This window comes from Anabrus simplex, chromosome 12 (assembly GCF_040414725.1).
Source record: "Anabrus simplex isolate iqAnaSimp1 chromosome 12, ASM4041472v1, whole genome shotgun sequence".
Lineage (NCBI taxonomy): Eukaryota > Metazoa > Arthropoda > Insecta > Orthoptera > Tettigoniidae > Anabrus > Anabrus simplex.
The window spans coordinates 40196871-40268959 of record NC_090276.1 but is presented as its reverse complement, the minus strand read 5'-3'; the positions used below and the strand labels follow the sequence as shown (position 1 = coordinate 40268959).

Below are 72089 nucleotides of genomic sequence, written 5' to 3'. Positions count from 1 at the left end.
CAGGTTTGATACTGTATTACAGCCTCTAAGTTTTGCTTTCCGAGATATGGATTTTTTTACTGTACCTGTTCTAAATGATCCTGTAAGCTTTCTGTAGTTTGGAAATTCTTTCTTTATTTGCTTCGTGCCTTAAAACCCATTAGTACATAAAGTTATTTTTTGTCCTGCCACCATCCTGGCTACAAATGTGAATCGATAATGAACGCTAAGAATTGAAAATAACGTATTCTTGTTTCCTGTTAGCTACAGCCTTTCTGAAGTGCATAAAATTCGTACTTTTTCTCATTTTTAAGACGTCCGATATTTCGGACGCTATACTCTATGGCTGAACATTATCTCCCAATATTTGAAATGGTTCACCTGAAAGATTTTGCCGAATTTAGTTATCCATCTAAGTTGTCCATCTAAGTATCGTTAAACTCCTTCCATGTATTTAGTTTTCTCATACGAGATTTGAAGTCCCGTTTTGGTGGCAATTTCATGTAATTTTTCAACGGAATGAATTGCTTCTAGGCTGTCATTGGAAAGGATTGCTATGTCATGTGCAAGTGCAAGTGAATTCTATCTTTAAGTAGTGTGCCAATGGTTATTATTATTATTATTATTATTATTATTATTATTATTATTATTATTATTATTATTATTATTATTATTATTATTATTATTATTATTATTATTCTTTCGAATGGGCCACCAGAGGACCACGTGCCAATTTCAATTCCTTCTTCTTTGTTCTTTCCTTTTCTTCCAGTACGCTTTCATCTGTTCACTATGTTTCTTCTTTCTGTCTTCAGACCACTTTGAACCAGTCGTTTTTACTTTCCTACCTTGGAATCCTTCTATTTTCAATACTTTTAACCGAAAGCCTTCTCTATTATTTATTTCTTCTGTTGTTATATTGTTTTTTTCTAAATCCTTTCTTACTTCGTTGACCCAGCTTGTCGTTGATTTCTTACTCCACAAATATCTGAAAATCTTACTGGTTAATCTACTATCTTGCATTCGATATAAATGTCCAAAAAACATAAGTCTCCTTTTCCTCATTACATCTGATATATTTTCTATTTTTTGATATATTTCAGCATTACTTCGTAATTTCCAACCTTCTGCTGTGTTTTGTGGGCCTAATATTTTCCTCATGATTCGCCTTTCTAGTATTTCTAGCTTATCTAAATTATAGTTTAATGCCAGACACTCGCTTGCATATAGGCATTCTGGCTTCACTACTGTGTTGTAATGCCTTATTTTTGCATTTTTGGATAGGCATCTTTTATTGTAGATATCTTTGGTGACACCATAAGCTCTCTCCATTTTATGTACCCTCTCCTCTACTGCAGATTTTTCTAAACCATTTTCTTGGATTATTTCCCCTAGATATTTGATTTTTTTTACCTTCTCTATTTGGCCAATATCTGTTTTCAGAAATTTTGGTGCATCCCAAATATTTGTTAAAAATTTTGTTTTTTCTGCAGAAATTCTTAAGCCAGTTCTGCTGGCGATTCTTTCCAAGACATTTACTTGGGTTACAGCAGATGTCACATTTTCAGAAAGTATTGCAAAGTCATCTGCAAATGCAAGACAATTTATTTCAATCCTTTTGTTTCCTCTTCCTAACCTTATCGGTGAAATGTTGAGTTCAATAAGTTTTTCGTTCCAAATTCTCACTATTTTCTCTAGGACACAATTAAAAAGAATTGGGGATAGTCCGTCGCCTTGTCGTACACCAGTTTTTATTTTGAAAGGCTGTGATATCTCTCCCAGAAATTTCACTTTAGAGACTGTGTCTGTAAGTGTTTCACGGATTAGATTTGCCAGTTTAGACTTTATGCCAAATTCTCGAATTATTTTATATATAGTTTCTCTGTCAACAGAATCAAAAGCCTTTTTGAAATCTACAAACATGACTACAATGTCCTTTGAATTAAGTAACCTGTGGCGAATTACTGACTTAAGATTAAATATTTGTTCTGAGCATGATCTTCCTTTCCTGAAACCACCTTGATATTCACCTAAATGATTGTCTAGTGTTGTTTCTACTCTGTTTAATAAAATCTTGGAAAATATTTTATATGCCACTGCTAATAAAGATATTCCTCTGTAGTTATTAACATCCTGTTTATTACCTTTTTTGTGGAGTGGATGTATCAAGGCTACTTTCCATTCCTCAGGAATTTTTTCAGTTTTCCAGATTTCTTCAAAGAGTAATTGTAGCTCATTTGCTATATTTGGCAAGGACCACTTCAAAAGTTCCGCTGTAATAGAATCTTCTCCGCTAGCTTTGTTGTTTTTGAGGGTTTTAATTACTTCTTCAATTTCTTTTATAGTTGGTGGTATGTCTTCTTCCAAATTTTCATCAATATCTTGAAATTCTAATTTATGACTTGGTTCAGGACAGTTCAAAAGTTGATCAAAATATCTTGCTAATATCTCACAATTTTCAGTATTGCTTAGTCCAATTCTGCCGTTTTCATCCTTGAAACTAACATTTGTAGTTTGGTACCCCTTTAATTCATTCTTAAAAGTCTGATAAAAGTCACGGGTGTTATTTTTTATAAAGTTTTTGTCCATTTCTATAAGTTTCTCCTTTTGAAAGGCTCGTTTAGTACTTCTGATTATCCTTGCTGTTTCCTTCCTTTGTTGTTTAAACTGATCAAAATCTTCAATTTTCTTTGAGCATTTCCATTTTTTCCATGTTTTAGCCCTCTCTGCTAAAGCTTCTTCACATATTTCATTCCACCATATTTTCCTTTTATTTTTTATTGGCCCAAATGTTTTCTGTGCTGCATAATTAATTGCTTTGGATATTTCTTTGTTTTACGTCCCACTAACTACTCTTAAGGTTTTCGGAGACGCCGAGGTACCGGAATTTAGTCCCACAGGAGTTCTTTTACGTGCCAGTAAATCTACCGACACGAGGCTGACGTATTTGAGCACCTTCAAATACCACCGGACTGAGCCAGGATCGAACCTGCCAAGTTGGGGTCAGAAGGCCAGCGCCTTAACCGTCTGAGCCACTCAGCCCGGCAATTATTATTATTATTATCATTATTATTATTGTACCGATTGGTACACCTCTACGCCGCACATTCGAAATTTCCGCCTTAAAGTACTACTCTACAGGAGAAACAGTGAACTTAAAACTGGACCTACTTAAACCTTTCCTCTGAAGATGTCACTATGTGAATTTCGACTTGTTTTTGCTTACTATTTATCAAGAAGTGTGGGCATTCTCTCATAGATGTCTCTACTAAAAAACTATGATCATGCACCCTGGTGCGAAGTGAAGGAGCTTTATTTGAAGAAATTTTGTATTCATAAGTTTTTTTATTTACTAAATTTTGTTCATTTAGTCTTGGGTTGGCAATATTTATCTTTTCCTTCCGCCAGTTTCGAAGTTAACCAATCAATAATTTCTGTAATTAATTTTCAGCCAATCCCGTATTTCTTCTTCGATTTTGTGTGTACCTTTTGACGTTAACCAATAAAACTCCGTGGGTGTGTCTTGATCATTCATGAAAGGTCTCGAACCTTCCCCGAGAGTATAAAACCTGCTGATTTTCTTGTCTCTCGGCCATTTGTTTAACATCTAACCCTGTGTATGGATGTGTAGCAGGAGGCGGGAGGTGCCTCTTTCTTCAGGCAGCAGTTCTTCAGTAAGGTAATGGCTGCTTAACATCTTTATTTCTTGCTAGCTCAGCAGTTTAACCCGCGGGAAAGGTCTGAAACCTTTACCATGTAACCCATCTTCACAAATATGTAAATTTCTACCAGTTTATGTGAAAACTTAAGTAAAATGGTAACTGTAATTCGGGGATAGAGAGTGATTTACCCTCTCGAGCTCCCCTTCATATTGGTTTGAGGTTACTACGGTAACTGATTTTCTTCTTTTCCTCAATGTTTTAAATTTCTTCCTTATACGAGTCACCTCCATAGTTTGGGAATAGCCTCTGTTTCATCGGCCTAGTGCTTTTTAGGTTTTAGAATGTGTATTTAGGAGGGCAAGTATACCCCTCCATTCTTGTTGGTATTCCGGACCATTTACTTAACCTGTTCTTTTCCTGCTAAGGCCCAGTAGATTGGGTACAAGATACCCCCGTGTCATTGTTGTAAGTCGTGCCTTGATGGCAATCAATGGTAAAGTCTGATATTGCCTTGAATAGGCGTGAAAAACTGAGAGCGTGTTAGCTCTTTTCCAGTGTGTAATAGTGCCTCTGGGAGGCTTGAGGTTCAAAGTTGGGAGCAAGTGCTCCAGGTATTAGGGGTTTTCTGCCCTTTGGTAAATATGTGTTTGTGAGCTGAGAGATCAGAAAATGTAAAGGGAGGGCTTGAAGCCCAATTGCTGTTTATACCACCAATCTTATCTTTCCTAGAGCTAATTTTTGCTACTTGTACCTATTGCATTGTTTCTTGTTGTTCAAAAAACAAGAAGAAGAAGAGAGAAAATATAACCTTGTTACAGTTTTAAATTAACTTTGATTTTGGTAGTTAGACCCATTCACCCCGGCACCTTCTTTCACCTCTGCTGATCCACTAAACCACGGTAACAATTATTATTATTGTACCGGCTGGTACACCTCTACGCCGCACATTTGAATTTCCCGCCTTAAAGTACTCCTCTACAGGAGAAACTCTGAACTTTAAAAACTGGATCAACTCATTAGTTTCTCAGAAGATGTCACTACAGTAAATTTTGTGATTACGAAGTTGTCAATACTATGTGGAGTTCAACTTGTTTTGTTTTCCATTGATCAAGAAGTGTGGACATTCTCTTATAGATGTCTCTAATAAAAAAACTACGATCATGCACCCTGGTGCGAAGTGAAGGAACTTTTCTTGAAGATATTTTGTACTCATAAGTTTTCCTATAACTAAATTTCGTTCTTTCATTTGTGGGTTGGCAATATTAATATTTTCTTTCCGCCACTTTTGAAGTTAGCCAATCAATTATTTCTGTAATGAATTTTTGACCAATCGTGTCTTTCTTCTTCAATTGTGATGTGTAACTTTTAGCGAGCCAATAAAAGCCTGTTGGTGTGGCTGTTTTATTCATGAAAGGTCTCGAATTTTCCTCTAGGGTATAAAAAACTGCTGATTTTCCGGTCTCTGGGCCACATCATCAACAGTTAACTTAGTGTCTGGACGTGTAGCAGGAGGCGGGAAGGCCCCTTTCTTCAGGCAGCAGTCTTCAGTAAGGTAATGGCCGCTTAACATCTTTATTTCTTGCTAGCTCAGCAGTTTAACCTGCGGGGAAGGTCCGAAACCTTTACGATGTAATCTATCTCTTAAACAGGTAGAATTCTGTAAAAACTTCATATATCTTTAACTGTAAATCGGGGGTAGAGAGTGCTTTACCCTCTCGAGCTCCCCTTCATTTTGGATTTGAGGTGACTACGTTTTCGTAACCGTTTTTCTACTCTTCCTTAATGTGTTAAATTTATTCTGTATACGAGTCACCTCCATAGTTTGGGAACAGTCCCTGTTTCATCGGCCTAGTGCCTCGTAGGTTTTAAGAACTTTCATGTAGGAGTGCAAATTCTCGCCTCCATTCATTTTGCATTTTGGGCCATTAACTTAACCTGTTATTTTTTTACTAAGGCCCAGTAGGTTGGGTACAAAATACCCCTGTTTCTGTGTAAGTGTGCCTTGAGGGCAGTTAATGGTAAAGTCTGTGTGGCCTTTGATAGGCTCAGGACATTGAGAGCGGGTCAGCTCTTTTATTTGTGGTAAAAGTGCCTCAGAGAGGCTAGATATTCAAAGGTTCGAGCAAGTGCTCCATGTTATTAGGGGTTTCTTTCTGCCCTTTGGTAAATATGTGGTTGTGAGCTGAGAGCTCAGAAATTGTAAAAATTAGGGCTTGAGGCCCAGATAGTTAAATTGTCTCTAAATCTTGGCTTTCCTGGTCTTGTACCTGATTTGACTTCTTGTTATTTGTTGAAATTTTATGTGAAAAATGTTAAGTTTTGATATTTTCGGAAATATAACCTTTAATGCAATTTTAATTCATATCTCGGCTTTGTGGATAGACCCATTCCAGCCCGCACCTTCTTTCACCTCTGTATTCCACGGGTAACCCCGTAACAATTATTATTATTATTATTATTATTATTATTATTATTATTATTATTATTATTATTATTATTATTATTATTATTATTATTATTATTATTATTATTATTAACATGTTTCGTGGTGTTTGTGTATATTTCTGTCGTTCGTCACTTTGCTGCTCAACTATCACACCCCAACTCTGGAAAAAGAGGCCTGTAAGATTCGTTCCCCTTTACGCAAATCAGCTTTTAAATGAACTGTGTTGCATGGTTAAACTTTTGTGGCACCCTGTTAGTTTATCGATATTGATTGTGCTGATGTCACCCGGCCATATAATGCGATACTAATTGAACAAGACATATTGCATGGGGCTTTGGATTTCTACAAGCTATTTCTCCGCGGTTGAAGGACACTGTTATCTGGTTGCTCCCCCCTTGATAACCCTGCGAGGAAGTTAGGCGTAACTAAACCACCTTGACCCCAGGCGCCTGTCCTTATCACTGTCTGGACACAAAGCCTACACATGGCCGACCTCTAAAACTTCAACACTCGGAATTCCCCTACCAGGATGAAGTTGGAAAAGTAAATAATGAAAGAGTTGTAAACCAGTAAACTATGATGAGTTTTCATACTTTTGCGGTAATACCAACAACACTGAAAGTTAATTGCGTTCGTACACTTTGTGTTCAAAAAATGTACCGTCACGTGTCATACATAGTTCATAACATTTCTGAAGATGTTTTTATTTTATTTTATTTTATTCACGTTGCTCCGACACAGATAGATCTTATGGCGACAAAAAATACAATGGAGTATGGCTTTTAGTGCCGGGAGTGTCCGGGGACAAGTTCGGCTCGCCAGATGCAGGTATTTTGATTTAACTCCCATAGGCGACCTGCGCGTCGTGATGAGGATGAAATGATGATGAAGAGGACACATTCACCCAGCCCCCGTGCCAGCGAAATTAACAAATTATGGTTAAAATTCCCGACCCTGCCGGGAATCGAACCCTGGGCCCCTGTGGCCAAAGGCCAGCATGGCCCTTATGATAACGATGAGATGGGAAAGGCCTAGGAGTGGGAAGGAAGCGGCCGTGGCTCTCATTACGGTACAGCCGCAGCATTTGCCTAGTGTGAAAATGGAAAACTACTGAAAATCATCTTCAGGGCTGCCAACATTGGGGTTCGAACCCACTATCTTCCAGATGAGAAAGGGCATATAAGTCTCTGATAAGACCCCAACTAGAGTATGCTTCCAGTGTATGGGACCCTCACCAGGATTACTTGATTCAAGAACTGGAAAAAAAATCCAAAGAAAAGCAGCTCAATTTTGTTCTGGGTGATTTCCGACAAAAGAATAGCGTTACAAAAATATTGTAAAGTTTGGGCTGGGAAGACTTGGGAGAAAGCAGACGAGCTGCTTGACTAAGTGGTATGTTCCGAGCTTTCAATGAGGGCGTGAAATGACATAAGCAGACGAATAAGTTTGATTGTTTTTAAAAGTAGGAAAGATCTCAATATGAAGTTAAATTGGAATTCAAGAGGACCAATAGGGGAAAATATTCGTTTATAGAAAGGGGAGTTAGGGATTAGAATAAATTACCAAGGTATATGTTCAATAAATTTCCAATTTCTTTGCAATCATTTAAAAAAATGGTAGGAAAACAACAGATAGGGAATCTGCCACCTGGGCGACTGTCCTAACGAGATGAGATGACATGACATGACATGACATGACATGACATGACATGACATGACATGACATAACATGACATGACATGCCGACATGACATGACATGAGATGAGATGAGATGAGATGAGATGAGATGAGATGAGATGAGATGAGATGAGATGAGATGAGATGAGATGAGATGAGATGTGGATGGATGGATGGATGGATGGATGGATGGATGGATGGATGGATGGATGGATGGATGGATGGATGGATGGATGGATGGAAGGTGATAACTACGTCAAACCGCACGCCCAACTCTCTCGGTATACTGTACACAGGTCTTATGGCGACGACGGGATAGGAAAGGCCTAGGAGTGTTAAGGAAATGGCTGTGGCCTTAGTTATGGTACTGCACCCGTCCAGCATTTGCCTGGTATGAAATTGGAAAACCACGGAAAACCAGTTTTAGGGCTGCCAACAGTGGGATTCGAACCAACTATATCCCGAATGGATGCTGGTAACTACGTGACCCATCCACGTGGACACTAGCTCTTTAGGAGATTTTTTGCTATTTTTTAATTAATAATATTATTTGCTTTACGTCGTACTAACTGTTTTTACAGTTTTCGGAGACGCCGAGGTGCAGGAATTTAGTCCCGCAGAAGTCCTTTTAAAAGTCAGTAAATCTACCGACACAAGGCTGACGTATTTGAGCACTTTCAAATTCCACCGGACTGAGCAAGAATCGAACCTGCCAAGTTGAGGTCAGAAGGCTAGCGCTGCTCTACCATCTGAGCCACTCATTCCGATGCCCCAGCATTTGCCAGGTGTGAGAATGGGAAACTATGCAAAATCCATCTTCAAGGCTACCGACAGTGGGATTCGAACCCAATATCTCCCGAATGCAAGCTGATAAGTACCCAAACAATGCGGCCAGTTCACTCGGTAGAGATAGGTCTGATGATGATGCTTGTTGTTGAAATGGACCTAACATCTAGGCCATCGGCCCACTAATTGTACGAAATGAGACGAAATGCAATGACAATTTAAAAGTCCATAATTTATCCACTGAGGTTCAAATCCCGGTCGCTCCATGTGAGATTTGTGCTGGACAAAGCGGAGGCGGGACAGGTTTTTCTCCGGGTACTGCGGTTTTCCCTGTCATTTTTCATTCCAGCAACACTCTCCATTCTCATGTCATAGCATCTATCAGTCATTAATAAATCACTTTGGGAGTGGCGACTCCATCGTACTAACAGCCTATATCCGCCTCATTCATTACATACCTGACCCGGTCAATGACTGGTAAACAGGTTGTAGGTTTTCATTTTCAATTCATCCACTGACTAAAATTTAAAACGTGATGAGGAAGAATGAAAGGATAAATACGAATATAAAATAATCAGCGGAACCATCTCACAATACTGAAAGTTAAAAATTATTCCAAAATCGATGCACTGGCTAGAATTCAAAAAGGTGACGAACAATCATTATGAACTTAAAACAATCAGTGGATCCGACCCGCAATGATCCACCTACCCAAGAACTACATATATTGAAAGTATAGTATATACTGATCAAGGGACCGCTTAGAAAGCACAATTCTGAATCGATGATTCGTGTTGTCCAAATGGGTCAAAAATCCAGGTCAATGGCCCCTCATAATGGTACTTATCGCTAGTAAAGTAGAACCATGGAATTTCTCAAGATGAGGTACTAATCAAGAGTAGCGTAGACTCACGGTGTTGCAAACGTTATGTTACTACTGACTAGAAATGGCTAAAAAATAACGTAGCAGCTACTTTGTCACAGTTACATGCCTGTCACGATTAAAAATGTAACGAGGACAAAAAATAACAGGTTACCGAGAAACGACAACAGAATAACGTACAAATGACAGCAGTAACTGGGAATTGGGAACTGTCACTAGTAGTAGCTTATAGACACAGAATGTGACTTTCAGAGTTCAGATTGTACGCATGTCTTCCAGGTAAGAGCGATTTAGTAGGAGATTGCTTTAAGTCAAATACACTACAGTGTATAATATACTCTACAGCGTATTTGTTTAAGTTGCTGCTGCCATCTGGTAACTAAGTGTAAACTGTTGTGACATATTCCACTGTTCAGGGATAATCGTTGACTCAGACATCACGCAGGGCTACCTACATTATAAGTTTCAACCGTATAGTTTTTCTTGTACCATAAATAAATTAGTATGCTAACTTTCGATATTGATAATATAGATAACATTTTACTTAATCGATCCTTTTGTACCGGTTTGTATCGATGTTTGGCAGACAGATCATCATGTTTTCTTGTCTTCTATCCTTGATCGGGCCATTGCCAAACTCACTCCTCTAGATTTCAGAAAAGACGCTATGTTGTCTTCTCATTTCATCCGTTGTCTTCCTCTCGTTAACTTTACAGCAAATAGGAATGCGTGTTTTGCTCCCCGACTTTCAACAGTGTAGTGATGCGTGCGCGCATGTGCGAGTGATTGAATGGGACTTTGCAACACAGCTGTAACGAGACAAGCTTGAAACCGTGACCAGGTGAGTGACATTGGACGTTATTTTTAACTGTTACTTTTCACAGTTACTTTATTGTGGCAGTAAGAGATGTAGCACTTACACAAAAATAACCGTTTGTCACACCTCTACTACTGACAAGTATTGTATGTCGCACAGGTGTTTCTCACATAATGGCGCCACTCATAGGTAACGCAAACCCATGGTCTTCCACGTCTAAATGTACTAATCATAGGGACTCGTACTATCCCGTGGTGTTCCGCATATAGTGGTACTAATCACGGGTACTGTAAACCAATGGTGACCCACCCACTATTCCTACTAATATCAGACCTATTTTGTACCTAAGTAGTACTACTCGCAAGTAAAGGCGACCCACCGTGTTCCCGCGTGATGGCACTAATCACAAAGTAGTTTCATATTTCTAATTAAATCAACCTTTGGTCGTCTCTTACGACAGGCAGGGTATACCGTGGGTGCATTCTTCGTCTACGTCCCCCAAACGCAGGGGGTGAGATAGGTCTGGCGACTATGGGATAGGAAAGATAATAATAATGTTATTTGTTTTACGTCCCACTAACTACTCTTTTACGGTTTTCGCTGACGCCGAGGTGCTGGAATTTTGTCCCGCAGGAGTTCTTTTACGTGCCAGTAAAGCTACCGACACGAGGCGGACGTATTTGAGCACCTTCAAATACCACCGGACTGAGCCAGGATCGAACCTGCCAAGTTGGGGTGAGAAGGCCAGCGCCTCAACCGTCTGAGCCACTCAGCCCGGCGGGGATAGGAAGGAGCTAGGAGTGAGAAGGAAGTGACCGTGACCTTTGCTCGGTGTGAAAATAAGAAACCACGAAAAACCACATTTAGGGCTACCGACAGTGGGGTTCGAACCCACTATCTCCCCAATGCAAGCTCACAACTGCGCGCCCCAACCGCACGACCAACTCACTCGTTTGGTAGAAGGCAATATTTTGACGATTTAACCAATTAAGGTTAAAATCCGCCACCGGGGCGGGAATCGAACCCAGCGCCTCTTTCACCAAAGGACAGTACGCTAAACATTCAGCCATTGAGCCGGACTGTGAGTGGGTCCTCCGACTTTAAAACTGAATCTTTCAACATGCTCCATATGTAAGCACAGAGACCCAAAAAGCAGGAACGATACGGAGTTCCACGAATATCCAAAGCAGGGTCCGGCTCTATGGCTAATAGTGTTGACTACTGAATGCATGATTCGAAGCAGTGTATCGATTCATTCAAGTGTCCGAGTGAATCGATTCACAGGAACGGCGAGCTCACGGCACACGATTCAGCTTACTCCCAGCGGACAGTGCTGAGTTGCGCACTCACTGGACTTTGACGGGGAGCCGAGTTTCCGCTGCATCGAGACAGTGAATCATGGCACATCGAAAGAATCGTGAACGAGCGCGGCTCAGTGAGACACAAGATACACACGGCTCCTTATCGGCTCACTGGACACGCGGAGAGCCGAGATTCCGCTGCAGCGAGACAGTGAATCATGGCATATCGAAAGAATCGTGAACGAGCGCGGCTCAGTGAGACACATGATACATACGGCTCCTTATCGGCTCATTGGACACGCGGAGAGCCGAACTTCCGCTGCAGCGAGACATACAGTGAGCCATGCTTCACTGAAACAATCGTATGCTATAATGGACTCTCGAGCTCAGCTCATTTGAAAATAATACCCATTTGCATTCACTGTCCTCTTCTTACAGGGAGGTTTAAATAATAGATGGATTTATTTGCAGTGTTAAAAAGGTAGTCACAACATAATTCTGAAGTAGCTAGTAAGTAGGTAGGCTATTAGGTTATACTATTTATTAGTTTAATGAATCTTAGTATTATAACTTAGTTGACATTTGACAATTAAACTTGACTCTGGCCTGCCCTATGACTATGAGTCATGCTCATGACCACTCAGAAGTACCTGTTTTATATTGGGAAGAACGGCTCAGTATTCTCTCAGTTCATATGTCACATCGTTGCACAAGACTTCAATCATATGTGGACAGACGCAATAACAGTATGTTGAATCAGAAAACCAGCGGGCTACTGTACATCTCGGGTAGCCTATACAAAATATGACGATTAAAAAAATCCTCAGCTGATAGAAAAATACATATTTTCAAAAATGACTGAGCGAGTTGTCGTGCGGTTAATATCGCGTGGCTATGCGCTTGCATTCGGGGGATGGTGGGTTCGAATCCCACCGTCGGCAGCCGTTAAGATTGTTTTCCGTAGTTTCCCCATTTTCACACCAGGAAATGCTGGGACTGTACCTTAATTCAGACCATGGCTGCTACCTTCCTAATTCTAACCTTTCCCATCCTGCGTCGCCGGAAACCTTCGATATATTAGAGTAACTAGCATTTTTCCTAAGAAAGGAGTTCATGGTATGAAGAACAGATGGCAGCTGCGAGCACTGAATGCTGTTGCTGCTGTCTTACCAACACATACTACACAGATGCAGTAGGAGCGGTGACCAAGGAGCCGTGAATCGGATCACTGTATCGATTCAGTAACGTGAACGGAATCAAATGAAAATGAATCGAATGTCCCATCACTAATGGCTAAACGGTTAGCGTGATGGCCTTTGGTCACAGGGATCCCGGGTTCGATTCCCGGCAGCGCCGGGAATTTTAACCATCATTGGTCAATTCCGCTGGCACGGGGACTGGGTTTGTGTGACGTCTTCATCATTATTTCATCCTTATCACGACGTGGAGGTCGCCTACGGGAGTCAAATCAAAATACCTGCAGCTGGCGAGCCGAATAGTGCATGTCCTCGGACACTCTCTCTCTTTCCTAGCGTTTGTCGCTAAGTATGGGGTTCGCTGTTTTGCTACATTTCGTCCTATTGCTGACATCTTCAGGTTTTAAATCAACGTCATGCATGTCGGCCTTGATATTGTCAGTCCACCGCTTTAAAAGGCCTTCCACATGGTCGTGTTCCTCCCAGATGAACTTGAAGAACTGTTTTAGCAACTGAGCCTTCTCATAACGTGACCGTACCAGCGGAGACGCGCTTCCCTCACATCCTCCACAATTGGAGCGACGCCAAGGCATTGTCGAACATCTTCATTTCTTATGTGGTCACATCGGGTCAGTCCAAGAGTCCATCGAAAAATCCTCATTTCTATTGTATGAAGAGTCTGCTCATGCTTTCTTTGTCATTGGACGACACTCCCGCCACTAAAAGCCATAAGCCATTTCATTTCCATAGCAGGTATACCATTTTAGTCATTATTAGACTAGATCTGGCTATTTCGAATATTAAAATGGTCATACATTAAAAAAAACACTAGTGGCATTTTGAACACATTCTTTTCTTATCGTGGCCATTTCTAGCCATAGCTAGGACGCGCCGTTTTCGAGATATTTCACATTTTGCATTTAAGTCCCAAATTTAATGAATCGAACCAACACGGTACGTTATACTCTCTACCATAGCAAGACCTAATCAAGTTACGAAGACTTGCTTCAATGCAAGCTAAAACTGACTAAATGCCAAAGGGCCTAAGTAAGATTCGAACCGTTGATCTCATCATTAGACTGATTTTTTCTTATGCTAATCATGTTCCTGATACTGCGAACTCGGGTATTAGGCAGAAAAATTTTGTCCGTTTTGCTCTAGGACGCACCGTTTTCGAGATATTTAACATTTTGCATTTGAGCCCCAAATTTAATGAATCGAACCAGCACGGCACGTTAGCCTCTAAGCTAGCTTTCTTTATAAGAGCAAAAGCCATCTTGCGCAAACACCCTTAAGGTGTCTCATAAGGAGCCGTGTATAGCCGCCATCTTGTGTCCGCCATCTTGCGCAAGCATCCTTAGGGCGTCTCAAAAGAGCAGCAACCATCATGTGCAAGCATTCTTAAGGCGTCTCATAAAGAGCCATGTATAGCCGCCATCTTGCCCAAGCATCCCAAGGGAATCTCATAAGAGCCTATGTATAGCAGCCATCTTGCAGCCACCATCTTGCGTAAGCACCCTTAAGGCGTCTCATAAGGAGACATGTATAGCCGCCATCTTGGGCAATTGGCGTCGAGAAGGACATCCGGCCGTAAAACTGATGTGACCTTCTATGAGGTTAGGCTTGCTGTCTTGTGCGTTAAAAGTTAGGTTAAGCCCAAGATAGCGGATGTGAGGTTAGACGGTCTCTCATAAGGAGCCATGTATAGCCGCCATCTTGTGCAATTGGCGTGGGGAAGGGCATCCAGCCGTAAAACTGAGGTTAGGCCCTTCCATGAGGTTAGGCTTGCTGTCTTGTGCGTCAAAAGTTAGGTTATGCTCCTCCAAGATAGCAGATGAAAGGTAAGCTCACTCTCTTAGGCGTCAGGAAGGGCATCCGGCCGTAAAACTGAGGTTAGGCCCTTCCATGAGGTTAGGCTAGCTCTCTTACGCATTAAAAGATAGGTTAAGCCCCTCCAAATTGGCGGATGTGAGCTTAGGGTCGCGCTCTTAGCCAGCGTGTGGTGGAGGTCTCCCCCGAGAGTGTGTGGCGGTGGTGGCGGTGGCGGCCGCAGAATCCCTGACTTTATCTACTGCTGGTCCCCACCGCCAGCTGCCCTGAGAATGGTTTTTCCTGGTTTTCCATTCTCCTGCACTAAGGCGAATGCCGGGACAGTTCCTAGAATAGGCCACGAGTGCCAACCCTCTCACCTTCTCCGAACATCTCCTTCACCGTAACAAATCTCCCGGCCTGAGAGACGATGTCACCGTCTAGGAGGCCCGCCTCCCCCTTCAGGGGAGGAATGAAAACCTTTTAGTAGTAGTAGTACGTTCCTTGAAGAATGTCTATGCTTACGTCGGCAGCAGACCTTCATATAGCCTACTGGATGAAAACCAATGAAACTTGGCAGAGAGCTCAGCTTCTTTTTCTTTCTTGGACTCGTTAATATAAAATTTTAATATTCTCCTACCGTTTTTCCCGCAAAAGTGCGGGTGCGGCTCGTGTAACACATATGCCCTGTTTTACGGCAAGATGCTCTTCCTCCCGGCAACCCTATCTGGAAGAATGGTAATCACTATTGTGTGTTTCTGTGGTGGCTGCAGTGTGGTGTGTTGTCTGAATATGAAGACGAGAGTGTCGGGATAAACACAAACTGCCAGTGCCCGAGCCAGAAGAATTACCCGGCCGGGAATCGAGCCCGGGACCCTCTGAACCGAAGGCTTCAACACTGACCATTCAGCCAAGGAGTCGGACAGAAAGTAACTTTAATATTTATTTATTCTAATAAATTCATTAAATTGTCTTTGCTAACTGTTGTTATTCATTCGAGTGGTAATTTCTTTGGGTTCTGAGGCAAAAAAAAAAAAAAACCACTCTTCACATACACATCAAAAGTCATGTTCTTAGCTACACTAACTGGTTTATGGGTAACCCATGCAGCTAAATACTGCAAGACTGGCATCTATCTTATGTTTATGTCAACATCATTTGGAAACTTTTCTTTCTATCTTAATTCCTTTACCAACCAGGGTCGATTTTTCCCACTGACTCAGCGAGGGATCCCACCTCTACCGCCTCAAGGGCAGTGTCCTGAAGCGTGACACTTTGGGTCGAGAGAATACAACTGGGAAGGAGGTCCAATATCACGCCCAGGTGGCATAACCTGCTATGCTGAACAGGGCCCTAATGGGGCGGGGGAGATCGGAAGGGATTGACAAGGAAGAGGGAAGGAAGTGGCCGTGGCCTTAAGTTAGGTACCATCCCGGTATTTGCGTGGAGGAGAAGTGGGAATCCACGGGAAACCACTTCTAGGATGGCTGAGGTGGGAATCCAACACCCCTCTACTCGGTTGACCTCCCGAGGCTGAGTGAACTCCGTTCCAGCCCTCGTGCCACTTTTCAAATTTCGTGGCAGAGCCGGGAATCGAACCCAGACCTCCAGGGATGGCAGCTAATCATACTAACCACTACATCACAGAGGCGGACCATTTGTAAACTGATGATCACAATTTGTAGGGTGACATTCTTCAGTTGGAGTTTGGCAAGACAAAAATTCTAGGGAATATCATCATCACCATCGTCTTCGGCGGCGGCGGCGACATAGGAAGAATAAGAATAATACTTAGGCATTATATGAATATTGGCTATACTTATCATTCGAATCACACGATTCACTTTTTCACGATCGGTTAACACTTGTGCTAGATAACTACAAACCAGTGTGTATAGACTTTCATAATCAGTACCCTCTGTGGGTGGGGGTGGTAGAATAGCATCCACGGTATCCCCTGCCTGTCGTAAGAGGAGACAAAAAGGAGCCCCAGGGCCTCTTAACTTGGAAGCACGGTCTGGTGATCACGGGGCCCTTAGCTGAGTCCTCCGATTTCTTCCACTTACTTGTGCAATGCTCCTTATTTTAAATATTAACTCGAAAGTAAGAAAATACTTTCATAAACACCAACAACATTATTATAGAGTTCTTATAACCTTTGTTGCTTCTTTTTCTTTTAAATCTTTCTTTGGGAGGTTTCCTAGAACATTTTAACGACTTGGGTGGATTAGGAACACTGAACATTTTTGGGGGCGGAATTTCACTGGAGTGTTCCGTCCATCTACCCTCAATCAATCAATCAATCAATCAATCAATCAATCAATCAATCAATCAATCAATCAATCACTACTGATCTGCACTTAGGGCAGTCACCCAGGTGACAGATTCCCTATCTGTTGTTTACCTTGACTTTTTTTAAAATAATTACAAAGAATTTGGACATTTATTGAACATCTCCTTTGGTAATAAATTATTCCCATTTCTGTCTCTTCTTCTTATGAACGAATGTTTGCCCCAATTTGTCTTCTTGAATTCCAACTTTATCTTCATATTATGATCTTTCCTACTTTTAAAAACACAACTACTCGTGTCATGCCACGCCATCTCTCCAATGACAGCTCAGTTGTCGGAAATCACCCAGAGCAAATCGAGCTGCTTTTCTTTGGATTTTATTTTTCAGTTCTCAAATCAAGTAATCCTGGTGAGGAATCCCATACACTGGAACCATACTCTAGTGTGGGTCTCACCAGAGACGAATATGCTCTCTCCTTTGCATCCTTACTACAACCGCTAAATAGGCTCATAGTGATGCGAAGAAATCTGTGCCCTTTATTTACAATACCGTCTATGTGATTACCCCAGGGTTATCATCATCATCATCATCATCGACATAAGAAGAATATTTAATTTATTGAAATTAAACACAATGTGTGCATATGTGTTAAAGGTTACAATTTGTCAGTATTTTCTTTTGGTACATCACTTCGTTGTGGTTGTTTTTTTTTTTGTTTTTTTTTTTAAACCAGTCCTTGGCAAGTGTGCCGATGCGTTGTGTTTGTTCAGTACAGTTCATCAGGTGGTACCTAGGACAGGTCATTCCGCAGAGACGGCAGATACATTCTTCGTTTGGAGCGAGAAATCTGTTGGTTAGGCATATTTTCCCGTGGAATCCGTGGACACCGAAGCGTGTGTATACATGGCGTAGTTTGTAGTTTGGGCCCTTCCATTCACTGTTCTTCATTACTTCCGTTTCGTAGAAACCTTCAGGTATCTGCTGGGCTTTCTGTCTCCTTTCTTCAAGGACGGCAGTCGATGCGGCGGTGTCTGGTAGCCCGAATGTTTGTTTGATGTCTTCCAGAAAGAATGTTTCATCTGCCATTATGTATGCCATTTGATTCTCTGTAAATTTTGAGATCTGTAGGATCCGTTTCAACTACCTGGCCTTTATATTCTCAAATCTTTTCCTGTTTGATACAGTTAATTTGTGCCATATCAATTGTATCCCAAACGTAACTACCGGGGCCACTTTAAGCTTGAATAGTACCATTGCAGTGTTCACTGAGAGGTTCTGCGGCTTGGGGATCTCGTACATTGCTTTGGTTGGTGCCACTGCTTTTTCCTTTGCGTGCAGTGTGGAGGTTGAATATTTAGGCATTATGTTAATATTGGGCTCCACTTATCATTCGAATCACAAGACCCAATTCTGTATGAGTGATATAATATTTGTAATACATAACTGCAAACCAGTGTGTATAGACGTTCATAATATTTACCCCCCTCTTCTGTTCAAATTGCAATTCATTAAAATGTCAGAATAAAATACATAATTGAACCCATAAGTACACAATTAGTTCACATAACGTATGAATCTTCAAAAATAATTTGAAAGTAATAATTTACTAACCTCGCACAAGGCGGAATTATATTATGTACTTTGCCATTTATCACGTCTGAATTTTGTACCGTACCCCACTGAGCACATCATTGCTTATCTCTGGAAAGCTCTAATCCCTTATTCAGACAATTTGGTGTAGCGCAATATCCTATTATTCTTTAAAAATGCAAATATATTTCACATTATCTGACCGGGCTCGGCCACATCACAAAGACGCTTAAGAAATAATATGGCCGTCACCGCCAAGGATTGTGGTATCGTGTCGAGACCCAAGCTCGAGCTTCGTGACATCTAGCGGTTGTCTTGTGAGTGTATAGTTACTAGTACAGTCACTAGATGTCACAGGCAATCAAGAGGTAAGTGTTCGAGTGACCTTCGCGCTCTTCATTTGCCATATAATATTGCTGTTGATTGCCAGTTAGAATGTGTCAGACCTATCCTGCTGTATGGTTGTGAGGGCTGGGGTTATATTCCCACAACTCCACTTTCAAAATTACAAGTTTTTCAAAACTAGGGTGATCAGATGCAAATAGATATAAAAGAGGGCAAAACTATTTTAAAAGGAGGACAGAAACAGTCCTCCATTGAGAGTTTGAATTTAGATATATATTCTAATTTTTACATACAAAAACAATATTTATTCATTTCCATGTTGCTGTTGTTTGAGTCATCAGTCCATGGACTGGTTTGATGCTGCCCTCCATGTCACCCTATGTCCGACTCGTTGGCTGAACCGTCAGCGTACTGGCCTTCGGTTCACAGGGTCCCGGGTTCGATTCCCGGCCGGGTCGGGTGATTTTAACCTTAATTGGTTAATTCCAATGGCACGGGGGCTGGGTGTATGTGTTGTCTTCATCATCATTATTCCATCCTAATCACGACACGCAGGTCGCCTACGGGAGTCAAATAGAAAGACCTGCATCTGGCGAGCCGAACCCGTCCTGGGATATCCCGGCAATAAAAGCCATACGACATTTCATTTCATTTCATGTCACCCTATCCTGTGCTAACCTTTTCATTTCTACGTAACTATCGCACCCTACATCTGCTCTAATCTGCTTGTCATATTCATACCTTGGTCTACCCCTTCCGTTCTTACCGCCTACACTTCCTTCAAAAACCAACTGAACAAGTAGTGGGTGTCCTATCATTCTATCTCTTCTTCTCGTCAAATTATTCAAATCGATCTCAACTCACCAATTCGATTGAGTATCTCTTCATTTGTGATTCTATCTATCCATCTCACCTCCAGCATTCTTCTGTAACTCCACATTTCAAAAGCTTCTATTCTCTTTCTTTCCGAGCTAGTTATCGTCCATGTTTCACTTACATACAATGCCACGCTCCAGATGAAAGTCTTCAGAAACATCTTGAAGTGGCAAATTTATTTTCTTAAAAAATTGTGCTAGTCTGCACTTTATGTCCTCCTTACTTCTGCCAACGTTAGTTATTTTACTACCCAAGTAACAATATGCATCTACTTCCTTTAAGACTTCATTTCCTAATCTAATATTACCTGCATCACCTGCCTTCGTTCCACTGCACTCCATTACTTTTGTTTTGAACTTATTTGTTTTCATCTTGTACTCCCTACCCAAGCCTTCGTCGATACCATTCAGCAACTTCTCGAGATCTTGTGCAGTCTCAGGTAAAATAACAATATCATCGGCAAATCTCAAGGTTCCATATTGTACAGTAAATTCATACAAAATTTAAACAATAAAACTAATGTACACCCCTTGCTGGTACTTTTCTGAAGATTCGGTTCCCTTCAGGAGTTTTGGCGTGTCTAACATATTATATAAAGATACACGTGTAAATTCCTTTAGATTATATTGAACCATTAAGAGGATTTTCACACATTCGACTTTGAAACGGTTTCTATTATCAGTCCATTGTGCTGCGATGAATGAAAATACTCTTTCCACATTTTCATTATGCCCTAGTACAGAAAGGAAACTATTCTGCAAGTTTTAATAACTCAGAACAACAATCAACTTTACACATTTCTGACCACAAAGGTATTCATCGTCAGTACTACTCTCATTCTGGAATTGTATGAAATTGCAGAACTGATCAAAAGATTTCACATCATCACTTTGAAAGCCAAATACAGAATACATTTTTCAACATCACAATAACAAATATTACTTTCAGAGCCTTCCATTTAAAACAGGCGTCTTTCAAATGCAGATGATCCCCTGTTGCTTGTCACATTGTCGCACGTCACACATTAACATAGCGGTGTTCTGACGGGGTATTGCTCAGAGAGAAGCAAGCAGTATACACAGTGGTAAATAGCGTCTATTATCACAACACAAGGTATTCACAGAATAATCGTAGGTGTATGTAGGCCTACTGTATATCCATAATCAAATTTCTATATATCGATACGATATTGATGATGCCGTCGAGTAATCTATATATATATAAAGTAGCTTGTCCTGACTGACTGATTCATCATCGCCGAGCTTAAACTACTGGACATAAAGAGATGAAATTTTGGGGATATATTCATATTATGACGTAGGTGCTCGCTAAGAGAGGATTTTTGGATATTCCTTCGCTAAGGGGGTGAAAACGGGGGTGAAATTTTAAAATGAGTTGCTCTATATCTCAAAACTTTAAAAGTTTACAGATGTAAAAATTGGTATTTAGAATCTTCTTTAAAAATAAGGAAACACGTATTTTTTTTGTTTTCAGAAAATCCCAATAGGAGGGGTGAAAAAGGGTGAAAATGGGGAAAAATGGGTTGAATGCCTTTAATCAGGATACCGGTACCTATATCTCAGAAACTGAAGATATTACAGACCTGAAAATTGGTACTTTTGACCTCTTTTAAAAATAAAGAAACACGTATTTTTTTGTTTTTGGAAAATCCAATTAATGGGGGGGGTGAAAAGGGGGTGAATTTTTAAAATGAGTGAATCTATATCTCCAAACCTTTAAAGTTTGCAGATGTAAAAATTGGTATTTAGAACCTTCATTAAAAATAAAGGAACACGTATTTTTTTGTTTTCGGAAAATCGCAATAGGAGGAGTGAAAAGGGGCTAAAAAGTGGTTGAATGCCTTTAATGAGGCTACTTATATATCAGAAACTGAAGATATTACAGACCTGAAAATTGGTGTTTGGGATCTCCGTTAAAAATAAAGAAACACGTATTTTTTTGTTTCTGGAAAATCCAACTTAGGGGGGGGGGGTGAAAAGGGAGTAATATTTTAAAATTAGTATATCTATCTCAAAATGTTTAAAGGTTATATATGTGAAAATTGGTATTTAGAATCTCCTTTAAAAATAAATAAACACACGTATTTTTTCGTTTTTGGAAAATCCAAATATTGGGGGGTAAAAAGGGGGAGGGTAAATTTTTTAAAATGAGTGTGTATACATCTTAAAACTTTAAAATTTAGAGATGTAAAAACTGGTAGTTAGAATGTCCTCTAAAAATAAAGGAAAATGTATTTTTTGTTTCCTGTAAATCCCAATAGGAGGGGTGTAAAAGGGTGAAAAATGAGTTGAATGCCTTTAATGAGGATACATATATCTCAGAAACGAAAGATATTACAGAACTGAAAATTTGTATATGGGATCTCCTTTAAAAATAAAGAAACATGTATTTTTTAGTTTTGGAAAATCCAATTAATGGCGGTTAAACAGGAGTGACAAATTGGGTGAATTTTTGAAAGACTATATCTACAGAATATCTTGGAAACGTTAAATGTTACAGACGTAAAAATTAGGTGTTTGTAATCTCCTGTAAATCTAAAGAAACATAGGTGATTTGTGATTTGTGTTTGGAAACTCCACTTAAGGGGAACTCAAAAGGGGTGAAATTTTAAAAGGAGAATTTTTACAGTTTATCTCAAAAAACTTAACATGTTACAGAAGTGAAAAATGGTTTTTTATCTCTATTAAACATAAAGAAACGTGTATTTGTAGCTTTCGGAAATACCACTTGGCTGGAGGGGGGGTAAAAGTGACTGAAAATGGTGTTAAATTCTTTTAATTAGGCTACTGATATCTCAAAAATGAAGATGTTACAGACGTGAAATTTGATATTTGCAATCTGCTTTAAAAATAAAGAAACACGTATTCTCGGAAAATCCAATGAAAGGGGGGGGGGGGTGAAAGAATTCAAAAAATTAATTGAATTAATTGAATGAGAATACATACATCTAATAAAAACTAAAGTTGGTACAGACGTGAACATTCGTATTTGGATCTCCATTAAAAACAAAGAAAAACGCGTTTTGGGGGGAAACCATCTTGGAGGGCGGGAGTGTAAAGGAGTTGAATTCCTTTCATGAGGACACATAAATCAAAAACTGAAGAAGTTAGAGTCGTGAAAATTGGTATTTAGAAGATCCTTTACTATTAAAGAAACAAGTATTTTTGCGGGAAAATTCACTTAGGGGGGGGGGGGGAGTAGTGTGAAATGAAGTGAAAAAGTAAATTATTTTTATGGGGATACTTATATCTCAAAACTGAAGGTAATAGACGTGAACATTGGTGTTTGAAATCTTCTTTAAACATAAGAAACAAGCCTTCTTTTAATTTTTTTTTTGGGGGGGGGGGTGCCGGCAAATAAACTTAACGGCGGTGGGGTGTAGAAGGAGGTGAGACCAATTGATTTTACTGTTCTTAATGTACTTATAAGGATCCTCGGCAGCGCGCCGGCCTCTCACAGCTGGGTTCCGTGGTTCAAATCCCGTTCACTCCATGTGACATTCGTGCTGGACAAAACGGAGGCGGGACAGGTTTTTCTCCGGATACTCCGGTTTTCCTGTCATCATCCATTCCAGAAACACATAATAATAATAATAATAATAATAATAATAATAATAATAATAATAATAATAATAATAATAATAATAATAATAATAATAATAATGTTCCGGACCGTCGTCAAATGTGCGGACCGCGCTGGAAACGGCTCCTGGACGGGTAATGACTAAGAATGCAGTCCGGCCGCGGGTTCAGTGCCTTCTAGGCATCCAATATGACACCACGCCGGATCTCCTGAAGGATTTTATCCATATTAAAAATGATTATAGGAAAAGATGGCAAAGATTTACGGACCCAACTGACCGGGAGGAATACCTGAGCCTAGCCCGGGAAGTACGAAATCGATTGCTGGAAAAGAAGATTGAAAAATGGGAGGAAACATGCCGTAATCTAATAGAAAACGAGTCAGATCGGGAATTTTGGTGGGTTCTCGCAGAAAACGAGTCAGACCGCGAATTTCGGCGGATTATATATCTAAAACAATAAGCATTCAATTATAAATTTCAGTATAATACCGTAGCGAAGCACGGGTATCTTGCTAGTAAATAATACTTGTAAAAACGAAGTAGCCTAGTTGTTACAAGATTGTAAGCAACTGCAAAATGACCTCGATAGTGTTTGAGATGGACAGTAGGCAATGGTATGATGATAAACGGGGTTAAAAGTCAGGTTGTGAGTTTCACAAATAGCAAAAGTCCTCTCAGTCTTAATTATTGCGTTGATAAGGTGAAAGTTCCTTTTGGGGATCATTGTAAGTACCTAGGTGCTAATATAAGGAAAGAACTTCATTGGGGTAGTCACATAAATGGATTGTCAACAAAAGATCTCTGCGCTTGGTTATGAGAGTATTTAGGGGTTGTAGTAAGGATGTAAAGGAGAGGGCATACAAATCTCTGGAAAGACCTCAACTAAACTATGGTTCCAGTGTATGGGACCCTCACCAGGATTACCTGATTCAAGAACTAGAAAATAAATCCAAAGCAAAGCAGCTCGATTTGTTCTGGGTGATTTCCGACAAAAGAGTAGCGTTACAAAAATGTTGCAAAGTTTGGGCCGGGAAGACTTTTGAGAAAGGAGAAGAGCTGCTCGACTAATTGGTATGTTCCGAGCTGCAGCGGAGAGATGGCGTGGAATAACATTAGTAGACGAATAAGTTTCAGTGGTGTCTTTAGGGCAGTCGCCCAGGTGGCAGACCCCCTATTTGTTGTTTTCCTAGCCTTTTCTTAAATGATTTCAAAGAAATTGGAAATTTATTGAACATCTCACTTGGTAAGTTATTCCAGTCCCTAACTCCCCTTTCTATAAACGAATATTTGCCCCAATTTGTCCTCTTGAATTTCAAGTTTATCTTCATCTTGTGATCTTTCCTCCTTTTAAAGGTACCACTCAAACTTATTCGTCTACTGATGTCATTCCACGCCATCTCTTCACTGACAGCTCGGAACATACCACTTAGTCGAGCAGCTCGTCTCCTTTCTCCCAAGTCTTCCCAGCCCAAACTTTGCCACATTGTTGTAACACTACTCTTTTATCGAAATCGCCCAGAACAAGTCGAGCTGCTGTTCTTTGGATTTTTCCAGTACTTGAATCAAGTAATTCTCGTGAAGGTCCCATACACTGGAACCATACTCTAGTTGGGGTCTTACCAGAGACTTATATGCCCTCTCCTTTATAGCCTTATTACAACCCCTAAACACCCACATAACTCTGTGCAGAAATCTGTACCGCATGAAAGGCTGTTTAGAGACAAGGGAAATAAGAGAGAAATGTATAGATGAGAAGATCACGAGAAAAATCAATAAGGAAAACCAGCTGTACATGATTGTGAAGTTATTGAACAGGAAGTGGATGTACCCGGGAAGAAATGTAAAAAATATTCATTACTGTAGACATTATAATCACCTATCGCTCCGCGTCTTCGGAAGAAAATCTCACTGCTCACGAGCAAGACTTCTCTAATAAATGTGCCTTATATGTCCAATATATGTATTCGTTTGTATTTTTATCTCAGAAGTCGCTAAAATTCTTATCAATTTAAATAAATTGGCACTCCTGTTTGTTTAACTATACTAACCGATTTGTAATTTTCTTGAAATGAAATGGCGTACACCGGGCGAGTTGGCCGTGCGGTTCGGGCGCGCAGCTGTGAGCTTGCATTCGGGAGATAGTGGGTTCGAACCTCATTGCCGGCAGCCCTCAAGATGGTTTTCCGTGGTTTCCCATTTTCACACCAGGCAAATTCTGGGATTGTACCTTAATTAAGGCCACGTCCTCTTCCTTCCCATTCCCAGGCCTTTCCTCTGCCATCGTCGCCATTAAACCTATCTGTGTCGGTGCGACGTAAAGCAAACTGTAAAAGAAAATATAAAAAAAATATGACATGTGGATTTTAAAGCCGGGAGTGTCCGAGGACATGTTTGGTTCGCCAGATGCAGGTCTTTTGATTTGATTCCCTTAGGCGACCAGCGCATCACGATGAGGATGAAATGATGATGAAGACGGCAATACATTCACCCAGCGCCCGTGCCAGCGAAATTAACCAGTGGTGGTTAAAATTCCCAAACCTGCCGGGAATCGAACCCGGGACCCTTCTGACCAAAGGGCAACAGGCTAACCATTAAGCCATGGAGTCGGACTAAATTTTTCTTAATTTACCATCATGATTTCATTTTAATTTATTCTGAGAGCTGTAAATTCTCCATTTAACTGGGGAAAAAATCACCTCCCTAACACTTTCTGTGTTCAGTGCTGTCCTAAATTACTGGCTGCTTCGGAATCAGAGAATACATTCTTACACATCTCACTTAAATGGTCTGTAGTTAGAAATGAACGGTGTTCAGAGAGTGATAAACTTCCCTCGGCAACTCATGATGGATTTTCAGCGGAAGGCTTAAAACTAAGCTTTTGTTGTGTTGGATTAATCAATTTTGTATACGTATACCGCACAAGCGTACGACAGTATTTGCAAAGGGCCACTTTTGAGTCACCAGTAATATTGAAATATACGTCCTAACAGTTCTTAGAGGGAGGTCCATTTACTGCCTACCTGGGCGGGCTATGGTTGCCATGGAAACGTGGGCGTGCCCTCTGCGGTTGCCATGGAGATGACTCCGCTGGCAGGCTCGTATTGCTTGGAGTTGACAAATCGTACAATGGCTCGTACAATGCTCCTTCCTCTAGCCATACCAGTCAAAACGCTTCTTTTAATATTGCGTGTATACTAAGCCATCCCTGATAATTTGGATTGGTTTCCCGTTCTTTTCAGTACCACGGCAGATAGTTTCTTTTAGGCACTGGCAAATCTGTGCAGTATTTTTCTTCCCTGTAAAAAATGTCCCGGTGTAGTAGAAAAAATAATTAACGACGATAAAAAATACGTTAATAAAGTTACTATTCTAAATAATAATACCTGAGATAATTATTTTTAAAATATATCACACCTCAAAAGAAAGAAACTATAAAAACAACTTTGAACACCATCACACACACACACACAAGAAACCATAAATCACAAATGCTTCTGGGCATTGCCTGGTTGCTTTTTCTTCCTAGTTGCTTTACGTCGCACTGACACAGATAGGTCTTATGGCGACGATGGGACAGGAAAGGGCTAGGAGTGGGAAGGAAGCGGTCGTGGCCTTAATTAAGGTACAGCCCCAGCATTTGCCTGGTGTGAAAATGAGAAACCACGGGTGACAATTTTCAGGGCTGCCGATAGTGGGGTTTGAACCTACTATCTCCCGAATACTGTTGCCTGGTTGCAGGCTGAAGTTTACTGTTTTAGATACCGGTAACTTATATTGGCTTAAACAAAGGTCATGAATTCCTGATTACCAATGGCAGCATTGCATATTACTCCTGACAGTTTTATAATCGGGGAACCCCCTGTGGGTGGGGGAAGTAGAATAACACCCACGGTGTCCCTTACCTGTTGTAAGAGGCGACTGAATGGGGACCCAGGAGCTCTGAACTTTGGAACGTGGGTTGCCGACCACGGGGCTCTTAGCTGAGTCCTGGCATTGCTTCCACTTACTTGAGCCAGGCTCCTCACTTTCACCTACACTGTCTGACCTCCCTTGGTCAACTCTTGTCCTTTTCCGACCCCGACGCTATTAGATATCGAGGTCTAGCCAGTCTTTAATTTTCACGCTCTCCGTGGCCATTGTCTTTCTTTGGCCAATATCTTCATTTTTCGAAGTGCCGCATCCCTTCCATTTTTTTTTTTTTTTTGCTAGGGGCTTTACGTCGCACCGACACAGATAGGTCTTATGGCGACGAACTTTCCATTTTTTTTTCTTCCTGATTAAATAGAGGATGGTTGTCTAGTTGTGGACCTACTTCCTCTTTAAACAGTGATCACCACACCACCACTTTGTAATCGGGGAAATTCCTTTGTTTCTGTGTCGAAGACAGTGCTGGCTAACAACCCCACTGCAATGGCTTCCAGTCCTTAGCCACATCGTTCCTCCAGGTGTACGTCGCATGAACCATCTCGTCCAGAAAAGAAAAATAAATACAGGCTAATAAATCACTTCCAATTCACCAAAAAGGCATGCACAGAATCGCTTCAACCCGACTGAAATCCAGACACCCTCACCTGCTGCAGGCTCTTAAACTGATGAAAGGAAGCTACTGAGGACTGCGAACCTTGAATGAAGTATGGACTGCTAAGACCCCCGATTATTGGAGAACGATCTTTGACCCTCGCAACTCCCGCCCCGAATTTCATCTACCGCGGAGTGCGAACTGAGCATGGAAGAAGTAGCTCTGCGATGAATTTCTTGGGGCCTTCGCCCTTCTCCAAGCTGTGACTGGCGGAGAATTCCAGATAATGCGACACATTATTTTCAGATGCTCACATAGAGCCTTCCGTGGAACTGTCGACGATCTTCTAACACAGGGCCTCTCAAACGCCCAAAATCTCACGCATGCAAATTGAGGCGCAGAGTTCCTGTGCACAGTGCATCGTTCCCATTCGGCTCGGCTGGGACCAACGCTTCGTCTCTGGGCTACTCGGCTAAGCTCGGCTCAGCTCGACTCGGATTTGAAGCAAGTGAGGAAGAGGGAGACAGGCGGATCGAGCGAGACAAGCGTGGGGAAAGAGAGAGACAGCGCTATTGCTCCAAAACGAGGAGTGGGGGTCTGCACTATAGTCAACCAAGCGAAGTCGTCTTTTGCACCGTGCACAGTGCATGCACTCTGAAAGGCCCTGTTCTAACAGCTTCAACAACGACTCTTCAGTGGCTGCAGCAACTGGACATCCTAGTTTAGTCCACATTTTCATTTGTTAATTTATGCATTTACTTATATTTTGCATCCTTTCTGTGTTTTTGTATTTATTTTGTTTTCTTTCTTATTTTCTGTATTGCACATATCTCTCTCGATTTTCACTTTGTGTTTTATCTTGACCTTTTATATTTATTCTGCTTTGTAAATTATTCGTTGTTTTTCATCATGCTTTACTTAATCAAGTCGTGCCGGCTTAACTTGTACAATAAATAAATAAATAAATAAATAAATAAATAAATAAATAAATAAATAAATAAATAAATAAATAAATAAATAAATAAATAAATAAATAAAATAAATAATAAATAAAATAAATAAATAGTGCTAGTTACAAAAGGTGAATACACTAAAAATAATATTGGTCATTCCGTTAGAGAAAATATTTGATAAAAATGTTCAAATTTCAAGATTACGTTGCACGAATGGGTAGAAATCACCAGTTTTGTCACGAATCGCTAAAGCTTAAATTTAGTCGTTTTCGACAATTGAATCAGTCATAAGAAAAGGCACATGTCCAAATTGTCAAATTTAAAAAAAAATGCAGATTAGCATTCTTCTCGTCATGGTGCACCTTTCGACAAAAGGAACGACATTTATCGAACCAGTAACATGCTTGTATTCAAAGCTGATTTGTGTGTGGTTTGGAAGTCATTTATGAAAGGGCACATATCCCTGGAGAAGTGCCCCTTATTGAATGATTTTGTTGCTTATAAGAAGGAACATCTGCCTGCCCGTTGGTCAATCAGCTGAATACACCTTCATTTGTTTACCAACTTCGATTACCACGATTATGGCAACAGTTAATGCAGTTTCTGAGTGTTCTGGTGGCTGTAAAACGCATATGAAAGGTGTATAGGAACTTTACTGAATGGTAGTTGAAACTATATAAGAGGGGAGGACTGTCAGATGTATCTGAAAGGAGGGAGTACCTACCAAATAGAAAATTTGTTTCCAGCCAGAATCATTCATGCACTTCCTTTACTCTGCCAAAAATCCAGGAACCCTTCAAACAAAACAGTTTATCATCAGCCTTATTGAACGCACCTTCTATTTGAAGGTAGACAGCAATGTTTAGCTTCCTAACAAACTAGGCAACAAAGAACCAATTCCCATTGACAGGAATAATATGAATGATCTAAAGCGTCTAGAAGTGTCCATTCCGGGGGAGTACAAAGACTTCTTCGATGAAATACTTGCGTGACCATTTTTGCGTATAATTGAAAATGATTTGATTGACTGTCATCATTCAAATTATTATTATTGCAGAACAATGACACAGTGTGTCCAAATTATCTGAGTAGACAATGTGTTTTTGCTGCAAAACTGATTTTAATTCAGCCATCGTTACAGAAAGGGCATATGTCCATTTTTTTATCTGCCTATTTCCATAAAGTCCTTCATCTTTACTCCGTATTTTATCAAGTAACCTAGCCACAACCATCAACATTAACAGCCAAAACACGTATATTTAACGTAAATAGCAAGACTGGCTTTTAAATAAGTTTTTTGCTCTTCCTGAAAAGTTACATTTGTGGACATGTGCCCTTTCTTAAATGACTGATTCAATTATAAGTCGCTAGGCCATGCTGATGGCGCAGACGGTAAGGCGCTGGTCTTCTGACCACAACTTGGCAGGTTCGATCCTGGCTCAGTCCGGTGGTAGCCTATTTGAAGGTGCTCAAATACATCAGCCTCGAGTCGGTAGATTTACTGACACGTGTCTGCCTCCACGGCTAAATGGTTAGCGTGCTGGCCTTTCGTCACAGCGGTCCCGAGTTCGATTCCCGGCTGGGTAGGGAATTTTAACCATCATTGGTTAATTTCGCTGGCGCTGGGGCTGGGTGTATGTGTTGTCTTCATCATCATTTCATCCTCATCACTACGCGCAGGTCGACTACGGGTGTCAAATCGAAAGACCTGCACTCCCGGCACTAAAAGCCATACGCCATTTCATAGAACTCCTGCGGGACTAAATTCCGGCACCTCGGCATTTCCGAAAACTGTAAAAGTAGTTAGTGGGACGTGAAACCAATAACTTTCTCCTTTTCGTTCTGGTCATCTGAGGACCCCGTTAATTCGTATGAGCTTTCTTTCTTCCGATCTTTCTTCTTGTCCAATATTCTTTCATTCTCTTACTTTTCAAACTTGTTTGCACTTCTGTCCATGAGGATTTTGTTCCGGGCCTAGTTCTATTCTAGTTCTAACCTGCGCAAGCCTGATTTATTACATTTAAAAATCTTTCTGGTGAATATCTCTGGTTCCTGTATTCCGATTTCTTCTAGATTCCTTTATGCCTCCTGGATTCAGTGTACTTTGGTTCTCTTGTTCACAAGAAACTATTATTTGCAGTGTTAACCTCTCCTCGTCCATTCTCAGGCTGTCCGAACAACACACTCCTCTTTCGTATGATGACCGTGATTTTCTCTATCTTGGTATACAGTTCTTTGGTTCGCTTGTCTTCTAAATTGACTGTCTTCTATTCTTCGTGGTCCCAATATCTTTCTGAGAATCTTTCGTTCCACTATTTCTAATCTCAAAGCCACTAACATTATTATTATTATTAAGTTACTTTACGTTGCACCGACACAGATAGTTCTTATGGCGACGATGGGATAGGAAAGGGCGAGGAATGGGAAGGAAGCAGCCGTGGCCTTAATAAAGCTACAGCCCCAGCATTTACCTGGTGTGACCATGGGAAACCACGGCAAACCATCTTCAGGGCTGCCAACAATGGGGTTCAAACCCACTATCTCCCGAATACTGGATACTGGCCGCACTTAAGCGACTGCAGCTATCGAGCTCGGTATTATTATTATTATTATTATTATTATTACTATTATTATTATTATTATTATTATTATTATTATTATTATTATTATTATTATTGTAATCCACAGCCTGTTTTCAGTTTCAACTGGGTGAGGAAATGAAGCTCCATCTAGCGGCGAAGATAGGAACTGTGCCGGCTGCCGAATCCTGTCGCACTCGTCTGGGAGAATGACTAATGACCGACAGATGAAATGAAATGATATTGGAGAGTGTTGTAATGAAAGATGAAAGGGAAAACCGAAGTATCCGGAGAAAAACTTGTCCAAACTCCGCTTTGTCCAGCACAAGTCTCGCATGGAGTGACCGGGATTTGAACCACAGAACCCAGCAGTGAGAGGCCGGCGCGCTGCCGCCTGAGCCACGGAGGTTTGTATTATTATTATTATTATTATTATTATTATTATTATTATTATTATTATTATTATTATTATTATTATTATTATTCAGCGACAAAGTCGCCACGTTGGTAACACTAGTTTATGTTCCGATTTGACCACGTACCAGTTCTCCTGCAAATCTTAAATGTCTGGCAGTATCGAGAATAGAACCCGGGTCTCTGAGTACGACAGCTAATAGCGTGAACGTGACGGAGATGGACTCTGTAACAGTGGATAACACGCTTCAAGGTGGACTAGAAATTGCAATGTCATGGTGATCGGACATCTGCGAGCGAACGCGTTACGTAAGGAAGTGTAGACGAGTGTGATCTGCTCCCAGAGTGTGAAGCACTATCAGTGAACTGTGAGAGAACACACAGAACAGACCGCTCCTATAAGGTAAGAACCAGTAAAGGATTTCTGTTTATAATATCTGTTTAGCACGTGTCTACTTCATCACGGTAAATTTCAACGTACGAGTTAGCTTACTGTAAGTACGTACCAATAAGTTGAACCATTAAAACCCCGCTTGTAGCCATGATTGTTAAGGTCTGACACCGTGGTCAGCCGGTTCGAGTCCCGTTCGTGCAAAAACAAATCACTGCCAGAACGTTGGCCGACAGGGTAGGAGAGATACTGGCATTAGCGGCGACTAAGGGGGACGAGGGGGGGCAGTTTCCCCCCAACTTTGTAGAGAAAACATTACAATTTTATTCCATTTTAGCTGGCTGAAACTAGAAATTATTTTTAAAAAAACCATTTGTGCAAATTTTTAATTATTAACAGAATTATTATCGAAAATACGCATAAAATGTCGTTCGTCGCGGCTAACCGATTTGTATAGCGCCACAGCAAGTAGTGGAGACTTCGCAAATGCTATGAGGAAGGGTAACAGTGGTATATACTATCTGCGCACTTTTTAGCGATATATTTGTGTACGGGTTTGAGGAGTAAGGAGGGAGCACTTCCGGTTCCGTTAGTACTACCAACTGAATGGAAATGAAATCTGAATTGAATCGATAATAATTATGATCGATCGATATGATATGAATTTTCTAAACCTTTGTTATTTTTTAGCCAACAACTGTGTCACACACACATTATATAACATTTCTTGATGCGAATCTTATTCCTAGAGTGATTTCTATGGTTTGGCTTTGCTGTGTAAATAACAACAGTACTAGTACGTAAAGTGTACGCCAGACGTCGCACAGCGATGCATAAGCGATTCGTAGTTTGTGTTTCAAAGATTGCCAGTACGAATCTCGAAGATTGCCGAGGTCGACCGCTTCAGCACTAGGGTGTAAATATATCGCTAAAAAGTGCGCAGATAGTATTTTGCCAAGGTCGTGGACACAGGTATGATTCACCTGCTCGCCGCGTGCATTCGTCAGTCTGACAGTCTCTTTAATATTGTCTGTTAGTTTCTTAGAGTGTAGTCAAATACTAAATGATTTTTAAAATTTTATAATCACACCATACCTCTGTTTAATTGTAATACGTGTGTGATATTGTTTCTTTGGTGAAAGTATAGTATTGAATCAAAATCTCAAAAAAATGTTATTGCCGTTGAAATTCGCTCAAAGAGCATCAAAAACTTACCATTTTGTAGCTTTTTTGTTCAGTTTTGATATATATAACCCCCCACCCCCACCCGCTATATAACCCAACCCGGCTACTTTCTGTTGTGTGTATATTTCTTTGCCACCCCCCCCCCCCCACTTCTAATCCCCAATCGCCGCTACTGGATGCTAGTATAAAATTTCCTATCACTAGATTAGAATGAATTCAATTTCAAGTCTCTCTGCAGTGTTCATGATGTTGATGGTGATTCGTCTGTCGGATGGCGACGTTAAGCGTTGAGTAGACCCCTTGATGCTATTAGACAAGAGTAGGCTATGTGCCGGGGCGCGTTACAACATCTCCGTTCCTACTATCATAAATCCACGCCAAACATTAATTTCATCTAATTAATTCAGTGGCGTATACTGAGTGCTATCAAGGCTATCAGTGAAGCCTAAACCTCAATCGAGAATGATGGAAGTCTACTGTATAACACATTATAATGTAAGCATCTGACACATTGTTCCATTTACGAAACTTGAAAGAAGTGAGAAGAAACTTCGCACGTATTTCTGAGAGCAAGGCATCGGAGAGTGATACTGCAGTCTAGACTCTCGTCCCTCTCCCATTGACTCGCCCCGCGCGACTTGCTGCTGTATTCGTATATCGTATAGGAGCAGGGACCGGGGGGATAGGTGTGCTAGGCTTCGGTCCGTCAGACCGCCACCGCTATCAACCATGCGTTACTCATCCTATATACTTCCTCACCTCATACTTCTGACTTATTTCACTCCCTTTTACTTCTACATCCTTGTAGAAAGACACTGCAGGGCTGCTGTTATAGGAGCAATATAGTTTTCTTGTTATTGGTAGATCTGCTAAAACCGGGCGAGTTGGCCGTGCGTGTAGAGGCGCGCGGCTGTGAGCTTGCATCCGGGAGATAGTAGGTTCGAATCCCACTATCGGCAGCCCTGAAAATGGTTTTCCGTGGTTTCCCATTTTCACACCAGGCAAATGCTGGGGCTGTACCTTAATTAAGGCCACGGCCGCTTCCTTCCAACTCCTAGACCTTTCCTATCCGATCGTCGCCATAAGACCTATCTGTGTCGGTGCGACGTAAAGCCCCTAGCAAAAAAAAAAAAAAGATCTGCTAAAATGAAATGCAGTCTTTCAGGTTTAGTGTTCTTTTTTCTTGGTTCGAATCGAACCCGTGATCATGGGTCGGTCACCACCACTGATCTCCCGAGGAAGCTAACTAACCACTGAGCGATGGGTACGACCACTGTAAAATTCAACATTTGTATTTAATAATTAATAATAATAATAATAATAATAATAATAATAATAATAATAATGCATGGCATCTTTATAGGCTTGGTGGTGACCAAATGAGGAAAAAATAAATGATGTAGACGTCATAAACACCCAGTCCCCAAGCCAGGGGAATTACTGTAAAAGTATGAGGGGGCTGATTCTGAAAATTGAGGCATCGTACCAAAGGCAAGCATTCTATCCACTTAGCCACAAAGTCGGACTTTAATTTGCTAAACCCTAGGCTACTATCTCCACTGATCAGAGGTTGAGCATTGGCACTAGCAGAGGACAGGGCAGTAGCTTGTGAAGCAGCCTTGACAATACAGCAGGCTTCTCCATTGGCTGTTGGCTGCAGCTCAAAACGCTTAAGGCTTGACGTTCACTAAACCAACCCATGAAAGGCGTAACCTAAGTCTAGTGGTAGCCCACGTTTTGATCCCAGCATACGCCACTGAATTATTTCTTCTGATGAGGTTGACTTCAAGAAGGGTTTCCGATCGTAAAAATTTGCAACGAAGATTCATCTCACTCCATACCCGATGCCGTAGAAAAACGGGGCATGGATTGGACAACAACAAGAAGTGGAACCATTAAAGACTGTATCTTACCTCTAGAATGTAATCTAAAAGCTGTTCAGTCTATCGAACACGCAGGTTAAATATTAATGTTATACTACAACATACCTGTAAAAAAACACGTTATTAAACAAAGAATAAAAGTACACGCTGTTTAACAAAGAATAAAAATACACACTCTTAAACAAAGAATAAAAATACACACTCTTAAACAAAGAATAAAAATACACACTCTTAAACAAAGAATAAAAATACACGCTGTTAAACAAAGAATAAAAATACACGCTGTTAAACAAAGAATAAAAATACACGCTGTTAAACAAAGAATGAAAATACACACTATTAAATAAAGAATGACGTGTTTCGTTCTTAAAAGACATCAGCAGATTCTATTAAGTCACACCCAAATATTTAGAAATAATATTCTGGAGTGGAGAAAAAGTAGAACATTATCAAGATAGGCTCTGGAATTTAAGTTCCTAAATATTAATTTTGCCTGAACATATGAAATATTCCACCTGTCTGCTATACGCCAACGATTTCAAAGTGTTCAAAGCCATTGAAAACATAAACGACCGTAAAGAGCTTCAACTAGACTTGAAAAGTGTATTCGAGTGGGCGACTGAAAATAAACTGTACTTAAATGTAGAAAAATGTGTACCGATGTCGTTCAACAGAAGGAAAATTCCCGACCACTACACTTTCATGCTAGGCGATAGTGATTTACGATCGGTTTGCGAGATGAAAGACCTCGGGGTTTTATTCGACCACGAGCTTACTTTCAATTCCCGCATACTGAAAGTGGTACCTGAGTCGTACAAGACCCTCGGATTCATTATCAGGAATATAAAACACACAAACTTGCATTCTCAGTTCAATACCATAGTAAGACCAAAAGTAGAATATGCCAGCATCGTTTGGAGCCCTAGGTGTCGATCATATGTCTATCAGATTGAAAAATTACAACAACAAAAGATTTTTAAAACACTTACAATATAAAAAACCTGGCTGCCAACCCCTTTATGGTACCCTATAGTGATACCGTTTTAAATTCGGAGAGGAGAGTTTAGAAATTCGCATACAGAAGGATGCAGTAAAATCTCTTTTTAAAGTTGTAAACTATGCTACTAATAATCCTGAATTCCTGTCTCTCCTAAATTTCCATGTACCTCGCTTCAATTCCAGAAATAACAAAACATTTTTAAATGAAAAAACCCGGACGTGTGTCCATGATAACTCGCCGGTAAACAGGCTTTGTAGTATCTTTAACAGTGCCATTCAGAAAAATAATGGCCTTGACTTCAGTTTGCCATTGCGTGAGTTTGTAACCGAATTGTATGAAGTCCTAAAAATAGGGGAAATTGTAAGGCGAAGTTCTATAATATTATGCTTGTGCGTGGTTTGCTTCATTTATTTTGTCACTTTAGTTTGTCGTGTGTTGTTCCATCATATTAACAAAAGGTTATTTAGTTTTTAGAAAAATCCTTCGATTTTTTTATATCAATAGTATAGGAGATTAGATAAAATTGTAGAATATAGTTTAGATAAAAGTATCACCATGTTAATTAATTTAATTTCGTGTGGCTATTACTAGCCGAATGCAGCCCTTGTAAGGCAGACCCTCCGATGAGGGTGGACGGCATCTGCCATGTGTAGGTAACTGCGTGTTATTGTGATGGAGGATAGTGTTATGTGTGGTGTGTGAGTTGCAGGGATGTTGGGGACAGCACAAATACCCAGCCCCCGGGCCATTGGAATTAACCAATGAAGGTTAAAATCCCCGACCCGGCCGGGAATCGAACACGGGACCCTCTGAACCGAAGGCCAGTACGCTGACCATTCAGCCAACGAGTCGGACACCATGTTAATTGTAGCTTATCTGACGTAGTTGCCACTGTAATTGGGACACTAAGTCCTGAGGTGTGCAATAAATAAATAAATAAATAAATAAATAAATAAATAAATAAATAAATAAATAAATAAATAAATAAATTATAATGCAATTATAATTAACTAAAATTATTCGTCTTCAATTTTGGCCTCCTACTTTCAACCACGGTAAACAATTCACTTGCTGGTTAGTCCTTTTTTCTTCTCCCAGAACTTCTTCACCATTTCGCTGTGGTTCATCTTCTTCTCCTCTGACGACATATTCTTGGACTTTTCATTTTGTTTTTCCTGGAACCCCTCGAATTTATCAGATTTAGCTCCAAGCACAGCTCTGTTAAAGATTTCTTTTGGATTGATGCCAACTTCCTCCATGTCTTTTCTTGTTCAAGTAATTCAAACTATTATAAATATAATATTATTTCTTTATTTATTGATATTAATTCGCAAAAATAATATCGCTATTTTCTTAACTAGAGTTAAATGTGCCGGGCTACGTGGCTCAGAGTTTGAGGCGCTGGCCCTCTGAACCCCAGTTCCTTTTATTAATGGTGGTTTGTGGAACTTCGGACCGTTTTTCCATGTTTTACGGTATGTCTGTTATTGAGAAACGGAGAGAATTGTATTCCTGGCATTCTATCTGACAACCAAAGTTAGTAGCATACATAGGGTAGAGATCCCATAAATATATTAACCAAACACTTTCTTATCTGTTGCTTAAGTAAACATTGACGTAAGCCTCTGTTATCGCAGCTTCAGTCTTTAGAATTTTTTGAAGACATCACCATATGCAATCATCGCACGGAGAAGTAGCTGCGGCAGCTAGAGATACGCTGAACAGTGATCCGTTCAAATCCTGATTTTTGAATTCGTCAAGCTTATGAAAGACGTATCGAGATGAAAAATGCAAAGACGTACAATTTGATTTCATTTTGTCCCAGATGTCTTCATTTAAGTATGCACATGTCGCTTCTTGTGACGTAGAAAGGTCATTTTCTGTGCTTAAAAATGTGCTGATTGATAACAGGATGAGCTTATGAAGACAATTTGGAGAAATTACGGTTGTTGTAAAACAGTGTTTCAAAAGGAACTGAATTTCGATAGCGCATATTTTCCAGTTTATTGTGCATGTTTTGCCTTTTGGTAGGGCATGGATATCTGGGCTCTACTTATTATACTTATTTAAGTTTGTTATATAATTAGTGTAAAATTAGATTATACTGCTAATAATAAGAGTTGGTATCTGACATTTCTTAGAAGGAGGTCCGTTTACTGCCTGCCGAGGCGGGATAAAGGGAGTGGCTGTGTGGTTGCCATGGAAACGAGGGTGGGGCGACTGCGGTTGCCATGGAGATAAAACTTCAGGGCAGCTCGTCTTGCTGGGAGTTGCCAAACCTGTCACTGTCGCTGATAAGAACCTGATTGTTTGTATAAGAGTGATCGCAAATGGGACAACACCGCCTGGCCAGGTAGTCTACAACAGGTCACAGTGGTCAGAATGAAGGAGGGAACAAGTGAGCCGGAAGCCAGGGGTAAGAGCATGTAGAAAAGAATGCTTGAATGTGGCAACATCGTGAAATGGCACGTGCAATGCTCCTCCCTCCAACTTTACCTGTCAGACGCCAACTTTAGTTAAGTCTAGTATAGACAAAAGAGCGACTGAATGGGTGGTTATATTTCTAGAACTCAGAGAATTAGAGTAGGTGAAGCATTTATCTGATCCTGTAACCATTGAGAGGGGAATTCCTCAAGGCAGTATTATTGGACCTTTATTTTTTTTCTTACATTTATAGGCCTAAATGATATGGATAATGAACTGGAATCAGAGCAGTGGCGGCTCGTGCTCGTGGTTCTGCTCTGTGACGCCCAGTCCGTTATCATAGACAAAATTTAATTCATATTGCCCTCCGTGGCTCCGGCAGCCTCTCACCGCTGGATTCCGTGGTTCAAATCCCGGTCGCACCATGTGAGATTTGTGCTGGCCAAAGCGGAGACGGAACAGGTTTTTCTTCGGGTACTCCGGTTTTCCCTATCATATTTAATTCCAGCAACACTCTCCAATATCATTTCATTACATCTGTCATTCATTAATCATTGCCCCAGAGGAGTGCGACAGGAGAGGGTGTATAAGTCTCCGGTAAGACCTCAACTAGAGTATAATTCTAGTGTATGGGACCCTCACCAGGATTACTTAATTCGAGTACTGGAAAAAGTCCAAAGAAAAGCAGCTCAATTTGTTCTGTGTGATTTCGGACAAAAAAGTAGCGTTACGAAAATCTGCGTAGTTTGGGCTGGGAAGACATGGGAGAAAGGAGACGAGCTGTCAGCGGAGAGATGGCATGGAATGACATTAGTAGACGAATGAGTTTGACTGGTGTTTTTAAAAGTAGGAAAGATCACAATATGAAGATAAAGTAGGAATAAAAGAGGACAAATTGGGGCAAATATTCGTTTATAAAAGTCTCCGTGGCTCAGGCGGAAGAGCACCGGCCTCTCACCGCTGGGTTCCGTGGATGAAATACCATTCCATGTGAGATTTTTGCTGGACAAAGTGCAGATTGGACAGGTTTTTCTCCGGGTACTCCAGCTTTTCCTGTCACCTTTCATTCCAGCAACACTCTCCAATATCATTTCATCTCTTAGTCATTAATCATTACCCCAGAGGAGTGAGACAGGCTTCGGCAGCGGGCACAGTTCCTATCCTCGCCGCTAGATGGGGGCTTCATTCATCCCGTGACTGAAAACAGGCTGTGGAATTCACTTTCATTTTTCTTTCATTTACAGGAAGAGGTAGGCCTTGAAACAGGGCCTCTCAGAGGTGCATGGTGCAAAAGACGACTTCGCTTGGTTGACCAGAGTGCAGACTCCCACTCCTCGATTTGGAGCAATAGCGCTGTCTCTCTCTTTTCCCACGCCCGTCTCGCTCGCTCCGCCTGTCTCCCTCTTCCTCACTTGCTCCGTAGCGCTCCAAATCCGAGCCGAGCTTAGCCGAGTAGCCCAGAGACGAAGCGTTGGTCCGAGCCGAGTCAAGTGGGACCGATGCGCCTCAATTTGCACGCGTGAGATTTTTGGCGTTTGCACTTATTTAATAAAAGACCAGGTAAACAACAGATAATGAATCTGCCACCTGGGCGCCTGCCCTAAATGCAGATCAGTGATGACTGATAGCCCTAGACGGCTAAAATAAATAAATAAATAAATAAATAAATAAATAAATAAATAAATAAATAAATAAGCATTTTCATAGCAATCAAATGCAGGTCACGGACGCTACCTTCCCACTCCTAGCCCTTTCCTATTGGATCGTCGCCAAAAGACCTAGCTGTGTCGGTGTGACAGAAAGCAAATTGTATTTTTTTCTATTTATCTTCAATTTTCGAATGGTTACAAGATTAAGATTTAGATGTATTCCTTTCTCTGTTCTAGATGTGGCCACCAGTAACACTTCTTCCATTGCTGCTACTCTTGTGCACAACACTTGATGTGACCAGCAGTGCTCGGATCCTGGGCCTCTTCCCTCATTTCGGTAAAAGCCACTTTGATTTCTTTGAGCCGTTGATGAAGACCCTTGCGCGACGAGGCCATGAAGTGGTCGTAGTTAGCCATTTCCCACAGACGAAGCCTTTAGCGAATTATACGGACATCAGTCTGAGGGGCTGTTTACCAGACTACGCCCCGTCGGTGTCAGCCGTGTCTTTCACCGAAACTCTTCTCGCCAAACGTTTCGGCAACACTCCATCGTTAGGTGTTCTTGGAGCCTTCGTCTGTAACTTCGGCTTATCGTACCCTCCAGTGCAAGAACTCATCTCTTCAGATCAACATTTTGACCTCATCATCTATGAACTCTTCAATACTGATTGCTTCTTAGGTTTCGCTCACAAATTCAAGGCACCTTCAATCGCTGCCAGTTCTTGTGGTATACCATTTCTTGACGGTGAGAGATTTGGGAATCCTGATAATCCATCCTATATTCCGATCTTATTCGAGCCCAGCACTGTCAAAATGACATTCATGGAACGTCTCTTCAACACTGTCCATTATATTTTTATTAAAACTTTATCACCAGTTGTCTTCGATTGGCCAGCGGAATGGTACGCCCGGAAGTATTTCGGTGAAACCTTGCCTCCCTTGTGGGAACTCCAACGAAATGCCAGTCTCTTCTTTATTAACCACCATTTTAGTATCAATAGACCACGGCCACAGGTTCCAGGAGTGATAGAACTTGCTGGTCTTCACATATCTCCAGTAAAGAAGTTACCTCAGGTAAGATATATCCTAAAGACATAATGTTAAGAAACATAGGGAATGAAGTTTTTGTCAAAAAATCGGGCAAAACGTCAAAATTAGCGTTAAGCCTAGAAAAAATGCTAAGTGATAATACATATACAGTTCAAAAAAATGAGGGGAACATGTTTTTGAACGTATGCTCCACAAAACAGTACTTCACACTCAGGTATATTACCAACTAAACCTTTATTCTTTACCGTTGAAGTACACAAAAGAACATCGATGGATCCGCGTTCATTTTCAGAACACGAACGGAAATGCCCAAATAGCGGCGAAAACAAAGTGATAACAGTCCTCCAACGTGGATTTTTATCACAGTTGGAGAGCTTCAGTATGGTGTATATCCTCCGCGTTATCACAGCTTGACAACTACATGGAATGCTCCGTATAAGTCGACGGAGGTCTCGTTGCGGTATGAAGTCCCATTCTTCAATGAGAGCCTGTTCGAGGTCTTGGAGAGTCTGTGGTTGAACAGGACGCCCACGAACACTTCCGTCAAGGCTATCTCACACATGCTCGATGGGAATAAGGTCGGAAATCACTGCTGGCTATTCCATCTCTTGAATGTCCAGTTCTCGTAAGACAGCTCTGGTCATGCGCGCTACATGAGCCCTGGTATTGTCGTGTATGAGTACGAATTCAGGGCCGGCACCATACGCATGCTGTAGCAGTATGTGCTCGATGTACCCCGCAGCGGTAAGATTACCACGGACGACGATTTGATCCGTACGGCCTTCAATACTGATGCCACCCGACACCATCACAGAACTTTGTCCGAATCGGTCGCCTTCCTGGACAACATTTGGCATGTACTGCTCACCACGGCGCCTCCATACACGTTGACGTCCATCACGCTGTGTCAGGGGAAATCTGGACTCGTCTGTGAAGAACACAGGTCTCCATTGGCGAAGTTGTCAGTTGACGTGGGTACGGGCAAACAGAAGGCGAGCTGCGCGATGTTGTTGCGTTGAACGGGGCACTCGAACAGGACGTGTGGGTGGTAAGGAGACTTCTCCCAACCTGTCCCTTACTGTCTGGTCAGACACCGTGACTTCAGTGACCCTCCTGTCTTTTTGCAGTTCCCTGGCAGATGTTGAATGACGCTGCAACTCACAGCTGGTCAGATGTCGGTCAATCTATGGGGTTGTCATACGTCCACGACCTTGTCCAACCCTCCTTGTGAACTTGCCTGTCTCACTGTAGCGATTCCACAAGCGGTGCATTACTGACGGAGACACATTGAGATCCACAGCACCACGACGAAAAGTCTATCCTTCCTGAATCAAAGTGACGGCCCTTGCGACTTGAAACTCGTTAAGATGTCTCATGGGATGTACCGGTTTACGTACAACGTGCTCATATGAGGGCAGTAGTCTGTATCTCACAGCAACAGACGGACGCACCGCTATTCGCTTTTTTTTTGAGGTGTCACCTGACAGTTTAATGCATGGCTACGCCTACAGATGGAGTATAACTTCGATTTGACATAACCTGAGTAGCTAAGGTCTCAAGGGTATGCTGTACGACCATTGGAACCCCATCTACCAAATTAACGTTCACATACCAGACATTACAAAACATGTTCCTCTAATTTTTTGAACTGTGTTTTAACTGTTATTCACTCTTTCCTTAGTGAAGATGATGTTGACGAGATGCATGGAATCTGCATCTCACTGTGACTGATAGATGGAGTTTGTTTTATATCACAAACATTATTAATTTGTTCAACACTTCGCGGTGAAAACTTAGAGGATACATTGCGATATGTAATAACCTCGAGTCGTAGAACAGTAGCATCAAATAAATGGTTTGTCTTTCTTTCCGTTCACATAATTCAGGAAGAGTATCACAGTCTAGTATATTCACTACCTATTCCATTTTCATCAAAAGGGCTACAGTTCGAATCGTAGTCGATGGAAGCGAGACAGGGTGTGAAATAGGTTCTTTTCCGAGTTCTGCGTAAAAGGCAAAAGTCCCGTTTAAACAACAAATACAAATGTCATGATCATATTTTTGACCTCGAAAACATTTACTTTGTTGATAAATGCCACATTCTCCCTCTTCGCTTACGGGCAGCCTCTATTAGTTTGGGTTTCTGTTTTGTAGTCAACCAACGCAAACGGAGTAAGGTTCGGATCTTAGCATATGTTTTCAAAACTTGGCAGCTTCATTCTCCGGAATCGCGCATACGCGCATATACTCTCATTTCCACTTTCCTCGTGCTTGCTAAACCTGACCAAGGCGTTGCTTCGGTTTCCAATGCTCTGTGTTGATTTTTGTATTATTGCTTACGCAGTCAAGTCTGAGGGTTAAGTGTTTTAATATGGGTAATGAAAACATAGTAAAACAATTATTGAACACTAGTTTTTAATCACTTTCTTATAGTAAAATAAAACAGTGATCGACTGTGGCTGACCGTGCCCAGCCGTTTTGAGGGCTGCCGACGGTGGTATGTTAATTTTCTGTACTTTACTTTTGTAATATTATTTTATTACAGTATCTTCAATTTTACATGGATGAACTGACTGAAATGGCCAACGTACGTATTTCACCTTTAAAAGAAACTCGTAATTCTCTACAGACTTTCTCTTTTTCTCCATGTATTTTTTAAAAAAATGCTATTTGTTCGGGGCGTCGACCTAGAAAGATCTTTTGCCCCTACTTGCACCATATGTTAGGAACCTGCGTGTATTTGGAAATCGAGGAAGTGTAAAGTGTTGAATGTGAGGAAAGGAACGTTAAGGACACTCCTGATCCGGCCGGGAATCGAACCTGAGGCCGCCGGGCGACAGGCGGACGCGTTGCCCCTACACCGCGGAGTCGGACTCTCCACGTCTTTCTTTTACATTAATTAATTTCGTGATCTGAATAATCTGATAAAAAAAAAGAAATGTGCGAGCTTATATTTAATCCGCCGGGCTGAGTGGCTCAGACGGTTAAGGCGCTGGCCTTCTGGCCCCAACTTGGCAGGTTCGATCCTGGCTCAGTCCGGTGGTATTTTAAGGTGCTCAAATACGTCAGCCTCGTGTCGGTAGATTTACTGGCACGTAAAATAACTCATGCGGGACTAAATTCCGGCACCTGGGCGTCTCCGAAAACCGTAAAAGAGTAGTTAGTGGTACGTAAAACAAAGCACGCCACTGTTTCCTAGTAATAAAATAGATCACTTAGCATAGTAGAATATATTGGATTCTGAATAATTAAGTTAATGCATGAATAATTTGTCGTTGATGTTTGTTGGAAGTAATCAAGATTATTATATTTTTTTTAATTACTTCGCACAGTTTTGTTCATATTCAGCAGATCACGTAATGTGGGTAACGTAGATTAAGTTTACTTTGTTTCGTATAAGGTTGGGTGAAATAGGAAATAATATTCCTTTTTTTAATATCTACAGATTTGTTGGTTGGATCCCAATAGGAACAGGGGCTGGAACTTCTGCAGTTACTACAAATTACATAGCATAGAGACTTTATGCGTTTATTGCCATATTGCCATAATTAATTTTAATTTTTTTGAAAGATTCTTATTATTGTAGGTATCCTTAGATAGTTGGTATGCTAATTCCATTATTATTATTATTATTATTATTATTATTATTATTATTATTATTATTATTATTATTATTATTATTATTATTCCGAATTTGGCCAACTGTGGACCGCATAGAACTTAAGGCTTGTTGGCCTTTCTTCTCTTCTCTTCCCAGAACCTTTTCATTCTCTCGCTTCGTATTTTTCTCTCCTCCTCAGAGATTATCCGGTTGGGCTTCTTTTTTAGGTGGTTTGTCCTCAAAAAAATTGATTTTGTTGATTATGTTTCTAAACTCTTTCCTTTTATTGATCACCTCTAGTGTAATTCCAACTTCTTCTGCATCTCTTTTGACCTCTTCTACCCACTTAGTGGTGGCCTTCAATCCTACAATGTACTTAAAGATCTTTTTGGTCAGTCTGCTTTCATCAATTCTTACTAGATGTCCGTAGAAGTTCAACCTTCGCTTCCTCATTGTGTCTGAGATCTTTTCCGTATGTTTATAAAGATCCTTGTTTTTCCTTTTTTTCCAGGTTCCATCAGTAGTTTTCTGGGGTCCCAGAATCTTCCTTACGATCTTCCTTTCTTTCTTTTCCAGTTCTTGTAGCTCCCCTTTTTTATTCAAAATAAGACACTCTGAGGCATACAATCCTTCTGGTTTGATTACTGAATGATAGTGTCGGATTTTGGCCATGTAGGATATTGCCCGTTTGTGGTACATACTCTGGGTTAGTTTGTAGGCCAATTCTAATTTTCTGATTCTTCCTTTGATAGCCTCTTTGTCTAGCCCATTATTATTATTATTATTATTATTATTATTATTATTATTATTATTATTATTATTATTATTATTATTATTATTATTATTATTCGGTTTACAGGAATTCCAGGAGTTCTTGGATGGTGCCGAACACGGTGTTATTTATTTCAGCATGGGCTCGCTGATAAAAGCCGACACCCTAAGTGAGAGTAGACGCCAGGCTCTGGTGGAAGCTTTCGCCGAACTCCCACAGCGAGTCTTGTGGAAGTGGGATAGTGACGTCCTTCCAGGGCAACCCAAGAATGTGAAGATAGCTAAGTGGATGCCGCAGTTTGATATTCTAAGTATGTGAAATGATGGTGATGATTATATATTAACAACCAGCAAAGCCAGTTTTATGCAAAAAATGAATGGCCTCTAGTGGAAACCTTCTTGGCAATCTTTTTAACTGAAAACTGAAATTCAGTCAGCATTAAGTAAAGACAGAATTACAAAGATAATTCACAGTTATTGGAAGTGACTAATACTAACGAAGTATTCTAATTTACCTACGATAACAAAGATATTTACAACAAGGTACAAAAGTTGAAAACTAGAAAAGCAGCTAAAATTGATAACATATCTAGGGTACACTAAAGGCAATGGGCAATATCTGAAGTACTTACTGATTACTGCTTGCATGAAGGAGCTATACAAAATGAATGGAGAGTTGCTATGGTAGTCCCTGTGTATAAAGGAAAGGGTGATAAACATAAAAGTCGGTAACTCCAGGCCAGTCAGCCTAACATGCATGTAAGCTTTGGGAAAGCATTCTTTCTGATTATATTAGCCATGTTTGCGAAATTACTAATTGGTTTGATGGATGATAGTTCGGGTTTAGAAAAAGTTATTACACTGAAGCTCAACTTGTAGGATTCAAACAAGATATAGCAGATTTTTTAGATTTAGGAGCTCAAACGGGCTGTAGAGTGGTTGACCTATCTAAGGCATTTGATAGGGTAGATCATGGGAGACTACTGACAAAAATGAGTACAACTGGACTAGACAAAAGAGTGACTTAATGGGTGGCTATATTTCTAGAAAACAGAACTCAGAGAATTAGAGTAAGTCAAACATTATCTGATCCTGTAATGTGGAAGAGGGGAATTCCTCAAGGCAGTATTATTAAAACTGTATGTTTTCCTATATAAAGAGTGAAGCCGAAATCCACCGACAAACTTTCAGTGGTTGTTCAGGGAAAACTTCTGAGTAAAATGGTAATTGTATTTCCTTTTTGTTTATTTCCCCAGTTAGCTTTGTACCTGTACTGGACTGAAAATAATAAATGCTGGTTAACAAACGCCGGGGTGTCGAAATTTTGCCCCACAGTAGTTCTTTAACGTGCAGTAAGCCAATGATACCGTGATTATGCTGATCGACGTTTTGAACAACTGTAAGAGAACAGTTCTGCATTTGTCGCGTATTGTACTGTACACTGACAGAACAGATTGAACACACTGTGACGTTTGAGGGTTGTTGCATTTCTCTGTGTTTAATGTTGTACATTTTTGTTATTCCATATTACAGGCTTTGCATTTCTCTGTGTTTAGTGTTGTACGTTTTGGTTATTGCATATTACAGGCTTTGCATTTCTCTGTGTTTAGTGTTGTACGTTTTGGTTATTGCATATTACAGGCTTTGCATTTCTCTGTGTTTAGTGTTGTACGTTTTGGTTATTGCATATTACAGGCTTTGCATTTCTCTGTGTTTAGTGTTGTACGTTTTGGTTATTGCATATTACAGGCTTTGCATTTCTCTGTGTTTAGTGTTGTACGTTTGGGTTATTGCATATTACAGGCTTTGCATTTCTCTGTGTTTAGTGTTGTACGTTTCGGTTATTGCATATTACAGGCTTTGCATTTCTCTGTGTTTAGTGTTGTACGTTTTGGTTATTGCATATTACAGGCTTTGCATTTCTCTGTGTTTAGTGTTGTACGTTTTGGTTATTGCATATTACAGGCTTTGCATTTCTCTGTGTTTAGTGTTGTACGTTTGGGTTATTGCATATTACAGGCTTTGCATTTCTCTGTGTTTAGTGTTGTACGTTTCGGTTATTGCATATTACAGGCTTTGCATTTCTCTGTGTTTAGTGTTGTACGTTTCGGTTATTGCATATTACAGGTTTTTCACTGATATGAAGGTATTTTCGCAGAAACAAGGATGATTGGGGTAACGAGCCGAATAAATCGTAATTACATTATTACTCTGTAACGATCCATCGGAGACCACGGGTCTCCTATACCAATATACTCAGAAGGTATCCCCGTACAACCTCCGAAAGTTTATCGGTGGAGATCGGCTTCACCTTGTACATAAATGATATAAGTAAAGAACTGGAATGAGAGGTTGTGAGATGGACAGTAGACAATGGTGTGATGACGAACAGGGTGAGAAGTCAGATTGAGAATTTCACGGAGGAAAAGTCCCCTTAATTTTAATTACTGCTTTGATGGGGGGAAAGTTCCTCTTGGGGATCACTGTACGTACCTACGTGTCAATATAAGGAAATATTGTAAATAAAAATTACAGATCTGTTAATTTGATTGTGAGGGTATTCAGGGGTTATAGTACGGATGTAAAGGAGAGGGCATATAAGTCTATGGTAAGATCACATTTAGAGTATGGTTCCAGTGTATGGGACCCTCACCAGGATTTCTTGATTCAAGAACTGGAAAATATGCAAAGGAATGCAGCACGGTTTGTTATGGTTGATTTCCGATAAAAGAGTAGCGTTACGAAAATGTTGCACAGTTTGGGCTGGGAAACTTGGAAGAAAGGAGACGAGCAGCTCGACTAAGTGGTATGTTCCGAGCTGTCAGTGGAGAGATAGCGTGGAAAGACATCAGTAGACGAATAAGTTTTAATGAGGTGAGAAAGATCACAAATATGAAGATAACGTTGGAATTCGAGATGACAAACTGAGACAAATATTCGTTTATAGGAAGAGGAATTAGGGATTAAATAATTGATCAAAGGTGATATTTGATACACTTCAAACATCAGTAGGTAAACAATCGATAAGGAAAATCAATCAATCAATCAGTCAATACTGATCTGCATTTAGGGCAGTCGTCCAGGTGCCACATTCCCTATCTGTTGTTTTCCTAGCCTTTTCTTAAATGATTTCAAAGAAATTGGAAATTTATTGAACATCTCACTTGGTAAGTTATTCCAGTCCCTAACTCCCCTTTCTATAAACGAATATTTGCCCCAATTTGTCCTCTTGAATTTCAAGTTTATCTTCATCTTGTGATCTTTCCTACTTTTAAAGGTACCACTCAAACTTATTCGTCTACTGATGTCATTCCACGCCATCTCTTCACTGACAGCTCGGAACATACCACTTAGTCGAGCAGCTCGTCTCCTTTCTCCCAAGTCTTCCCAGCCCAAACTTTGCAACATTGTTGTAACGCTACTCTTTTATCGGAATCGCCCAGAACAAGTCGAGCTGCTGTTCTTTGGATTTTTTCCAGTGCTTGAATCAAGTAATTCTCGTGAGGGTCCCATACACTGGAACCATACTCTAGTTGTGGTCTTACCAGAGACTTATATGCCCTCTCCTTTACATCCCTACTACAATCCCTAAATACCCTCATAACCATGTGCAGAGATCTGTACACTTTATTTACAATCATATTTATGTGATTATCCCAATGAAGATCTTTCCTTATATTAATACCTAGGTATTTACAATGATTCCCATAAGGACCTTTCACCCCATCAATGCAGTAATTAAAACTGAGAGGACTTTTCCTATTTGTGAAACTCACAACCTGACTTTGAACCTCGTTTATCATCATACCATTGCCTACTGTCCATTTCACAAAATTATCGAGGTCATTTAGCAGTTGCTCACAATCTTGTAACTTGTTTATTACTCTGTGCAGAATAAGATCATATGCAAAAAGCTTTATCTCTGATTCCACTTCTTTACTCATATCATTGATCTATATAGGAAAACATAAAGGTCCAATAATACTGTCTTGAGGAATTCCCCTCTTAATTATTACAAGGACAGATAAAGCTTCGCCTACTCTAATTCTCTGAGTTCTATTTTCTAGAAACATAAGTTCTGTAGGCTTTTTCAATCGTGAAAATAAAGTACCAACATTTCGCCCCAGTGTAGCAGTGGGATCATCAGTTGATAATTTCATGATTGAAAAAGCCTACAGAGCTTAATATTTGCAATCGATGAAATTAAATTATGGTTTCCTTCTAGGAACCTTATTTTTGAGGAATCTATAGGGAATCTGTCACAGCCCCAATGCAGCTCAATGGTGATTGATTTATTAACTGCCGTGATTTCGTTGAAGAACAGTTGTATTACTTCAGTGAGTAGTGTGGATTACAATGCATTAATTGAAAAATCCACGCTTACCAACGGACGGCAATGTCCTGTTTCAGATCATCCCAACGTGAAGCTGTATATCGGTCATGGAGGACAACTGGGTGTCATCGAGGCTGCGCACTGCGGAGTGCCTATGATAGCGATACCAATGCTCGGAGACCAAGACAGTAATATAAGACATCTAGAACTAGCTGGAATGGCGATTCGTCTGAGTTACTGGAGTCTCTCCAAGGAGAGTGTACTGGGTGCAATACGGACCATAGTCACAGATCCCAGGTGAAATTTTTATTTTATTTTATTTTATTTATTTTTGTTTTTTATATTTTATTTTATTACAACAGGTAACTTTCTCTCTACTTAAGCACAACACCCACCCCAAGTATCTTGGGCTTACTTTAGATCAGGGCCTCTCAAACGCCCAAATTCTCACGCGTGCAAACCGAGGTGCAGAGGTTCTGTGCACCGGTGCGACTCGGCTCGGTTCGGACCAGTGTTTTGTCTCGGCTAATCTCGGCTCAACTCGGCTCGGGTGGTGGAGCACTGCAGAGCAAGTGAGGAAGAGGGAGACAGGAGTAGGGAAAGAGAGAGACAGCGCTATTCTTCAAAAGCGAAGGGTCGGGTTCTGCACTCTGGTCAACCTAGCGAAGTATCTTTTGCACGTTGCGCCAGGAATGTACCGGTACATGTACTCTAAGAGGCCCTGCTTTAGACAGAACGCTCTCCTACAAGAGGCATCTGGAAAATACTGTAGCCAAACTAAGAACCAGAAACAATATGCTCCATAAGTTACGTGGCACTACATGGGGTTCTTCCGCAGACACACTGCGCATCTCTGCACTTTCATTGATCTATTCTGTGGCAGAATATTGTTCTTCAGTGTGTCTATACTTCGTTCATATAAGAAAAATTTACACTCAGCCAGCGTTGCTAACCGTACGATCTGCATCGTACGATAATTCGACACTGTGTACTATCATACGATCCAACTCGCGGATCGTACGCCTATTGTACGATCCTATGACGTATCATAAATGTTATCTTCTTTTCTTTTTAAAATAAGTAGATTTTGTTCCTTCTTTTATTCGTGATAGTTATGTTCTGTCATAGATGACAAATTGGAAAGAAGTAGAGGTTTCGAATAATGAGATTCGCAAAGGGAATTTGCTCAAAGTGGGCTCTTTCCTTTCTGAGTTACTTCACGGTCTCGCGCTTGTAGATCATAGCATTCGCCTTCAGCAGATTGACGATGACTATAGCAAATTACCTTTTGTCAACATCAGTGACGATGTTACAGTCTGCTCTGAAGTAAATAACTTGGGCTAAGTTACAGGAGGTGAAAAACACGTTTGATGAATGTGAGTTTCCCGCACTTCCAGAATTTTCACTCTCTGTTTTGTCACCACCTGTTTTGTCGACGGAACGTGGAGTTTTACGTGCGGCCCGAACCAGAGGTACTCGACTTTTCGGAAATCTCATACGGTATTATTAATCGAGAAATGTACCAGTCAGCTTCCGGAGAAGCAAGTTGTTGCATCTGTAAGTAGACTTACAGCGAATATTTTAATGGTTATTTTAAGTTGTACGATCCTCTCTTGAAAAATTACGATCTCTTTGGGGTTATTGTACGATCCTGACCATCTCAGAAGGTTGGCAACGCTGCACTGAGCTAAAAATTACAACGCAAATTACTAGTGGAACAACACCCAACTTCTAGTTACCAATGTTGAGTTATACACCTCCTCCAGACATTCAATGGAAGAACGTTCTTCTTCGGGAGGTACTCGAAAATTTTAGACGACTCTCAGCTTCCAATAGATAGACATGGAGGATTTACACAGAGACACTCATTAGTATCTAGGCATCCGCCAATGATCACTGGTAGGGAATTAACTATTTATTTATTTATTTATTTATTTATTTATTTATTTATTTATTTATTTATTTATTTATTTATTTATTTATTTATTTATTTTGGGAAACCAAAACAGCGAGAAGCCGAATTAGAGAGTTCTGCAATAAAAAACATATTTAGAATGGAGTAGCACAATCCAAACTTAAAAATTAAGGAAAGGAAGAATGAAGAACAATCATCTACTGACAAAAGTAGCGGAAGAAAATTAAAAACTAACAAAATAACTGTACAGCAGTGGCGTATCCTGGAATCTCCACTGAGGCATGCAACTAGTAACCATGCAGTTAACACAACGTATTAAGTAAATTTCAATTCTACTCACCCTTATTACATGTAGGTGAACTCGAGCCAAACAGTTTTACTGTAAGTTTCTGGATTGAACGTGCGTACACAATTCTTGTTTTCTGTTTTTAAATTTACGAGGGTCCGCCTCTGTGGTGTAGTGGTTAGTGTAATTATCTGCCACCCCCGGAGGCCCGGGTTCGATTCCCGACTCTGCCACGAAATTTGAAAAGTGGTACGAGGGCTGGAACGGAGACCACTCAGCCTCGGGAGGTCAACTGAGTAGAGGTGGGTTCGATTCCCACCTCAGCCATCCTCGAAGTGGTTTTCCGTAGTTTCCCACTTCTCCTCCAGGCAAATGCCGGGATGCTACCTAACTTCAGGCCACGGCCGCTTCCTTCCCTCTTCCTTGTCTATCCCTTCCAATCTTCCCATCCCCCGCAAGGCTCCTGTTCAGGATAGCAGGTGAGGCGAGGTACTGGTCATCCTCCCCAGTTGTATCCCCCGACCCAGAGTCTGAAGCTCCAGTACACTGCCCTTGAGGAGGTAGAGGAGGGATCCCTCACTGAGTCCGAGGGAAAAGCCAACCCTGGAGGGTAAGCAGATTAAGAAGAAGAAGAGGAAGAAATTTACGAGGGAAGGTTGAGGTCTCCCGGCTTTAACAATTTGAATTTTTTCATCAAACGAACGGCCAGTAAATGGCTTTTCAAACTGATTTACAATTATATCCGTTTTAGACTCATTCATCGTTAATACCACATCTGCGCAAGATATAATAAAACACCGAAAATACAATGAATTAACTCACTAGTTAGCCACAACTCAAGTACTGGAGGTAAGTCACTCCAGTGGCATTGGTCAGTTTCGTCACGTTGGGTTCTCGCTGGGGGGTAATCTGTGGGTCCCGTTCGCTGTAAAGATGCCGACTTTCTCCAAGTTGCTAACAGATGGCAGAGGGTAGCACGGATATAGGGTGACAAATTCTGACCAAGTTTCAATTGCAGCGACATCGTTCGGAGGGTTTTAGAACTACGTCTGCCACCGAATGCAATTTTAAGATTGAATGCCTTTCTTCCTGAACTCGTCCATTCGTTGTCTCTTTCTTCCTAGAGTGGTGTAGACGGCGAGACTACACCAACACCACACGTAGTCAAGCAACGGAACCAGTACAGTTGCGCGGACATTTTGAACTTCTGAGAGATGAAATCGTTAATATTCGACTTGAAACAACCTAAAATCGTTAATCAGACAGTTCTTTGTGTTATCATAACGCATGCAGTGAATGCCTTGCATTCAAGGAGAATACGCCCCTGCTGTACAGACACAACCATTAACAATAAAACATAAAGGCAAAAGAAAAGAACGGGGAAAATTAAAGATTGAAAATAAAACGAAGGGAAGAACGTATAGGTAAGCACAGCAAGATAAATACAGACATGACACGTAAGTAACGGTATAGTACAGTAAAAAATAAATAAATGTTACATTATGTACAATAGAGAGGACAGCAATGAGAAGAGAAAAAGGTTTGCTAGTTGCTTTACGTCCCACTAACTACTTTTACGGTCTTCGGAGACGCCGAGGTGCCGGAATTTAGTCCCGCGGGAGTTCTTTTACGTGCCAGTAAATCTACCGACACGAGGCTGTCGTATTTGAGCACCTTCAAATACCACCGGACTGAGCCAGGATCGAACCTGCCAAGTTGGGGTTAGAAGGCCAGCGCCTTAACCGTCTGAGCCACTCAGGCCGGCGATAGGTCTTATGGCGACGATGGGACAGGATAGGGCTAGGAGTGGGAAGGAAGCAGCCGTGGCCTTAATTAAGGTACAACTCCAGCATTTGCTTGGTGTTAAAATGGAAAACCACGGAAAACCATTTTCAGGGCTGCCGACAGTGGGGTTCGAACCTACTATCTTCCGAATACTGGATACTGGCCGCACTTAAGCGACTACAGCTATCGAGCTCGGTAAAGATAAAAAAGAGTAATATGAAGGAAATGAGCTAGCTTAAGGAGGCATACGAAGAAAAAGTTTAAAGTTCCTGTCAAAAGATAAATAGTTGAGGAGGGTTGGAATGCGGAGTTCTTTGATCAAGAGAGAGACAATAATACCGAATATGAAGGAGTTGATTTATCCTGGTTTTGCGAGTTGAGACATGTAGGAAGAACAAGGATGCAGGTTCAGGAGAACGAAATAAACCGTTAACAGCATTATATAGGAATCTAAGGTCGGCTACTTTCCTGCGAGTAGATAACGGGCGAAAGTTTAACTTACCCACTATCTGATAGCTGCTCAAGTTCCGACAATCAGATACTCTGGCTCTAATCGGTAGGATGCAAAACACATAGTAGGCTCTGAGGGCGTGGATATCGGTGATGTCAGAAAATGTATGCAACAAACCGAGAAGTGACATTGCTCGTGAGGTTATCTTTTGTATATTGGTAAAGATAACAATTGAATGTCAAAAACACTTCAAATAAACTTCAAAGTTGTTAGTTCCTGGAAGCAAAGCTGGGAAGAAAACCGCCCTCCAAGCTGTCAAATCTACCCTGCATCACGAAGAAATCTCCTGCATTTGAACCGCCTCGCAGAATTTGGTCTGCTTTATCTTAGATAGAATACGGAGCAACCATGGCTGGTGCGCGGATGTTCCCCATGAGTGGGATAAATTACAATCTCCAAAATGTGACTGTGGAGCTGACAGGCACATTATACAGGACTACAAGAGCAGGTCATCTAATGAGGACTACACCGAGTTACTGATGGCAACTGATGTCATAAAATATGCCACCAATTTAGTTATCTTAGAGTAGTATATATATAATCAGTGCTTTGTCTGTACATAGCTCAGAATGTTCAAAAAATGCCATTTCTGTTGCGGTCGTGTCCACAGTAACAAGGAAATGCACTTTTTTTTCCATTTTCCGTCATTTTTTTTGCTAGTGGCTTTACGTCGCACCGACAAAGATAGGTCTTATGGCGACGATGTGATAGGAAAGACCTCGGAGTTGGAAGGATGCGGCCATGGCCTTAATTAAGGTACAGGCCCAGCATTTGCCTGGTGTGAAAATGGGAAACCACGAAAACCCGTCTTTAGGGCTGCCGACAGTGGTATTCGAACCCACTATCTCCCGGATGCAAGCTCACAGCCGTGCGCCCCTAACCGCACGGCCAACTCGCCCGGTCCCGTTATCTCTCTTTTTTTGCTAGTTGCTTTACATCGCACCGACCCGTCATCTCTGTATGTATGTATGTATGTATGTATGTATGTATGTATGTATGTATGTATGTATGTATGTATGTATGTATGTACGCGCATCACTAGAAAATGGTTGGAGATAATTTAGCGAAAATCGGTACCTAAAATCGAGGAATGAGGCATTACAATCTAGGCTATAAATAATGTTATTCATGCTGAATGAAATGGTAGCTCAGGGGAAGGCCTAAAACGTAATTCTCTAATATCTATGTCATTAATGGACCTACCGATAAATAATACATAACTGAAGTTATATAAAATTAAATTTCCGACTTGATATTGTATAGGCTTTTGGGCTTGTGCCGTGTCAAGATAATAAGGTGAAATTCTTAACGTTTCGCAGAAAACTGTGCTCTGCGTCCTCAGAAGAATTCTCGGCTGTCCACTAGAAAGGCTTCTTAAACAATTACACTTTTGAATTTGGAACGTTATAATAGAAGTAGAAGTGGAAATGGTATGTTCATTCACCACCAGATGGCCTCCAGGACGTGGCACAACGCTAGCGTTCGAAGCGGAAGTTGACCAAACCATCACAATCACACTAAGCAGTTCACATAGCGTGTTTGCGTAACATATGACAGGTGTAAGACATAGACATAAGCCTGAAATGAAACATCTGGCGACGAGGAACGTACCAATTTGGAAAACACCGAGACGAAATAACAATAGTGAAGGGGCAGGGAAGAGTACTACCTACGTAAATTCTTAATGGCTGGCAACCAGGTATTACTTAATTGATAGCCGGTGTCCCTGTTGAAAATGTTAGGATTTCTACGTATTTCCACATCTTCCCGTATAATCCTGGACCTGTAGTGTCTAGTGTGGGTAAGAGCTCGAGCATCTTGGAACATGACATCATGAGCCGACGATAGAGCGTGCTCAGCTATTGCCGATTTATCAGGTTGGTTGAGACGAATAATACGTTCATGTTCTTTGATACGGTTACCAATGGATCGGCATGTTTGGCCAATATATACTTTACCGCACGTACAGGGAATTTCGTATACCGCAGGATGTAAAAGTGGGGACAATTTGTTCTGGGTTTTACTCAGACTGTGATCAATTTTAGTGGCGGTGCCAAACACGGTTTTTATATTGTGTTTGTGGAAGACCTTGGCAATTCGATCTGTGGTGTTGTGAATGTAAGGCAAGTAGGCAGTTCCCTTCACTTCTTCCTTCTGTGAGATTTGCTTGGTCGTTTCTCTGGGATGTAGGGCTCTATGAATCTGAAAGTCGCTGTAAACATTACCCTTAAACGCGACTTTGAGCGTGTCCATCTCGATCTGGATATGTGATGGCTCACAAATTCGTCTCGCCCTCTTGGCGAGTGTCGTGAGGATGCCCTGTTTTTGTGCTGGATGGTGGTGAGAATCTGCACGAAGATAGCGATTTGTGTGGGTATGCTTATGATAGGCGGTATGTCCTAAGGAGCCGTCCGGTTTCTTTCTTACTAGAACATCCAAGAAAGGAGGGCATCCGCCCGACTCCATCTCCATAGTGAAATTTATTAACGGATGTTGCTGATTTAGGTGGTTTAGAAATAGATGAAGTTTCTCAGGACCTTCTAAATCACTAACATCCGTCAATAAAATTCACTATGGAGATGGAGTCGGACGGATGCCTTCCTTTCTTGGATGTTCTAGTAAGAAAGAAACCGGACGGCTCCTTAGGACATACCGTCTATCGTAAGCCTACCCACACAAATCGCTATCTTCGTGCAGATTCTCACCACCATCCAGCACAAAAACAGGGCATCCTCACGACACTCGCCAAGAGGGCGAGACGAATTTGTGAGCCATCACATATCCAGATCGAGATGGACACCCTCAAAGTCGCGTTTAAGGGTAATGGTTACAGCGACTTGCAGATTCATAGAGCCCTACATCCCAGAGAAACGACCAAGCAAATCTCACAGAAGGAAGAAGTGAAGGGAACTGCCTACTTGCCTTACATTCACAACACCGCAGATCGAATTGCCAAGGTCCTCCGCAAACACAATATAAAAACCGTGTTTGGCACCGCCACTAAAATTGATCACAGTCTGAGTAAAACCCAGAACAAATTGTCCCCACTTTTACATCCTGCGGTATACGAAATTCTCTGTACGTGCGGTAAAGTATATATTGGCCAAACATGCCGATCCATTGGTAACCGTATCAAAGAACATGAACGTAATATTCGTCTCAATCAACCTGACAAATCGGCAATAGCTGAGCACGCTCTATCGTTGGGTCATGATGTCATGTTCCAAGATGCTCGAGCTCTTACCCACACTAGACACTACAGGTCCAGGATTATACGGAAAGATGTGGAAATACGTAGAAATCCTAACATTTTCAACAGGGACACCGGCTATCAATTAAGTAATACCTGGTTGCCAGCCATTAAGGATTTACGTAGGTAGTTCCCTTCTTTGCCTCTTCACTCTTGTTATTTCGTCTCGGTGTTTTCCAAATTCGTACGTTCCTCGTCGCCAGATGTTTCATTCCAGGCTTGTGTCTATGTCATACACCTGTCATGTGTTACACAAATACGCTATGTGAACTGCTTAGTGTGATTGTGATGGTTCGGTCAACTTCCGCTTCGAACACTAGCGTTGTGCCACGTCCTGGAGGCCATCTGGTGGTGAAAGAACGTACCATTTCCACTTCTACTTCTATTATAACGTTCCAAATTCAAAAGTGTAATTGTTTAAGAAGCCTTTCTCGTGGACAGCCGAGAATTCTTCTGAGGACGCAGAGCACAGTTTTCTGCGAAACGTTAAGAATTTCACCTTATTATCTTGACACGGCACAAGCCCAAAAGCCTATACAATATCATGTATATAAGTACGGGTCGTGTGAGCATTAATGGCAACATTAAATTTCCGACTATTTATGTCTTACACATTTTACCATGCCGATTATGATAACGGACATATTCATTAATTTCGATTTTTGTTGCTAAGTCCATATCAGTGCCAAACCATGATATCCATATCAACTGAAAAGCTTAGGTTTGTTTGTTGGCTGCTGAATGTGGGGATTCGAACCCACCACCTCCTGAATGCAATCACAGAGCTACGTGATTCTAACCGCATAACCAACTTGCTCGATAAAATATTTATTTATTCATGTATTTATTTATTTATTTATTTATTTATTTATTTATTTATTTATTTATTTATTTATTATCCTGGCAAGTTAATATTGTTACGAGTAAAACTTTTTATAAATCTGTTTCAGGATGGCCCAATAAATGCACACACACACACACACACAGATGAATGGGCTATACTTCTTAATTACTGTCCATTTACAAGTCTCTCTTCCTCATGGCACAGCAGGCGGTCCGGCCCTTGCTATTTACCTGGGGACGGCTAAGCCTTACTTTCAGTTCCCCAAGTCCATTTACCCCATACAGCAGCTGTGTGTAGACCACTAGATTTCAACACAGGGCTACGGGCTACAAAACGACAACTATTCCTTGGCTCGACTCCAGAGACAGTCCAGTAATTCACACGGTCAAATGCAGTGAACAACGAAGCAACAACAGCTCAGAATTATTCAACAGCAAGACGATATTCACAACAACGAATTTTATCACAGGTCCATTTACTTCTACACTCACGATCGCGGCTTCCCTCCTTAACTCATGGCGATACTCAGTCCGCAGAAACACACATACACACAGCACTCTCAAGTTGTATGCAGTCTTCCGTTCCGCACGCCGTCCCTAATCCAGCCACTTTCTGAACACTCCGATCTCAACAACCAAGGCTCCTAGTTCAGACCTCAGTAGGACACTAGCGACAAACAACACCTCTGTTGCTCCCAGCCCAGCCACCAAACCCCAACACACGGAGTCTCACACTGACTCCACCACGTAACCCAACCCTGACTGACTGTCCGCGGCTAGCCTCCCTTTTATAGCTCGTGTGATGTGAACCCGAACATTCGCGAGGTGGCTAGAGGCGGAACTTTCGCGTTTCTCGTTGAATCTCACTATTACCTTCCAAGAAGTACCCCCAAGGGGCTACCACAGGTCTGGCACGAAACAGTATTAAAGTGTTAAAAATTATGAGCCACTAAAGTAGACAATTTCTTTCTGTTACAGCTACAAGGAGAACGCCATGAAGGTTTCGCGAGCTTACCACGATCGCCCGATGTCGGCCATGGATACGGCTGTCTACTGGACTGAGTACGTCATCAGACATCGCGGAGCCCCGCATCTCCGTTCAGCCGCGGTCGACTTGAACTTCTTCCAGTATCTGTTGTTAGATGTGATAGCAACGGTTCTCGCTGTCGCCGGCATCATCTCGTTCGTGATTTACAAAGTCATCAAGAGGATATTCCGAGCAGTGTTCAAGCGCAAAGTCTTGAAGTCAAAGAAGAAAACAAATTGAACTGACCGAAACGTGTCTGCGGTACAAGAGATCCAAAGTGAGAAGCTGTTTCCATCCAGTGCTGTCAAATGAACAATCGATTTGCCACTGCGTCATATTTTGTTTTACAAGTTGCGTTACGTCGCACCGACACAGATGGGTCTTATGGCGACGGTGGGATAGAAAAGGACTAAGAATGGAATGAAGCGGCGGTGGCCTTAATTAAGGCCTGTGTGAAAGTGGGGAAACCACGGAAAACCATCTTTAGGGCTGCCGAAAGCGGAGTTCGAACCCACAATGTCCTGAATGCTGGATATTGGCTGCACTTAAGCGACTGCAGGTGTCGAGCTCGGTACAAGCTTTAAAATCCCACTAAATTACCTTAAAAACGCCTTACAACGTTTGGAAGTTTCTCTTGTATTAAAACCGTCCTAAGAACGTCGTGGTTTGGGTCACATATCTGTCAGCTTGCACTCGGAAGATAGTTGATTTGAACCCCACTGTCTGTAGCCTTGCAGTTGATTTTCTGTTGTTTCCCCCTTTTGACGCCAGGTACCTGAATTAAAGCCAAGGCCGCTGCCTTCACACTTCTATCCCCTTCCTATCTCACCGCCACCACAAGACCTATCTGTGCAGGTGCGACGTAAAGTAGGTACAGTAAGTATGTATGTATGTATGTATGTATGTATGTATGTATGTATGCATGTATGTATACCTCCAGTCCCATTCCTGATACGGGGTCGGGTATGAGGTGAGATGAAATTATGTGACAGGTTTTACGGCCGGATGCCCTTCCTGTCGCCAATCTCAGTTGAGGACCTAACGAAGATGAAATGAAGGATTGTGAGTGAAATTGGGTAAGGAGGTGGAAGCAATAGGCTGTGGTCTATGAATAGAAACTACCCGGCCATTTGCCTGGAAGTGAAAATTGGAAACCACGGAGAACCATTCTCAAGACAGCCGACGGTGGGGTTCGGACGCACCCGTCTCCCGAACGCACAGCTTGGTTCGGTGCGACGTAAAGCAACGTGTAAAAATAAAACGTGTAAAAAAAAGAACTGGTAAGAACTATACATAAATGTAAATTAGGAAAGTAAGCGTATTTATGGGTACGTAATAATATCTTCTAATCAAAATACAGTAGTCTTCTTCAGACTCGCACACCAGGGACAATGTATAGTTCTCAAATTATTTACGGGATGATTCTCCTGTGTTTCACGACCTATAAACATGTGTTCTGTCCAAAGAGAAGAAAATATACTCGTATTTCTGATTAAGTGACAGTTGTCTACAATTGATATGAAAGTAATTATCCTATCTGGACTGAAATCTTGAGCAATCGTTAAAAAACAGCTACCCTCTGACAGTAAACTAAAACACTCGGGGTGTCTACTTACACGTCACTCTTCCTTATGGCACAGCAGGCGGTCCGGCCCATTGCTATTTACCTGGGGACGGCTAATCCTTACTTTAGGTCCCCAAGTCCATTTACCTCATACAGCAGCTGTGTGTAGACCTCTGGATGTCAACACAGGGCCACGAGCTACACACGATTGGTTCGACTCCAGAGAGAGTCCAGTAATTCGTACAGTCACAGCAATGAACAACTAAGCAGCAACAGCTCAAATTATTCAACCGCTCTGGGGCCAATTAGTCCTTACTTTTAGTTCCCCAAGTCGAATAAATCATAAGATTTAGGTACAAAACCGCAGGCTTTGCAACACTGTTTATATCACAATAAATGTAATGTTACCTGTTTGCTCAACTCCCACACGGACGACGAACGTATCCTTTCGTTATTACGAAGGCTATTTTTTTCAACCTCCGATGGGCTATAAAAAAAGACACCTTGACGATTTTATCATCTACGGTTTAGTAGTTTCCTACTTATTTTTCCACATAAACGCCATAACGATTTAGGCATTTGTCGTACCGTGACACCAGCTTCTCGATGCTCTCTGCAAAAAAGTGTCCCGCCGGTGAGTTAATATGCGTCTGGACGCCTCTTTTTCCATAAGGTGCACTTACAAGACATCTTTATCGTCCAAAAAACGGTAACCATTGTTTTGCCTGTTGCTAAGTGCCAGTTTAAACTTTCTTGGTTTGTTTGGACAAGAAGGATACATCCTTCTGGAGTGTCATACAGGGCCCAAGTTGCATCGCCGGTAACGATAGACTTTAGAAACTCTTTCCCCTCACTAGGATAACGCGTGGGAAACATTATGGCTGACGCCATTCGCCGAGTTTTGTGATTGTTAGTCAACATTGTTGGGACCTAAAACGTGAACAAACTTTCCAGTATCGTAAGTGTTGAATCACAATAGTGTACAGAGGAGACCTTGCAATGTCTGCAGAAAGCTGACTGATCGTGAACCTCTACTTGTGGCGGACAAATTCTAGGCTGTCGATAATGTGAGATGGACAGTACGCAATGGGATGATGATAAACGGGTTTAAAAGTCAGGTTGTGAGTTTCACAAATAGGAAACGTCCTCTCAGTTTTAATTACTGTGTTGATGGGGTGGAAGTTCCTAAGTACCTAATTGTTAATATAAGGAAAGATCTTCATTGGGGTAATCACATAAATGGGATTGTAAATAAAGGGTACTGATCTCAGCACATGGTTATGAGGGTATTTAGGTATTGTAGTAAGGATGTAAAGGAGGGTGCATATAAGTCTCTGGTAAGACCCTAACTAGAGTATGGTTCCAGTGTATGGGACCCTCACCAGGATTACTTGATTCGAGAACTGGAAAAAATCCAAAGAAAAGCAGCTCGATTTGTTCTGGGTGATTTCCGACAAAAGAGTAGCGTTAAAAAAATGTTGCAAAGTTTGGGCTGGGAAGATTTGGGAGAAAGGAGACGAGCTGCTCGACTAAGTGGTATGTTCCGAGCTGTCAGTGGAGAGATGGCGTGGAATGACAGTAGACGAATAACTTTGAATGGTGTCTTTAAAAGTAGGAAACATCACAATATGAAGATAAAGTTGGAATTCAGGAGGACAAATTGGGGCAAATATTCCTTTATAGGAAGGGGAGTGAGTGATTGGAATAACTTACCAAGGGACATGTTCGACAAATTTCCCATTTCTTTGCAATCATTTAAGAAAAGGCTAGGAAAAAAACAGATAGGGAATGTGGCACCTGGGCGACTGCCCTAAATGCAGATCAGTAGTGACTGATTGATTGGCGCACTTTACTTCACTGGCGGCAAAATCTTTTGCAGAGAGCATCGGAAAGCTGGTGTCACGATACGACAAATGCGTAAATCGTTATGGCGTTTATGTGGAAAAATAAGCAGGAAACTACTAAACTGTAGATAATAAAATCATTTTGTTATGTCAATGTGTCTTTTTTATAGCTCATCTGAGATTGAAAATTCTATTCTTGAGGATTCACACACAAAAATGTTACAACAACAGAAGACATACTGAAGTGCTGTGACGTAGTAAAATTCATAGTCGCAATGTAGCGAAGTGTGCTATGTGTTTGTGTATATGTCTCTAGTAATAATCGTATTCATTAATTTACTGCTATTTTTACTATTGATTTTCGTGAAAACAATCATTATCCTCGATTTAGAGTAAACATTATTATAATGAAATTCCATGGATACATAATTCTTACATCACTTACTATAATCTGGGAAATAATTACAACTCAAAATGACTTTCGAATTAAGCAAAACAACTAATGTTAAAACATTGAAAATTGTTACAAGTGCTTTCTGACATGATTATATTAGATTTTTTGTAACATATTCGAAGTTTCAAGAGGTCGAAAACTATATCACACCTGAGCTTGAGATAGTTCGAATCCACCAGCCGACAGCGGACGAAATGCTTCAACAATGAGCAAGTGGATACAATTTTTGACAAGATCACTGTGTTAATGCTGCGATATTTATTTCATCCTTCGAGGATTTTCAACGCTGACGAGACTGGTGTTTCAGTTGTGCACGATACTCAGTTGAAGGTGTTATCTGTGAAAGGGAAGAAACAAGTTGGCAAGCTAACTTCCGGGGAAAGGGGAAAAACGTTACTGTTCTTCTCTGCATAAATGCCTCAGGTAACCAGTTTGTTTCTCCATTGTTTGTTTTCCCCTGAGTGAGAATGGACAATGATCTGACGAAGGATGCGCCCATGGGCAGTGTATTTGATGCCCATCCGAGCGGGAGGATAACTAAGGAGGGATTCCCAAAGTGGATGAAATCTTTTGTTTTGAGACTGAACCCAAGTGAAGAGAATCCAGTGTTACTTATTGTGGATGGTCATTCCAGCCACAAAGATTTGGATGTTATTCTGTTCGCTCGAGACCACAACATCCACATGCTGAGTTTGCCACCTCATACAACTCACAGGTTGCAACCTCTTGACCGAGTGATCATTAAAGCCCGGATTTTTATGCAGTAACAGGTTAGATTGCAAACTAATTTGGTTAGTAGGAAGTGTCGGCTATCCGCTCTTCCATAATGTAGCAACAGTAACATAAATTATAGGGGTTCTGATCGGCCGTACCCCTAATGTATATGCAATCCCTATAGCATAATCGTTGTGAAGGTAGACAATACTTGCTACTCGCTTCAGTAAGTTTGCATTCTAACCTATTAATGCATAAAAATCCGGGCTCTAGTGATCATGAAGCCATTCATGAATGCCTTCAACGAGGCTTGTTCCATGTGGATGAGGAAGTATTCCAATCTTAAAATTACGCTGAAAGATATTTCAGGTCTAGTTGACTCTGAGTATACCAAGGTGTGCAGAATGGAGCTTGCTCAGCGACTTAGATTTCCTCGCGTCCTCTAAAGAGTTATCACCAACAGCTGCTAAAATTCCTTCCAATAGCCAGCTTCCTTCGATCCAGGCGACATCTGAAGCACAACCAACTACAACAACATTCAGTCCTTCAGCTTCACCATGCATAGCATCCACTTCCAATTCCTCTAGGAGTGAAGATTCAGATGGGCTTAATCAAAATAAATCTCAGAGTGCAAGGAAATTAGTCCTCGTCCAAGTTAAACTATTGAAAACTTAAACCTGAGGAAAAGGCGTGGAGACCATAGTGAAGTTATAACCTCCACCCCTTTCAAACAAAGGCTTAAAGAAAAACAACAAAACTCAGTGCTGAGAGAAACGAAAAAATCTGCAAAAACGGTGCGAACGAAGAAGCAGAACCAGGAAAAAGTAAAAAGTCTGGCATTTGACTGTGAAAAGAGTGCATCATCTGTAGAGATAATTTTAGTGAAGACTGGATTCAGTGCATCATGTGCAAGGGTTGGGCACATGAAAACTCTACTAATCTTGAAGGAGATGCCCTTTGTTACAAATGTGACATGTGTCTTAGAAAGTAATGCAATGGTACAGTGTAACAGGAAAATAATACTGATAATGTCCGATACCGTGTTCCATGTTTTAAAATTATAAAAACTCAAGTGTTTGTAATTACTAAAATTTCATTCCCGCCATTATTTGCTGTGGATTAAAGCATTGCCCCTATTAAACATAAACAGTATATGGTTCCGAAAATATTTTAAAATTTTTATTAGACCCATTCCAATATTTATTATTCAAAGAGAAGTTTAAATCTCCGATACCGGGGTACCTTCCCCAAAAATTAAGACACTGGCTAATATCCGTACATTCGAAACAATGGCACCGACTTTGGGGGGATAAGACATTTTCTGCCCCACCCACAAAATGATCTTAGGGGGCAGAATCCCATTTTGCCTTTCCCCACCCCCTCCCCAAAGAAATTCTCCTCCTACACATTATATCCCTTTAAAAAGTGGAATTTGGTAGGCTGCTAAGGCGTTAAATCTGGAGAAGGTGGTAGATGGTTTTATATCAATAAATGAGATTAGAAAGCGAGAACTACACTTCCCAATGTTCAGATGGTACATCTGGCGGTAGAACTTTCCACATTTCGTACCATGCCATGAAATGCATAATATACGGCATTATTAGAGGATATTTTTTCAGAAAATGTATTTATGATCAAGTTTTAACTTTTTACTTGTGATTATTGTTGACATAAAACATTCCTTCAAAATATTTACTGCATTTATGAATCAAGATCTATTTTTCTGTTTACATGTAAATATTATTGAGAACGTCGTACGTACGTAAGACTCGTTCAAAAATGTATTTGAGGAGCAAGCTCTATTATTGTTATGTTTGTTTGTGGGTATTGTTATTATTAAAGCCCGGATTTTCATGCGGTAACAGGTTAGATTGCAAACTAATTTGGTTAGTAGAAAATGCCGGCCACCCGCTGTTCCATAATGTAGAAAGAGTAACATAAATTATAGGGGTTTTGATGGGCCGTACCCCTAATATTTATGCAAACCCCATAGCATAATCGTTGTGAAGGTAGACTATACTTGCTTCTCGCTTCAGTAAGTTTGCATTCCAAGCTATTAGTGCATAAAATTCCGGGCTCTAGATAGCAATGTTTGCATTGATAGTTGTCCTTGCTTCACATGACTGTCTTCATGTTAATCATGTCCCCAATAATTACCCAAAGTCGGCGCGCCTGATTCGACAGTTGCTTCTTCTAGACTCCAGCTTCGAGACGAAATGTCATTCTTCTCGATGTGAAGTGAAAGTCATGGTGGATGACCAGCATTCCTTCTGTGTCCTCAACTTAAGACAGCCGGAAGTAGAGTAATTAGTAATTACTGTGACAGATGACATAAGCACAGGTAAACATACTTAACACATCCAAGGTTTTGGAAGAGACTGTCACTACTTGGTCTCAGCTGTTCTATGATTTCCGCAGACGTCTCGCATGCTCAATGTCTCAGACAGTAGAGCCACGATGAAGTGTTCGATCCCGGCTCAGTCCGGTGGTATTTGAAGGATTTCAAATATGCCGACGTTGTGTTGATCGATGTACTGACACGTAAAATAAATCCTGAAAGAAAGATTTTCCAGCATATCGGCATCTCAGGAAACTATAAAAGGTCGTCAGTGGGACGGAGAATTAACTCCCCGCACTCTGGGACAGGGTGGGTGTTTTTGTTTTGATGAGAAATATATTGTGCCGTTTCACAATTCTTTATAAGAGCTAGAGCAACCAAGATGGAGTCTCTGCGGTCAAAATCTCGAATAAAATACATTTAACGTCAGAACGGGCCAAATTATAAGTCTTTTCGTCAGTCGGTTACAGTAATAGCCGCGTTTAGAAGGCGCAGAAAAAAATGACAGATGGACATTATTTGAAACCATTATTCAAAGAAAAAAGATGCTCATCTTTTACTATCTAATCTGACTTCGGTGTATTAACAGGACGCGAAACTCAATTTTAAAGGAATTATTCAGCGGAGCGATATATTGGAGATTTGGAAACGAAGATTAGCTCCCGACTACACTCTATTTGGCAGAGATCAAGATTTAAACGCCGCGCGAGAGATTTAATACAAGAAACAATAAGAGATAAGATATACTACTGTGGAACTACGTCACGCAGTGACGCAAGCCCTTGATGAAATTTGCCCGACACCGGTTAACATTGAAAGACACTTACGGACCAGTAAATTAAATGCATTTAAGCTGATAAAAGACGGCGGAAAGAAATTTATTTTCGAATCAGAATATACTGAATATAAGTCTTAGACAATTCTGGACTATTTATTGATCTAACTGTTTCCAGTAAAAACCTGTACAATCTGAGCAACGCAAGAGCTATAGTACTTGAAAAAATGTCAGCAATGAGTCAAACATTCTATCATTGTTCTGTTCCATACGCACGAGTCGTCATCATGGGTCTGTAAGGAAGCAAGGCGATGCTGCTTGGATCCTGACGAGGCGAGACGATGTTGGCTATCCCGGATGACCAGTGAGCGATGATGAGAAGCCACGATGTACCCAACCACTGGTGGAGGAACCAGATGACCAGCTCATAGTCTCAGATGACCGGAGAGGAGGAAACGCCGAGACCATCTTGAGCAAAGTTAAGTCCAATGTCCAAGTCGTTTTCGTAAGTAAGAAGATATTGTTTTCTTTATTTTGCTTTGTAATATTTATTGGTGCGAACACAGTGCGTAAACAAACATCTAGCTAAATTCATTGGAAGTAGGTATTCATCTGTACGAAACGTCAATTCCATTTGTAGGCGTGGTCACCAAGTGATGTTCGTTCGTAATGTTTTCCAGAGACATGCGTGAAGAGATCGCTAAAATTATTATTATTATTATTACCAGTGATGTGTAAGAATGAAGTAGGCATTTATATCTGCGTGTCATAAACTTAAGCAACGTCAAATTGTACGAGATCATGCATAGGATTTGTGTTATGAAGGAATGGCAGTAGACTATTCCAAGTTACGTTAAATTTGGTACTATGACTGTAGTAAATAAAGTAGGCATTTTAGTAATGTCGCGGCACGTTCATGTGCAAGTTGAGGTAATGAGTTACGTGATGAAGTGATAGTGTGGGTATATGAAATAAGAGTAATAATTATCGCGTCATGTATATGATATAGAGTTGTTGATGATGTATAATGGTCGTAGTTATTGTTTCTTCGAGAGAGAGTCATAGTTGCATGAAATAAGGTCTCGTGATTTCAAATGTTATAATGGAGAAGATCACTGATTTCTCGCCAATTCCACGCAATGATTTTAAGCCTACGCATTTTATCTAGCTCAGGACATGATCTCAGGACGTCGAGTGCAATGTTTCTTTATCCATATTAAGTTACTTGGAGAAGCAAATGTTTACTCTGGATAGTTTGGAGCCTTCATTGATTCGCTTAGGAAGATCTCGAGAACTCACTGAATAATTACACTTCTGTATGAATTTCAATCTATAGGCCGATCGCTGGTGACCTAGGTTTTCGAAGGAGAATCATTTTCTTTTAGCTGGAGATATTGTCATCCGACTAAGTAGATTTTCCATTGGTAGCATGTGTTGTTATAACCTTGTAGAACCAGAGTGATGACGTTTCTTGCCATTTCGTACGCACGTAGTTTATGTCAATAAGATAAGGTCATATACCTTAAATTCATGAATTAAATCTTGCGAAGATGTTACTTATTGGATGATTACGACTTACAATGGACGTAGCTTAGCTCATGATGTGTAACATAAGGAAATATGAGTGTCTAAAAAAAAAAAGCAACTAAATAGGCAGAGAGCAGTATTTAAGACGTAAAACGTATATGTGTGTACTTGTCAGAATAACGCAAGAAGAGTTTAGAATATCCTCATTGATAGTCTTAAAGCTACGGACAGTCAATCAGTCAGTTGAATTTTAAGTACTGTGATAGTTTTTTTTTGAATAAATATCAAGTATTAGTTAACATAATCTAATGCGATTTCCAAGGATGGTTAACTTAAACAAATAGAACTCCATTTCTTGACTGAATAATGGCTCAGAAATCCCACATGTGTTTCTTTATTTCTCAAAATAATACAACTAGAAGGACTATAAATAGTAGTTGATAGGAGTTTTCTTTTCTTTTCTGTGGATGCATCCTATATTTTTAATGTAAATAATTTTCATGTTTTATTTTCTTGCCAAGAAGGCACTCGTAAATACTAGTAGCTGTATCCAATTTAATTTATTTATTCATCACCCAACTCGCTAGGTGAATTGAAAGAGAAGGATAGGGCAGTTTATTTTTAAGAATCTTCCCACATGTGTCATGTCATTTGCAATATTAATTGATGATTTCGGAGATGAATGAGTACTGTACTAAGAAAGGAAGCTATGTAAGCCGAGAAGACATTCAATCACTTAGGGTGAAGTGAAAAGACGTAATTTTTCCAACGTTATCGACGGATATGGATTACTAGGTCGACGATGAGTCAGTCAATACTAAGGTTACTTCATTAGTAAAATTTTGAACTAATTGCTTGAATATCTGATTTAATATTTAAATAAATTTTGAATTGTGAAACCTAAAAACTCTTTCTCTGTGTTCTTAGCGTAAGGTTTAGTTGTAAGATTATAGTAGTAGCGATCGACGACGATTTTCTTAAGAATTAATGAGTATGGTACCTAGCTAAATACGAGTAAGAGACGTCTTTCTGCGTTAGTTAGGGAATACCGTTGTTTGACCTGGTTGTTTTTCCGTTGCGGAACTCACACCCGTAGAACTCAGTCACCTGATTTATTGAAGTTAGAGCTAGTCTGGATCTCTTGTGTCCTTGCCTGGACGCGGGAACGGCGCAAGTAGAAAATGGCGCCCATACGTGTGACAATTCGAGAAAGACACCGTGGTCAAGAACCGTTGGTCGCCATAGAAAATGGCGCCTCAACGTGATGCGAATGGAGGAAAACGCCATGGGAACTGTTGGTTGCAAACCAAACAGAATTTCTTTTTGAGATACTCATGTATGTGGAAATTCAAGAGAAAGTCGTCGTGGGAAGTCAAGAGAAAGAATACGACACAGAACTGTGAAGAGGTCGATTCCCATAGGTAACAATAAGTATGTGAGGAAAGTATAGGAAAACTAGGTGAGGACGTGCTAACCACGAGTACAAGTCTGGGAAAGAAATACGACCAAGCTGCAAACCAAATTGGAAGTAGAATAACGGAGATAAGAGAGGAAATAGAACAACATAAGGATGAATTAAACCAAAGAATAACGAAATCTGAAGAAGGGCTTAGACAAATGCAAGCTCAGTTACAAGAAATTCGAGAGGAAGGAACAGGAAAGACTGTTATGATGTCTAGTAGCGAGCGGAACAGAGGAGTGGAGTTTCAAATAAATGAAAGAGAAGTGACACCCATACCAGCCACACGTTCTAACCACAGTATGGGAGAGACAAATGTGGATAACGGAAACAGTGGTTATCCTACGATTATTAATGTTATAAAAACCTTCGATGATAGACCGAAGCACTTTAATAATTCCACCAGTATTTCGCCCAAACGTTTCCTTAGGGAAATGGAGGATTACTTCAAGGAACATGGCATCGCTGAGGAGAAGAAATTGAAAATAGTGGAAAAGCATTTAGATGCTAATCCAAGCTTATGGTTCCAAGCATTTAAATATACTTTCCATGAGTATAGTGACTTTAAAACGGCGTTCTTACAGAAATTTTGGAGTCCGGAGTTGCAGCAGAATTTACGCTTAGAGTTGTACTCTCGCAAGTATGCTACGAACGGTCAAACAGGGTTTAGTGATTATTTCGCTTTCCAGTTTCATCGGTTTCAAGACCTTGATTCGCCACCCAGTGAGCTCGAAGCGATCAAAACGATACAACGACAATTTCCGTCCGATATACAAAGGTTACTGGCTACTGCTAACCCAACTACGGCAGTGCAAATGGAAACGACACTCAGACAGATCGATATGACTACAGCACCACACACTCAAAGAATGATTAGGAACGCTTACAGTGAAGAAACGGTTAATGTGCTCACACAGGAAAACGTCGATGGAAATACCCCTGAAGAAAGAGTAAAAATGAGCAGGAAGAGACAATGGGGAAACCAGGAGAATGGAAGGAGAGATGAAGAAAGATGCTATTGCAGGAAAGGGTCCTACAACCAAGAAGCATATAGGGAAAATAGAGCATATAGACCCAACATGCGGTACAGGAACCCGTACAGAGAAAACAGAGGAAGAAATAATTTTAGAGGAAGATATGGTTACGGAAGAAGAAATACGAGAACTGACCAAGGAAGGCAAACTTATAATCGGAGACCTACACGCGATGTAAATGAGGACCGAAACGAAAAGATCAAGTGGGAAAAAGCAATTAGAGAGCAGGACGTCAACGCTGATGTAGAGGGAGCGGAGAGTCTGGAGTTGCAAAGGTACAAAAGGAAGAAACAGGAAGAACAGATCCTCGATCCGAACGTGAGAGAATTCGAATGTAGAAGAGAAAGTGAAAAGATAACAAGCAAAAAAAAAACGCCGATTTTGAATTAGAAGGTGAGGTTGAAAATATAAAGAACGCATTGGATACCAAAATTCACAGTTATACCTTGTATTAATAAAGAAACCCGCAATTTCCAGTGTAACGAACAAAGTCTTTGCGAAATTCCTGCATTTATTTGAAGGACCATTTAAGATTAACCGTTCATTCAGAAATAATGCATACGAAATTCACGACTTAAATGGAAACAGTAAAGGAATACATAACAGTGCAAACATCAAGTTATATTTCAAAGAATAGGAAAGGGGCGAACCATCTCAAGTGATGACGAGTCAAAGAAGTACAGATTGAAGCCACTTACAGCATGAGTAAACAAATTGTTCCAAAGAAAGGAGTAATAATGCAAGAAG

General features: G+C 40.8%; 1 protein-coding gene across 1 annotated transcript; it reads left to right on the top strand.

Moving 5' to 3' along the window:
- Window positions 1–31997: 31997 nt before the first annotated feature.
- LOC136884527 (UDP-glycosyltransferase UGT5) lies at window positions 31998–61129 on the top strand. Its single transcript, XM_067156764.2, has 5 exons — window positions 31998–32132; window positions 40499–41335; window positions 45772–45994; window positions 50094–50313; window positions 59585–61129. The coding sequence occupies exons 2-5, from the start codon at window positions 40499–40501 to the stop codon at window positions 59871–59873; spliced, it is 1569 nt and encodes a 522-aa protein (XP_067012865.2). The 5' UTR covers window positions 31998–32132; the 3' UTR covers window positions 59874–61129.
- Window positions 61130–72089: the final 10960 nt, after the last annotated feature.

Coding starts and splice junctions, on each gene's coding strand:
- LOC136884527 (XM_067156764.2), top strand. CDS start 40,499: ATGTGGCCACCAGTAACACTTCTTCCATTGCTGCTACTCTTGTGCACA. Junction 45,995..50,093: donor GCCGCAGTTTGATATTCTAA/GTATGTGAAATG, acceptor GTCCTGTTTCAG/ATCATCCCAACGTGAAGCTG. Junction 50,314..59,584: donor ACCATAGTCACAGATCCCAG/GTGAAATTTTTA, acceptor TTTCTGTTACAG/CTACAAGGAGAACGCCATGA.